The sequence below is a fragment of the Prunus avium genome, chromosome 4 (genome assembly GCF_965620075.1).
Source record: "Prunus avium chromosome 4, drPruAviu1.hap1.1, whole genome shotgun sequence".
NCBI lineage: Eukaryota > Viridiplantae > Streptophyta > Magnoliopsida > Rosales > Rosaceae > Prunus > Prunus avium.
In genome coordinates this window covers 24,485,851-24,557,440 of record NC_142287.1, presented here as the reverse complement: position 1 = coordinate 24,557,440, position 71,590 = coordinate 24,485,851, and the positions used below count along the sequence as shown (strand labels likewise).

Sequence of the window (71,590 nt, the reverse complement as noted above, 5' to 3'; positions counted from 1 at the left end):
CAAGACAACTCTACTTTTATAAAAAAAATAAAAACAGAGAGTATAGCCGCGCGGCTGTACTCATTTTTGTTTTTTTTTTTTTAAAAGGACCCTCCACCGATTAGACGCCACGTGTCACTATACTATTTTTGAAAGAAAAAAAAGTCGATTCTAAAAGGTCTATCGATACTATTTAATATATAAATTTAAAAAAGAAAAGAGGACCCTCAAAGTTTCATTAGTTTGAACTTTATAGATATTAATTTGCTAGTTTCAACATATCAAAAGTAGATATTAATAAGCCACTATATAATGTTTTAGTATAATTTTTATAACATATATTATTCGTATTCAATAATATATGAGAATTATTTGTATAATACGTGAACTTTGCGTGAATTATTGAAAATTTTGTAAAAAATATGGGTATTAAGCATTAGAATGCGTATGTACATGTACAATACGACTATTGTACGTTTGCTTTTGAAAAAACAGTACACATGTATAGAATACGAATGTATTATTGAAAAATACGTACGTACATATATACTTATATATGTATATATAAAAGACCATAAGATATTAATTAAATTAAAGAAGTTGGGGAAAAAACAAAAGTAAAGAAACTAATTATATATATATATTTTTAAAAATAACAAAAACATTTCTCCCGACGAAATTTCGTCGGCATAGGTCTATGCCGGCAAATATTCGTCGGATTAGGTTTCTCCCGACAAACACACCTCTGCCGACGAAATTTCGTCGGGAGAGGTCTTTTGAAAAAACATATATATAAACCTAGGATGTTTAGGTTAATTAATTTTTTTTAATTTTATTTTTAGTAACAAAATAATATATTTGACTGATTTAATTAGTTAAATTAGTAATTATGTTTTAGTTATTATTTACTTAGTGAATAATTAGTATTAAATATGTTAATTAACTTCATGAATTATATTACTTAATAAATAGTAAATCAAAGGGTTTGTAAGATAGTATAGCCGTGCGGCTATACTTTTTTAAAAAAATAAAAAAACTGAGTATAGCCGTGCGGCTGTACTATTTTTACATATAAAAAAAGGGGAGCCCAGTCATTAGGCGCCACGTGTCAAGACAACTCTACTTTTATAAAAAAAAATAAAAACAGAGAGTATAGCCGCGCGGCTGTACTCATTTTTGTTTGTTTTTTTTTAAAAGGACCCTCCACCGATTAGACGCCACGTGTCACTATACTATTTTTGAAAGAAAAAAAAGTCGATTCTAAAAGGTCTATCGATACTATTTAATATATAAATTTAAAAAAGAAAAGAGGACCCTCAAAGTTTCATTAGTTTGAACTTTATAGATATTAATTTGCTAGTTTCAACATATCAAAAGTAGATATTAATAAGCCACTATATAATGTTTTAGTATAATTTTTATAACATATATTATTCGTATTCAATAATATATGAGAATTATTTGTATAATACGTGAACTTTGCGTGAATTATTGAAAATTTTGTAAAAAATATGGGTATTAAGCATTAGAATGCGTATGTACATGTACAATACGACTATTGTACGTTTGCTTTTGAAAAAACAGTACACATGTATAGAATACGAATGTATTATTGAAAAATACGTACGTACATATATACTTATATATGTATATATAAAAGACCATAAGATATTAATTAAATTAAAGAAGTTGGGGAAAAAACAAAAGTAAAGAAACTAATTATATATATATATTTTTAAAAATAACAAAAACATTTCTCCCGACGAAATTTCGTCGGCATAGGTCTATGCCGGCAAATATTCGTCGGATTAGGTTTCTCCCGACAAACACACCTCTGCCGACGAAATTTCGTCGGGAGAGGTCTTTTGAAAAAATATATATATAAACCTAGGATGTTTAGGTTAATTAATTTTTTTAAATTTTACTTTTAGTAACAAAATAATATATTTGACTGATTTAATTAGTTAAATTAGTAATTATGTTTTAGTTATTATTTACTTAGTGAATAATTAGTATTAAATATGTTAATTAACTTCATGAATTATATTACTTAATAAATAGTAAATCAAAGGGTTTGTAAGCTAGTATAGCCGTGCGGCTATACTTTTTAAAAAAAATAAAAAAACTGAGTATAGCCGTGCGGCTGTACTATTTTTACATATAAAAAAAGGGGAGCCCAGTCATTAGGCGCCACGTGTCAAGACAACTCTACTTTTATAAAAAAAATAAAAACAGAGAGTATAGCCGCGCGGCTGTACTCATTTTTGTTTGTTTTTTTTTAAAAGGACCCTCCACCGATTAGACGCCACGTGTCACTATACTATTTTTGAAAGAAAAAAAAGTCGATTCTAAAAGGTCTATCGATACTATTTAATATATAAATTTAAAAAAGAAAAGAGGACCCTCAAAGTTTCATTAGTTTGAACTTTATAGATATTAATTTGCTAGTTTCAACATATCAAAAGTAGATATTAATAAGCCACTATATAATGTTTTAGTATAATTTTTATAACATATATTATTCGTATTCAATAATATATGAGAATTATTTGTATAATACGTGAACTTTGCGTGAATTATTGAAAATTTTGTAAAAAATATGGGTATTAAGCATTAGAATGCGTATGTACATGTACAATACGACTATTGTACGTTTGCTTTTGAAAAAACAGTACACATGTATAGAATACGAATGTATTATTGAAAAATACGTACGTACATATATACTTATATATGTATATATAAAAGACCATAAGATATTAATTAAATTAAAGAAGTTGGGGAAAAAACAAAAGTAAAGAAACTAATTATATATATATATTTTTAAAAATAACAAAAACATTTCTCCCGACGAAATTTCGTCGGCATAGGTCTATGCCGGCAAATATTCGTCGGATTAGGTTTCTCCCGACAAACACACCTCTGCCGACGAAATTTCGTCGGGAGAGGTCTTTTGAAAAAATATATATATAAACCTAGGATGTTTAGGTTAATTAATTTTTTTAAATTTTACTTTTAGTAACAAAATAATATATTTGACTGATTTAATTAGTTAAATTAGTAATTATGTTTTAGTTATTATTTACTTAGTGAATAATTAGTATTAAATATGTTAATTAACTTCATGAATTATATTACTTAATAAATAGTAAATCAAAGGGTTTGTAAGCTAGTATAGCCGTGCGGCTATACTTTTTTAAAAAAATAAAAAAACTGAGTATAGCCGTGCGGCTGTACTATTTTTACATATAAAAAAAGGGGAGCCCAGTCATTAGGCGCCACGTGTCAAGACAACTCTACTTTTATAAAAAAAATAAAAACAGAGAGTATAGCCGCGCGGCTGTACTCATTTTTGTTTTTTTTTTTTTAAAAGGACCCTCCACCGATTAGACGCCACGTGTCACTATACTATTTTTGAAAGAAAAAAAAGTCGATTCTAAAAGGTCTATCGATACTATTTAATATATAAATTTAAAAAAGAAAAGAGGACCCTCAAAGTTTCATTAGTTTGAACTTTATAGATATTAATTTGCTAGTTTCAACATATCAAAAGTAGATATTAATAAGCCACTATATAATGTTTTAGTATAATTTTTATAACATATATTATTCGTATTCAATAATATATGAGAATTATTTGTATAATACGTGAACTTTGCGTGAATTATTGAAAATTTTGTAAAAAATATGGGTATTAAGCATTAGAATGCGTATGTACATGTACAATACGACTATTGTACGTTTGCTTTTGAAAAAACAGTACACATGTATAGAATACGAATGTATTATTGAAAAATACGTACGTACATATATACTTATATATGTATATATAAAAGACCATAAGATATTAATTAAATTAAAGAAGTTGGGGAAAAAACAAAAGTAAAGAAACTAATTATATATATATATTTTTAAAAATAACAAAAACATTTCTCCCGACGAAATTTCGTCGGCATAGGTCTATGCCGGCAAATATTCGTCGGATTAGGTTTCTCCCGACAAACACACCTCTGCCGACGAAATTTCGTCGGGAGAGGTCTTTTGAAAAAATATATATATAAACCTAGGATGTTTAGGTTAATTAATTTTTTTTAATTTTATTTTTAGTAACAAAATAATATATTTGACTGATTTAATTAGTTAAATTAGTAATTATGTTTTAGTTATTATTTACTTAGTGAATAATTAGTATTAAATATGTTAATTAACTTCATGAATTATATTACTTAATAAATAGTAAATCAAAGGGTTTGTAAGATAGTATAGCCGTGCGGCTATACTTTTTAAAAAAAATAAAAAAACTGAGTATAGCCGTGCGGCTGTACTATTTTTACATATAAAAAAAGGGGAGCCCAGTCATTAGGCGCCACGTGTCAAGACAACTCTACTTTTATAAAAAAAATAAAAACAGAGAGTATAGCCGCGCGGCTGTACTCATTTTTGTTTGTTTTTTTTTAAAAGGACCCTCCACCGATTAGACGCCACGTGTCACTATACTATTTTTGAAAGAAAAAAAAGTCGATTCTAAAAGGTCTATCGATACTATTTAATATATAAATTTAAAAAAGAAAAGAGGACCCTCAAAGTTTCATTAGTTTGAACTTTATAGATATTAATTTGCTAGTTTCAACATATCAAAAGTAGATATTAATAAGCCACTATATAATGTTTTAGTATAATTTTTATAACATATATTATTCGTATTCAATAATATATGAGAATTATTTGTATAATACGTGAACTTTGCGTGAATTATTGAAAATTTTGTAAAAAATATGGGTATTAAGCATTAGAATGCGTATGTACATGTACAATACGACTATTGTACGTTTGCTTTTGAAAAAACAGTACACATGTATAGAATACGAATGTATTATTGAAAAATACGTACGTACATATATACTTATATATGTATATATAAAAGACCATAAGATATTAATTAAATTAAAGAAGTTGGGGAAAAAACAAAAGTAAAGAAACTAATTATATATATATATTTTTAAAAATAACAAAAACATTTCTCCCGACGAAATTTCGTCGGCATAGGTCTATGCCGGCAAATATTCGTCGGATTAGGTTTCTCCCGACAAACACACCTCTGCCGACGAAATTTCGTCGGGAGAGGTCTTTTGAAAAAATATATATATAAACCTAGGATGTTTAGGTTAATTAATTTTTTTAAATTTTACTTTTAGTAACAAAATAATATATTTGACTGATTTAATTAGTTAAATTAGTAATTATGTTTTAGTTATTATTTACTTAGTGAATAATTAGTATTAAATATGTTAATTAACTTCATGAATTATATTACTTAATAAATAGTAAATCAAAGGGTTTGTAAGCTAGTATAGCCGTGCGGCTATACTTTTTTAAAAAAATAAAAAAACTGAGTATAGCCGTGCGGCTGTACTATTTTTACATATAAAAAAGGGGAGCCCAGTCATTAGGCGCCACGTGTCAAGACAACTCTACTTTTATAAAAAAAATAAAAACAGAGAGTATAGCCGCGCGGCTGTACTCATTTTTGTTTTTTTTTTTTTAAAAGGACCCTCCACCGATTAGACGCCACGTGTCACTATACTATTTTTGAAAGAAAAAAAAGTCGATTCTAAAAGGTCTATCGATACTATTTAATATATAAATTTAAAAAAGAAAAGAGGACCCTCAAAGTTTCATTAGTTTGAACTTTATAGATATTAATTTGCTAGTTTCAACATATCAAAAGTAGATATTAATAAGCCACTATATAATGTTTTAGTATAATTTTTATAACATATATTATTCGTATTCAATAATATATGAGAATTATTTGTATAATACGTGAACTTTGCGTGAATTATTGAAAATTTTGTAAAAAATATGGGTATTAAGCATTAGAATGCGTATGTACATGTACAATACGACTATTGTACGTTTGCTTTTGAAAAAACAGTACACATGTATAGAATACGAATGTATTATTGAAAAATACGTACGTACATATATACTTATATATGTATATATAAAAGACCATAAGATATTAATTAAATTAAAGAAGTTGGGGAAAAAACAAAAGTAAAGAAACTAATTATATATATATATTTTTAAAAATAACAAAAACATTTCTCCCGACGAAATTTCGTCGGCATAGGTCTATGCCGGCAAATATTCGTCGGATTAGGTTTCTCCCGACAAACACACCTCTGCCGACGAAATTTCGTCGGGAGAGGTCTTTTGAAAAAATATATATATAAACCTAGGATGTTTAGGTTAATTAATTTTTTTTAATTTTATTTTTAGTAACAAAATAATATATTTGACTGATTTAATTAGTTAAATTAGTAATTATGTTTTAGTTATTATTTACTTAGTGAATAATTAGTATTAAATATGTTAATTAACTTCATGAATTATATTACTTAATAAATAGTAAATCAAAGGGTTTGTAAGATAGTATAGCCGTGCGGCTATACTTTTTAAAAAAAATAAAAAAACTGAGTATAGCCGTGCGGCTGTACTATTTTTACATATAAAAAAAGGGGAGCCCAGTCATTAGGCGCCACGTGTCAAGACAACTCTACTTTTATAAAAAAAATAAAAACAGAGAGTATAGCCGCGCGGCTGTACTCATTTTTGTTTTTTTTTTTTTAAAAGGACCCTCCACCGATTAGACGCCACGTGTCACTATACTATTTTTGAAAGAAAAAAAAGTCGATTCTAAAAGGTCTATCGATACTATTTAATATATAAATTTAAAAAAGAAAAGAGGACCCTCAAAGTTTCATTAGTTTGAACTTTATAGATATTAATTTGCTAGTTTCAACATATCAAAAGTAGATATTAATAAGCCACTATATAATGTTTTAGTATAATTTTTATAACATATATTATTCGTATTCAATAATATATGAGAATTATTTGTATAATACGTGAACTTTGCGTGAATTATTGAAAATTTTGTAAAAAATATGGGTATTAAGCATTAGAATGCGTATGTACATGTACAATACGACTATTGTACGTTTGCTTTTGAAAAAACAGTACACATGTATAGAATACGAATGTATTATTGAAAAATACGTACGTACATATATACTTATATATGTATATATAAAAGACCATAAGATATTAATTAAATTAAAGAAGTTGGGGAAAAAACAAAAGTAAAGAAACTAATTATATATATATATTTTTAAAAATAACAAAAACATTTCTCCCGACGAAATTTCGTCGGCATAGGTCTATGCCGGCAAATATTCGTCGGATTAGGTTTCTCCCGACAAACACACCTCTGCCGACGAAATTTCGTCGGGAGAGGTCTTTTGAAAAAATATATATATAAACCTAGGATGTTTAGGTTAATTAATTTTTTTTAATTTTATTTTTAGTAACAAAATAATATATTTGACTGATTTAATTAGTTAAATTAGTAATTATGTTTTAGTTATTATTTACTTAGTGAATAATTAGTATTAAATATGTTAATTAACTTCATGAATTATATTACTTAATAAATAGTAAATCAAAGGGTTTGTAAGATAGTATAGCCGTGCGGCTATACTTTTTTAAAAAAATAAAAAAACTGAGTATAGCCGTGCGGCTGTACTATTTTTACATATAAAAAAAGGGGAGCCCAGTCATTAGGCGCCACGTGTCAAGACAACTCTACTTTTATAAAAAAAAATAAAAACAGAGAGTATAGCCGCGCGGCTGTACTCATTTTTGTTTGTTTTTTTTTAAAAGGACCCTCCACCGATTAGACGCCACGTGTCACTATACTATTTTTGAAAGAAAAAAAAGTCGATTCTAAAAGGTCTATCGATACTATTTAATATATAAATTTAAAAAAGAAAAGAGGACCCTCAAAGTTTCATTAGTTTGAACTTTATAGATATTAATTTGCTAGTTTCAACATATCAAAAGTAGATATTAATAAGCCACTATATAATGTTTTAGTATAATTTTTATAACATATATTATTCGTATTCAATAATATATGAGAATTATTTGTATAATACGTGAACTTTGCGTGAATTATTGAAAATTTTGTAAAAAATATGGGTATTAAGCATTAGAATGCGTATGTACATGTACAATACGACTATTGTACGTTTGCTTTTGAAAAAACAGTACACATGTATAGAATACGAATGTATTATTGAAAAATACGTACGTACATATATACTTATATATGTATATATAAAAGACCATAAGATATTAATTAAATTAAAGAAGTTGGGGAAAAAACAAAAGTAAAGAAACTAATTATATATATATATTTTTAAAAATAACAAAAACATTTCTCCCGACGAAATTTCGTCGGCATAGGTCTATGCCGGCAAATATTCGTCGGATTAGGTTTCTCCCGACAAACACACCTCTGCCGACGAAATTTCGTCGGGAGAGGTCTTTTGAAAAAATATATATATAAACCTAGGATGTTTAGGTTAATTAATTTTTTTAAATTTTACTTTTAGTAACAAAATAATATATTTGACTGATTTAATTAGTTAAATTAGTAATTATGTTTTAGTTATTATTTACTTAGTGAATAATTAGTATTAAATATGTTAATTAACTTCATGAATTATATTACTTAATAAATAGTAAATCAAAGGGTTTGTAAGCTAGTATAGCCGTGCGGCTATACTTTTTTAAAAAAATAAAAAAACTGAGTATAGCCGTGCGGCTGTACTATTTTTACATATAAAAAAAGGGGAGCCCAGTCATTAGGCGCCACGTGTCAAGACAACTCTACTTTTATAAAAAAAATAAAAACAGAGAGTATAGCCGCGCGGCTGTACTCATTTTTGTTTTTTTTTTTTTAAAAGGACCCTCCACCGATTAGACGCCACGTGTCACTATACTATTTTTGAAAGAAAAAAAAGTCGATTCTAAAAGGTCTATCGATACTATTTAATATATAAATTTAAAAAAGAAAAGAGGACCCTCAAAGTTTCATTAGTTTGAACTTTATAGATATTAATTTGCTAGTTTCAACATATCAAAAGTAGATATTAATAAGCCACTATATAATGTTTTAGTATAATTTTTATAACATATATTATTCGTATTCAATAATATATGAGAATTATTTGTATAATACGTGAACTTTGCGTGAATTATTGAAAATTTTGTAAAAAATATGGGTATTAAGCATTAGAATGCGTATGTACATGTACAATACGACTATTGTACGTTTGCTTTTGAAAAAACAGTACACATGTATAGAATACGAATGTATTATTGAAAAATACGTACGTACATATATACTTATATATGTATATATAAAAGACCATAAGATATTAATTAAATTAAAGAAGTTGGGGAAAAAACAAAAGTAAAGAAACTAATTATATATATATATTTTTAAAAATAACAAAAACATTTCTCCCGACGAAATTTCGTCGGCATAGGTCTATGCCGGCAAATATTCGTCGGATTAGGTTTCTCCCGACAAACACACCTCTGCCGACGAAATTTCGTCGGGAGAGGTCTTTTGAAAAAATATATATATAAACCTAGGATGTTTAGGTTAATTAATTTTTTTTAATTTTATTTTTAGTAACAAAATAATATATTTGACTGATTTAATTAGTTAAATTAGTAATTATGTTTTAGTTATTATTTACTTAGTGAATAATTAGTATTAAATATGTTAATTAACTTCATGAATTATATTACTTAATAAATAGTAAATCAAAGGGTTTGTAAGATAGTATAGCCGTGCGGCTATACTTTTTAAAAAAAATAAAAAAACTGAGTATAGCCGTGCGGCTGTACTATTTTTACATATAAAAAAAGGGGAGCCCAGTCATTAGGCGCCACGTGTCAAGACAACTCTACTTTTATAAAAAAAATAAAAACAGAGAGTATAGCCGCGCGGCTGTACTCATTTTTGTTTTGTTTTTTTTAAAAGGACCCTCCACCGATTAGACGCCACGTGTCACTATACTATTTTTGAAAGAAAAAAAAGTCGATTCTAAAAGGTCTATCGATACTATTTAATATATAAATTTAAAAAAGAAAAGAGGACCCTCAAAGTTTCATTAGTTTGAACTTTATAGATATTAATTTGCTAGTTTCAACATATCAAAAGTAGATATTAATAAGCCACTATATAATGTTTTAGTATAATTTTTATAACATATATTATTCGTATTCAATAATATATGAGAATTATTTGTATAATACGTGAACTTTGCGTGAATTATTGAAAATTTTGTAAAAAATATGGGTATTAAGCATTAGAATGCGTATGTACATGTACAATACGACTATTGTACGTTTGCTTTTGAAAAAACAGTACACATGTATAGAATACGAATGTATTATTGAAAAATACGTACGTACATATATACTTATATATGTATATATAAAAGACCATAAGATATTAATTAAATTAAAGAAGTTGGGGAAAAAACAAAAGTAAAGAAACTAATTATATATATATATTTTTAAAAATAACAAAAACATTTCTCCCGACGAAATTTCGTCGGCATAGGTCTATGCCGGCAAATATTCGTCGGATTAGGTTTCTCCCGACAAACACACCTCTGCCGACGAAATTTCGTCGGGAGAGGTCTTTTGAAAAAATATATATATAAACCTAGGATGTTTAGGTTAATTAATTTTTTTTAATTTTATTTTTAGTAACAAAATAATATATTTGACTGATTTAATTAGTTAAATTAGTAATTATGTTTTAGTTATTATTTACTTAGTGAATAATTAGTATTAAATATGTTAATTAACTTCATGAATTATATTACTTAATAAATAGTAAATCAAAGGGTTTGTAAGATAGTATAGCCGTGCGGCTATACTTTTTTAAAAAAATAAAAAAACTGAGTATAGCCGTGCGGCTGTACTATTTTTACATATAAAAAAAGGGGAGCCCAGTCATTAGGCGCCACGTGTCAAGACAACTCTACTTTTATAAAAAAAAATAAAAACAGAGAGTATAGCCGCGCGGCTGTACTCATTTTTGTTTGTTTTTTTTTAAAAGGACCCTCCACCGATTAGACGCCACGTGTCACTATACTATTTTTGAAAGAAAAAAAAGTCGATTCTAAAAGGTCTATCGATACTATTTAATATATAAATTTAAAAAAGAAAAGAGGACCCTCAAAGTTTCATTAGTTTGAACTTTATAGATATTAATTTGCTAGTTTCAACATATCAAAAGTAGATATTAATAAGCCACTATATAATGTTTTAGTATAATTTTTATAACATATATTATTCGTATTCAATAATATATGAGAATTATTTGTATAATACGTGAACTTTGCGTGAATTATTGAAAATTTTGTAAAAAATATGGGTATTAAGCATTAGAATGCGTATGTACATGTACAATACGACTATTGTACGTTTGCTTTTGAAAAAACAGTACACATGTATAGAATACGAATGTATTATTGAAAAATACGTACGTACATATATACTTATATATGTATATATAAAAGACCATAAGATATTAATTAAATTAAAGAAGTTGGGGAAAAAACAAAAGTAAAGAAACTAATTATATATATATATTTTTAAAAATAACAAAAACATTTCTCCCGACGAAATTTCGTCGGCATAGGTCTATGCCGGCAAATATTCGTCGGATTAGGTTTCTCCCGACAAACACACCTCTGCCGACGAAATTTCGTCGGGAGAGGTCTTTTGAAAAAATATATATATAAACCTAGGATGTTTAGGTTAATTAATTTTTTTAAATTTTACTTTTAGTAACAAAATAATATATTTGACTGATTTAATTAGTTAAATTAGTAATTATGTTTTAGTTATTATTTACTTAGTGAATAATTAGTATTAAATATGTTAATTAACTTCATGAATTATATTACTTAATAAATAGTAAATCAAAGGGTTTGTAAGCTAGTATAGCCGTGCGGCTATACTTTTTTAAAAAAATAAAAAAACTGAGTATAGCCGTGCGGCTGTACTATTTTTACATATAAAAAAAGGGGAGCCCAGTCATTAGGCGCCACGTGTCAAGACAACTCTACTTTTATAAAAAAAAATAAAAACAGAGAGTATAGCCGCGCGGCTGTACTCATTTTTGTTTTTTTTTTTTTAAAAGGACCCTCCACCGATTAGACGCCACGTGTCACTATACTATTTTTGAAAGAAAAAAAAGTCGATTCTAAAAGGTCTATCGATACTATTTAATATATAAATTTAAAAAAGAAAAGAGGACCCTCAAAGTTTCATTAGTTTGAACTTTATAGATATTAATTTGCTTGTTTCAACATATCAAAAGTAGATATTAATAAGCCACTATATAATGTTTTAGTATAATTTTTATAACATATATTATTCGTATTCAATAATATATGAGAATTATTTGTATAATACGTGAACTTTGCGTGAATTATTGAAAATTTTGTAAAAAATATGGGTATTAAGCATTAGAATGCGTATGTACATGTACAATACGACAATTGTACGTTTGCTTTTGAAAAAACAGTACACATGTATAGAATACGAATGTATTATTGAAAAATACGTACGTACATATATACTTATATATGTATATATAAAAGACCATAAGATATTAATTAAATTAAAGAAGTTGGGGAAAAAACAAAAGTAAAGAAACTAATTATATATATATATTTTTAAAAATAACAAAAACATTTCTCCCGACGAAATTTCGTCGGCATAGGTCTATGCCGGCAAATATTCGTCGGATTAGGTTTCTCCCGACAAACACACCTCTGCCGACGAAATTTCGTCGGGAGAGGTCTTTTGAAAAAATATATATATAAACCTAGGATGTTTAGGATAATTAATTTTTTTAAATTTTATTTTTAGTAACAAAATAATATATTTGACTGATTTAATTAGTTAAATTAGTAATTATGTTTTAGTTATTATTTACTTAGTGAATAATTAGTATTAAATATGTTAATTAACTTCATGAATTATATTACTTAATAAATAGTAAATCAAAGGGTTTGTAAGATAGTATAGCCGTGCGGCTATACTTTTTTAAAGAAATAAAAAAACTGAGTATAGCCGTGCGGCTGTACTATTTTTACATATAAAAAAAGGGGAGCCCAGTCATTAGGCGCCACGTGTCAAGACAACTCTACTTTTATAAAAAAAATAAAAACAGAGAGTATAGCCGCGCGGCTGTACTCATTTTTGTTTTTTTTTTTTTAAAAGGACCCTCCACCGATTAGACGCCACGTGTCACTATACTATTTTTGAAAGAAAAAAAAGTCGATTCTAAAAGGTCTATCGATACTATTTAATATATAAATTTAAAAAAGAAAAGAGGACCCTCAAAGTTTCATTAGTTTGAACTTTATAGATATTAATTTGCTAGTTTCAACATATCAAAAGTAGATATTAATAAGCCACTATATAATGTTTTAGTATAATTTTTATAACATATATTATTCGTATTCAATAATATATGAGAATTATTTGTATAATACGTGAACTTTGCGTGAATTATTGAAAATTTTGTAAAAAATATGGGTATTAAGCATTAGAATGCGTATGTACATGTACAATACGACTATTGTACGTTTGCTTTTGAAAAAACAGTACACATGTATAGAATACGAATGTATTATTGAAAAATACGTACGTACATATATACTTATATATGTATATATAAAAGACCATAAGATATTAATTAAATTAAAGAAGTTGGGGAAAAAACAAAAGTAAAGAAACTAATTATATATATATATATATTTTTAAAAATAACAAAAACATTTCTCCCGACGAAATTTCGTCGGCATAGGTCTATGCCGGCAAGTGTTCGTCGGATTAGGTTTCTCCCGACAAACACACCTCTGCCGACGAAATTTCGTCGGGAGAGGTCTTTTGAAAAAATATATATATAAACCTAGGATGTTTAGGTTAATTAATTTTTTAAAATTTTATTTTTAGTAACAAAATAATATATTTGACTGATTTAATTAGTTAAATCAGTAATTATGTTTTAGTTATTATTTACTTAGTGAATAATTAGTATTAAATATGTTAATTAACTTCATGAATTATATTACTTAATAAATAGTAAATCAAAGGGTTTGTAAGATAGTATAGCCGTGCGGCTATACTTTTAAAAAAAAATAAAAACTGAGTATAGCCATGCGGCTGTACTATTTTTACATATAAAAAAAGGGGAGCCCAGTCATTAGGCGCCACGTGTCAAGACAACTCTACTTTTATAAAAAAAATAAAAACAGAGAGTATAGCCGCGCGGCTGTACTCATTTTTGTTTTTTTTTTTTTAAATGGACCCTCCACCGATTAGACGCCACGTGTCACTATACTATTTTTGAAAGAAAAAAAAGTCGATTCTAAAAGGTCTATCGATACTATTTAATATATAAATTTAAAAAAGAAAAGAGGACCCTCAAAGTTTCATTAGTTTGAACTTTATAGATATTAATTTGCTAGTTTCAACATATCAAAAGTAGATATTAATAAGCCACTATATAATGTTTTAGTATAATTTTTATAACATATATTATTCGTATTCAATAATATATGAGAATTATTTGTATAATACGTGAACTTTGCGTGAATTATTGAAAATTTTGTAAAAAACATGGGTATTAAGCATTAGAATGCGTATGTACATGTACAATACGACTATTGTACGTTTGCTTTTGAAAAAACAGTACACATGTATAGAATACGAATGTATTATTGAAAAATACGTACGTACATATATACTTATATATGTATATATAAAAGACCATAAGATATTAATTAAATTAAAGAAGTTGGGGAAAAAACAAAAGTAAAGAAACTAATTATATATATATATATATTTTTAAAAATAACAAAAACATTTCTCCCGACGAAATTTCGTCGGCATAGGTCTATGCCGGCAAGTGTTCGTCGGATTAGGTTTCTCCCGACAAACACACCTCTGCCGACGAAATTTCGTCGGGAGAGGTCTTTTGAAAAAATATATATATAAACCTAGGATGTTTAGGTTAATTAATTTTTTAAAATTTTATTTTTAGTAACAAAATAATATATTTGACTGATTTAATTAGTTAAATTAGTAATTATGTTTTAGTTATTATTTACTTAGTGAATAATTAGTATTAAATATGTTAATTAACTTCATGAATTATATTACTTAATAAATAGTAAATCAAAGGGTTTGTAAGATAGTATAGCCGTGCGGCTATACTTTTAAAAAAAAATAAAAACTGAGTATAGCCATGCGGCTGTACTATTTTTACATATAAAAAAAGGGGAGCCCAGTCATTAGGCGCCACGTGTCAAGACAACTCTACTTTTATAAAAAAAATAAAAACAGAGAGTATAGCCGCGCGGCTGTACTCATTTTTGTTTTTTTTTTTTTAAATGGACCCTCCACCGATTAGACGCCACGTGTCACTATACTATTTTTGAAAGAAAAAAAAGTCGATTCTAAAAGGTCTATCGATACTATTTAATATATAAATTTAAAAAAGAAAAGAGGACCCTCAAAGTTTCATTAGTTTGAACTTTATAGATATTAATTTGCTAGTTTCAACATATCAAAAGTAGATATTAATAAGCCACTATATAATGTTTTAGTATAATTTTTATAACATATATTATTCGTATTCAATAATATATGAGAATTATTTGTATAATACGTGAACTTTGCGTGAATTATTGAAAATTTTGTAAAAAACATGGGTATTAAGCATTAGAATGCGTATGTACATGTACAATACGACTATTGTACGTTTGCTTTTGAAAAAACAGTACACATGTATAGAATACGAATGTATTATTGAAAAATACGTACGTACATATATACTTATATATGTATATATAAAAGACCATAAGATATTAATTAAATTAAAGAAGTTGGGGAAAAAACAAAAGTAAAGAAACTAATTATATATATATATATATTTTTAAAAATAACAAAAACATTTCTCCCGACGAAATTTCGTCGGCATAGGTCTATGCCGGCAAGTGTTCGTCGGATTAGGTTTCTCCCGACAAACACACCTCTGCCGACGAAATTTCGTCGGGAGAGGTCTTTTGAAAAAATATATATATAAACCTAGGATGTTTAGGTTAATTAATTTTTTTAAATTTTATTTTTAGTAACAAAATAATATATTTGACTGATTTAATTAGTTAAATTAGTAATTATGTTTTAGTTATTATTTACTTAGTGAATAATTAGTATTAAATATGTTAATTAACTTCATGAATTATATTACTTAATAAATAGTAAATCAAAGGGTTTGTAAGATAGTATAGCCGTGCGGCTATACTTTTAAAAAAAAATAAAAACTGAGTATAGCCATGCGGCTGTACTATTTTTACATATAAAAAAAGGGGAGCCCAGTCATTAGGCGCCACGTGTCAAGACAACTCTACTTTTATAAAAAAAATAAAAACAGAGAGTATAGCCGCGCGGCTGTACTCATTTTTGTTTTTTTTTTTTTAAATGGACCCTCCACCGATTAGACGCCACGTGTCACTATACTATTTTTGAAAGAAAAAAAAGTCGATTCTAAAAGGTCTATCGATACTATTTAATATATAAATTTAAAAAAGAAAAGAGGACCCTCAAAGTTTCATTAGTTTGAACTTTATAGATATTAATTTGCTAGTTTCAACATATCAAAAGTAGATATTAATAAGCCACTATATAATGTTTTAGTATAATTTTTATAACATATATTATTCGTATTCAATAATATATGAGAATTATTTGTATAATACGTGAACTTTGCGTGAATTATTGAAAATTTTGTAAAAAATATGGGTATTAAGCATTAGAATGCGTATGTACATGTACAATACGACTATTGTACGTTTGCTTTTGAAAAAACAGTACACATGTATAGAATACGAATGTATTATTGAAAAATACGTACGTACATATATACTTATATATGTATATATAAAAGACCATAAGATATTAATTAAATTAAAGAAGTTGGGGAAAAAACAAAAGTAAAGAAACTAATTATATATATATTTTTTTTAAAATAACAAAAACATTTCTCCCGACGAAATTTCGTCGGCATAGGTCTATGCCGCCAAATGTTCGTCGGATTAGGTTTCTCCCGACAAACAAACCTCTGCCGACGAAATTTCGTCGGGAGAGGTCTTTTGAAAAAAAATATATATAAACTTAGGATGTTTAGGTTAATTAATTTTTTAAAATTTTATTTTTAGTAACAAAATAATATATTTGACTGATTTAATTAGTTAAATTAGTAATTATGTTTTAGTTATTATTTACTTAGTGAATAATTCGTATTAAATATGTTAATTAACTTCATGAATTATATTACTTAATAAATAGTAATTCAAAGGGTTTGTAAGATAGTATAGCCGTGCGGCTATACTTTAAAAAAAAAATAAAAAACTGAGTATAGCCGTGCGGCTGTACTATTTTTACATATAAAAAAAGGGGAGCCCAGTCATTACGCGCCACGTGTCAAGACAACTCTACTTTTATAAAAAAAAAAAAAAAACAGAGAGTATAGCCGCGCGGCGGTACTCATTTTTGTTTTTTTTAAAAAAAGGTCCCTCCACCGATTAGACGCCACGTGTCACTATACTATTTTTGAAAGAAAAAAAAGTCGATTCTAAAAGGTCTATCTATACTATTTAATATATAAATTTAAAAAAGAAAAGAGGACCCTCAAAGTTTCATTAGTTTGAACTTTATAGATATTAATTTGCTAGTTTCAACATATCAAAAGTTGATATTAATAAGCCACTATATAATGTTTTAGTATAATTTTTATAACATATATTATTCGTATTCAATAATATATGAGAATTATTTGTATAATACGTGAACTTTGCGTGAATTATTGAAAATTTTGTAAAAAATATGGGTATTAAGCATTAGGATGCGTATGTACATGTACAATACGACTATTGTACGTTTGCTTTTGAAAAAACAGTACACATATATAGAATACGAATGTATTATTGAAAAATACGTACGTACATATATACTTATATATATATATATATGTATATAGAAAAGACCATAAGATATTAATTAAATTAAAGAAGTTGGGGAAAAAACAAAAGTAAAGAAACTAATTATATATATTTTTTAAAAAAAATAACAAAAACATTTCTCCCGACGAAATTTCATCGGCATAGGTCTATGCCGGCAAATGTTCGTCGGATTAGGTTTCTCCCGACAAACAAACCTCTGCCGACGAAATATTGTCGGGAGAGGTCTTTTGAAAAAATATATATATATAAACCTAGGATGTTTAGGTTAATTAATTTTTTAAAATTTTATTTTTAGTAACAAAATAATATATTTGACTGATTTAATTAGTTAAATTAGTAATTATGTTTTAGTTATTATTTACTTAGTGAATAATTAGTATTAAATATGTTAATTAACTTCATGAATTATATTACTTAATAAATAGTAAATCAAAGGGTTTGTAAGATAGTATAGCCGTGCGGCTATACTTTTAAAAAAAAATAAAAAACTGAGTATAGCCGTGCGGCTGTACTATTTTTACATATAAAAAAAGGGGAGCCCAGTCATTAGGCGCCACGTGTCAAGACAACTCTACTTTTATAAAAAAAAATAAAAACAGAGAGTATAGCCGCTCGGGTGTACTCATTTTTGTTTTTTTTTTAAAAAAGGACCCTCCACCGATTAGACGCCACGTGTCACTATACTATTTTTGAAAGAAAAAAAAGTCGATTCTAAAAGGTCTATCTATACTATTTAATATATAAATTTAAAAAAGAAAAGAGGACCCTCAAAGTTTCATTAGTTTGAACTTTATAGATATTAATTTGCTAGTTTCAACATATCAAAAGTAGATATTAATAAGCCACTATATAATGTTTTAGTATAATTTTTATAACATATATTATTCGTATTCAATAATATATGAGAATTATTTGTATAATACGTGAACTTTGCGTGAATTATTGAAAATTTTGTAAAAAATATGGGTATTAAGCATTAGAATGCGTATGTACATGTGCAATACGACTATTGTACGTTTGCTTTTGAAAAAACAGTACACATGTATAGAATACGAATGTATTATTGAAAAATATGTACGTACATATATACTTATATATATATATATATATATGTATATATAAAAGACCATAAGATATTAATTAAATTAAAGAAGTTGGGGAAAAAACAAAAGTAAAGAAACTAATTATATATTTTTTTAAAAAAAAATAACAAAAACATTTCTCCCGAAGAAATTTCATCGGCATAGGTCTATGCAGGCAAATGTTCGTCGGATTAGGTTTCTCCAGACAAACAAACCTCTGCCGACGAAATTTTTTCGGGAGAGGTCTTTTGAAAAAATATATATATAAACTTAGGATGTTTAGGTTAATTAATTTTTTAAAATTTTATTTTTAGTAACAAAATAATATATTTGGCTGATTTAATTAGTTAAATTAGTAATTATGTTTTAGTTATTATTTACTTAGTGAATAATTAGTATTAAATATGTTAATTAACTTCATGAATTATATTACTTAATAAATAGTAATTCAAAGGGTTTGTAAGATAGTATAGCCGTGCGGCTATACTTTAAAATAAAAATAAAAAGCATATATGTATATATAAAAGACCATAAGATATTAATTAAATTAAAGAAGTTGGGGAAAAAACAAAAGTAAAGAAACTAATTATATATATTTTTTATATTAATTAAATTAAAGAAGTTGGGGAAAAAACAAAAGTAAAGAAACTAATTATATATATTTTTTTTAAAAAAATTAACATAAACACGTCTCCCGACGAAATTTTGTCGGCATAGGTGTATGCGGGCAAATATTCGTCGGATTAGGTTGCTCCGGACAAAAAAACATCTTCCGACGAAACGTCGTCCGGAGAGGTCTTTAAAAAAAAAATATATATAAATTCAGGATGTTTAGGTTAATTAATTTTTAAAAAATTTATTTTTAGTAATTAAATAATATATTTGACTGATTTAATTAGTTAAATTAGTAATTATATTTTAATTATTATTTATTTAGTGAATAATTAGTATTGAATATGTTAATTAACTTCATGAATTATATTACTTAATAAATAGTCATTCAATTTTTCTTTTCTTTTTTTCCTTTAATATTCACTAATTAAATAATAACTATAACATAATTACTAATCAAAGTAATTAAAAAAGAGAATCACATATTATGCTACTTAAAGGGTTTGTAAGATAGTATGGCCGTGCGGCTTACTCTTTAAAAAAAAATTAAAAACTGCGTATAGCCGTGCGGCTGTACTATTTTTACGTATAAAAAAAGAGGAGCCCAATCATTAGGCGCCACGTGTCAAGACAACTCTACTTTTTAATAAAAATTAAAAACAAAGAGTATTGCCGCGCGCCTGTACGCATTTTTGTTTTTGTTTTTTAAAAAAGGACCCTCCACCGATTAGACGCCACGTGTCACTATACTATTTTTGAAAGAAGAAAAAGTCGTAGTCTAGCCGCACGGCTATACTATTCTAAAAGGTCTATCTATACTATTTAATATATAAATTAAAAAAAGAAAAGAGGACCCTCCAAGTTTCATTAGTTTGTACTTTATAGATATTAATTTGCTAGTTTCAACATATCCAAAGTAGATATTAATAAGCCACTATATAATGTTTTAGTATAATTTTTATAACATATATTATTCGTATTCAATAATATATGAGAATTATTTGTATAATACGTGAACTTTGTGTGAATTATTGAAACTTTTGTAAAAAATATGGGTATTAAGCATTAGAAATGCGTATGTACATGTACAATACGACTATTGTACGTTTGCTTTTGAAAAAACAGTAGACATGTATAGAATACGAATGTATTATTGAAAAATACATACGTACATAAATACTTATATATATATATATATATATATATATATTTAAAAGACTATAAGATATTAATTAAATTAAAGAAGTTGGGGAAAAAACAAAAGTAAAGAAACTAATTTTATATTTTAAAATATAAAAAAAAAAATAACATAAACACTTCTCCCGACGAAATTTCGTCGGCATAGGTATATGCCGGCAAATATTCTTCGGATTAGGTTTGTCCCGACAAAAAAACCTCTGCTGACGAAATTTCGTCGGGAGAGGTCTTTTAAAATATATATATGTATATATATATATATATATATATAAACTTAGGATTTTTAGGTTAATTAATTTTTTAAAAATTTATTTTTAGTAATTAAATAATATATTTGACTGATTTAATTATTTAAATTATTATTTATTTAGTGAATAATTAGTGTTAAATATGTTAATTAACTTCATGAATTATATTACTTAATAAATAGTAATTCAATTTTTCTTTTTCTTTTTTTCCTTTAATATTCACTGAGTAAATAATAACTAAAACATAATTACTAATCAAAGTAATTAAAAAAGAGAAATACATATTATGCTACTTAAAGGGTTTGTAAAATAGTATAGCCGTGCGGCTATACCTTTTAAAAAAAATTTAAAAAACTGAGTATAGCCGCGCGGCGGTACTCAATTTTGTTTTTTTAAAAGAGGGCCCTCGAGCGACCACGTGTCACTATAATAATTTTTGAAAAAAAATCGTAGTATAGCCGCCCGGCTATACTATTCTAAAAGGTCCATCTATACTATTTAATATATAAATTAAAAAAAGAAAAAAGGACCCTCCAAGTTTCATTAGTCTGTACTTTATTGATATTAATTTGTTAGTTTCAACATATCCAAAGTAGCAGTCGCGATCTCTTGGACTACAGGGGTCCAAGAGATTTGTGGTCACTCACCACTAGATGTAAATTCAACGGTTCACTCACTCTTGCACTCCTTTTAAGAAACTTTTTTGAACCATTGGATTAATATCCAACGGTGGGTGACCACAATCTCTTGGACTCATGTGGTCCAAGAGATCGGGACTGTCCAAAGTAGATATTAATGAGCCACTATATAATGTTTTAGTATAATATTTATAACATATATTATTTGTATTCAATAATATATGAGAATTATTTGTATAATACGTGAACTTTGTATGAATTATTGAAAATTTTGTAAAAAATATGGGTATTAAGCATTAGAAATGCGTATGTACATGTACAATACGACTATTGTACGTTTGCTTTTTAAAAAACAGTAGACATGTATAGAATATGAATGTATTATTAAAAAATCCGTATATATATATATATATATAGAAATTCTCTTATGCGGACATCCGAACGTTAGTATCGTACGGACGCCATGTATTTTGTACTACCCCTCCTTGCTTTCCTGCCTATTTATAATAGCATCCGCACGATAATAACGTACGGACATCCAGATAAGAGAATAACTGATATACATAAATTCTCTTATGCGGACATCTGGACGTTATTATCCGGATAAGAGAATAACTATATATATAAGATTATAAGATATTAATTAAATTAAAGAAGTTGGGGAAAAAAACAAAAGTAAAGAAACTAATTTTATATTTTTTTTAAAGCCAGGAAGATGACCAAACCATTATTTCATGGGCTAATGCCACCGGCCTTGCTCATGTTTGTGTTTATGTTTATGTTATAATTGCTCACTCACTCATTTTTTTTGCATTTTCTTTTGCATTGCCAATTAGTTTAAGGGTAATTTTACACTTGACCATAATTTAATTTCTTGGATTATGTATTGAAGAATTGATAATACAATATAACACAATTGCTTGTTACTTATTTTATTTTAACTTATTTGTTCTTTCGTTTTTGGTTTAGAGTGGCTTAAGTGGAGCTCTTGAGACCCTTTGTGGGCAAGCCTTTGGTGCAAAGCAGTATGGCATGTTAGGCCAGTACCTGCAAGCCTCATGCCTAATATCCTTGCTAACTTCCTTGCTTATTTCCTCACTTTGGTTATTTTCGGAGCCAGTTTTGGTTTCGTTGCTACACCAAGACCCAGAGACCTCAAAACTCTTGCCCTTCACATAGGCCTCACCTATTCTCTTGTCCACTTCACTCCTCTGGGCTTCAGAGCTGTTCCACTTGCAGCATCCATCTCCCTCTGCTTCTCTCTTCTTATGTTCGCTATCTACATTCTTCGTTCAAAGAAATTTGAGTCTACATGGGAAGGTTTCTCCTTGGCATCACTCAGTGCCCGTTTGGCATTGCTTATTTGGGGTGATAAGTGATTTTTTAAAAAATTTGGGAAGCCAGTTTGGCATTGCTGTGCTATGAAAATAATCACTGTCATATTTGCTGTGAGAGAAATCGGCTGTCAGAAAAAGCAGTTTGGCGTTTGGTAAACTTTTTGTTAAAAGTGTTGTTGGTACTGATTCCCGCATAATTAGAAAAAAAATTGCAGCATAATCATTAAACCCAGCGCCTCTTCGAAACTGATTCTTGCATAATCAGAAAATGAAAGCACCTCATTAGTTGCTTTCCCTTATAGCTTTCTCTCACAGCAATTTTTAATAATAAGTGATTTTCTCATAGTTTACCAAACGGGCTGACAGTCATGTCCCTGCTGTTTTGAGGCTTGGCCTCCCTAGTGCAGCAATGGAATGGTATAAGTTTTTCTTTTTTAATAATGTTGGAGTTTAGAGTGTAATGCTCTGATACCGTCATTGGTTTGTGTTTAGGATAAATAGGACACATATGAAACAAAGTGATTTTATTAGATAGGAGGAGAATAGTACATAGTTTAGTATAGCTAATTGGCCTCCTAGTGGTGTAGCTATTGACCGTGGCGGACCAAGTTAAAGGCTAACCTGTTATGTAGCCCAGGGATGCTTTTGGGTGGAAAAAAATCATACATATATTTGACTTTTTTTTTTAAATATAGCCCAGTATGTATTAATCTATTAAAGTACAAAAAATACCAATTTTCTATGAACTTAGTTGCATGGAAGTAACAAAAATACATAGTAGAATAGGTATACTTTCAATTTCGTTGTTGGAACACATTTTTATTTAGATAATATCAGTTTTCTTGTTGCATTTAATATGTATTTGTTTTATGTTAAAACTTATTGGAAATTAGTTAATGGAGCTATGAATTAGTGTGGTTTATATGATTTAATATATACTTTTATTTCTAGAAAGGCTATAAAAACTGTAAGTACAAAAAATAAAATTTTTTTTTTAAAAAAAAGTTCATTAGATTTTACCCTAAACACTTTAGCTAGCCCACCTGTTGAAAAATTCCTAGTTCCGCTCTTTTGGCTACCTATGTTCGAAATTTATGACTCGTAGGCTATTGGCCACCCATCAACCCTTGGTTGATGGGTTAGCTCTTGGCTCCCTTAGTAGCTTAGGTAAGGAGTTCTCTTGGCTAGGCCACACCCCCTTAGGTTGGGCAAGTCAATACTCATGATTTTGTTTTCAACTCCAAACTGACATTCCTCCATCTTTTAGATCTTGATTTTGTCTAGAATTGTTTAGATCCTTTCATCACAAATGAGCATTAGTATTTTCAACAAATACAAAGAGGATCCTCTGTGGATCCCTAACTAATATCACTATTGTCAATCAATTATATGTTAAAAATAATTACATTTGTTTACATAAATATAACATTGTGGTAGCGCGAGAGTTTCAAACGAACTGGGAGCAGGCAATCCAGAGAAAGCCAAGAGGGCCATGATGACTGTGGCCCTTAAGCTCTCTGGCCTTGTTGCTTTCGTTCTTGGTCTGGCACTGGCAATTGGCCACAATTTCTGGGCTGGTTTATTCAGTGGCAACCCAGAAATAGTAAAAGAATTTGCATCCATGACACCTTTCTTTGCGGTTTCGGTGATCGTTGAACCTCTACAAGGTGTTGTTTTAGGTAAAAAAGAACAAAAATCGACATTTTCCATTAAACGCTGGTTACATTTTTCCTGTTTTCTTTTTCTTGAGCATGCATGAGAAATTATTTTTGGGGTTAGCAAAAGTTGGCCTGCCATGTTAATCTGGCCACATATCTGGTTGGCGTGGCTATTTCCGGCCTTCTTGGGTTCAAGACCAAGCTACATGCTATATTGAGACATTTGTTATTTATATACCAAGCTAGTTGATTTGTTCTGTTTCCTTTAGTTGGTGTTTCATTATTTGATGTTTGTTCTTAACTTAATTATATTATGGTTTCAGGGGTTGTGGATTGGACTAATTTGTGGCATCACTTGTCAAACCAGCATAATTTTGCTCAACGTATTGCTCAAGAATTGGGGTCCTCGATCCGATATTACACGATCTGATACCTGATTAACAATCTTTTCTGTTCCAACAAATAAGAAAAACAGTATCTATCTTTGTTAAGGTTTTGCTTAGACTTAGTCCATAAATCAGATCTCTATTTCGGTACAATGAGAAGGAGCTCCATTGACATGCTTCGCATGCATGCATGGTGCATGTGCACGTTTGAAGAGAGAGAGAAAATGAGAACTGCTATACATTGTGGCTACTCAAAATATACAGGACAGTCCACACACAACATCAATTTCAAAAAGCCCCTAATTCAAACCGGCCCAACCCTCAGTACAACAAAGTGCACAAAACAAACAATGAAAAAACGGGAAACATAAATTCTAGCTCACCACCACGACAGCCTGCATCAAAACATTGCTTTACAATGTTAGACATTTCACCTAGGGTGGAAAAAGTACTAAAGAAAGGGCAAAGAAGAAATGCGAATTCCGGAACTGCTAATGCATTAGAAAAGAAAAGATTGTGAAGAAACAACACAGGACTAATGCCAGCTTGAACAACACTATTTTCTTGAAACTCAATGCTGTAGTCTCTACATTAAATGATAAATGATAAATCTGAATTCTAGTATGTCAAACAACTAGCACTGATTCCATTTTCACAAAAACAAAAGGCTTCTTCCAAAAATCGAATTGATTTTACCTTCGTTTGGCTAACATTTATTCCTTTGAAAGAACCCCAGATTTTGTAAATACCTCATTGCATTAACTTCACAAAACAGGGCACCTTTTGTTTTTTTATTTTCCAATGTCATGACGTTTGTCCATTTCGTTTTTTGACTTTGTTAAACACATTAAAATCAATGAAACGGAGAAAACTAACAAGAGCCATAAATTAGAGAATCCAGTGGTACACACCAAGATTTTTAAAAGTCTCCGCCGTTGGTAGTGCAGGCAATGACATCTCTGCAAAACAATAGTAGTAGCCATGAGGTCATGGAATTCACATAAAACGGCAAATATTCTATAAATATAATCTCAGTAGTAGCTGTCATATAGTAGATATTATGAAGAAAAATGGCAACAGTTATGCTTTGACCAATCAGTTACCAGGTGCACAAAGGGACACCGATGAAATTGAGGAAGACGAAGGCCATGGTGCTGCAATGTTGTCACTCAAATCACATATAAAGCTGATGCCTGTTATATTGTCAAAAATCACATCTGAAGGCAAGCTTTTAAGTAGACACCCTGCATTTGAGCAAAACCAAAATTATCAATTTAATAAGAATAATGATTACCAACTTCGCACGCAAGGGAATTCCTTTCATTTCCGTCAAGTACATACAAGAGAACATGAAATCCAACCCCACACTCTAGAACTCCCGGGATATGTACATTTAGGATGCGCATACGTTAAACCACCTGAGCTAATTGACGCCCATTTAAGTAAGTCACACTATTAGCATTGTAACCAACATTATTATAAAAGCATCCACAACGCATCCCAAAGAAAATTTCCCAGAATACATTTTCAGTCACACATGAAGCACACAATGCTTTCAAGCATCGGGTATTCTTATATTTCTTGGAAAATAACTACTGGAACGAATAAAGCTATACAGAATGCTACACAAGATTGGATATCAAATCATGGGAATGAATATAATGAATAGATAAAGGAAACAGGAAAAAAAATTGAATATATCCTACCTTGTTGACCATATGCTGCTTCAGTGTCCACAGGGATCCAGAAAAAAAAAATAATAGATCAGATATCGTAAAGGAAAAGAGGCAGAAAATTTGAATGACATAGCAGGATCAGTACCTTGAATGCTGAAGTCTTTCAAGTCAACATCACAAAGCTCATAAACATTTTCCATTACCCCACCTTTCCTCAACATGGACCCAAACACTGTAGCACAGATTATAGCTTGTTTATTTGTAATCAACATTTGCTTTTGTATTCCAGAGATGTAAGTGTTTAATGAGCTACAGCAGGAAGGACTAGGGGCTGCAACATTGCGACATGCTTGAACTACTTCTGAAGGCTGCTTAAAATCCAAAGGACAAACTGCACAAGTGAGAATCATTTTCATGAGAAGAGATGTACACTACAAGACAAGTCCAAAAATACAAGGCTTAAAGATGTAATCATCAAGTTGTACAAACCAAATAAAATGTGAATAGTTCACGTACTAGTTAAGCAAGCCAAATCTCAAACTTAAAAACTCGAGCAAAAGTGGGTAAACAAACAGAAAGGTTTATCATTTTTCTGTTCACAAAGCCAGCGCATCTTAATTTCTTGTTGCTCAGGAATTGAAGTGGATTTTTGTGTTCAACACTTTCCAGTTCCTGGGTTACAGTTAACAACTATAATACAAATGCTGGAATATTTACCACAATTACAATACCGGAAAAAATATATATATTCGATGCCGCACTAATTCGTTAGAGCACATTATTTGGTAATTAGTGAATCAAGGTTGTGAAACTGTTGTTCAAAACACAACCAACTTCTAGAATTTTCATACAAGTATGGCATGATATTCAGCACATTTATCTCTTGAGATATTTTCCATGACCGAACATTAACCACTGTAAAAGTATACATATAAATTAGGTTAAATAATTATTAGTGAAAAAGAACCAATGATTAAGTTACCCTATAAGATAGTTATGAAAATTAACATAACTCAAACACTTCATACTATAAAGAACTAAACGATAATGGTAATACTAGAGATGGGAATCCTTCATGGCCCATGAAAGGTTAGACATGAAATTAATAGTATGGTTCATAAAAGAAAAGAAAGTACCAAATACTGATTTTTTTTAAGTTTCCTTTTGCTTCAACCATCGACTCAAACAAATTGTCTTTTCTTTTTCTTTCTTGGCTCTTAAACTTTCAGATTTCAATAAATGGAGGAACCTTCTTACTGCATGCGTTGCTCTTTTGTATTCCTCATTTATTCATTTCCCACCAATAGGCAAGACAAAAAACTTAACATGAAATTAGATGCTCAAACCGCAGTTCCTAAAGTCTAAAATAAATTGGTCGTGTACATAATTTAATAGTGTACCTTTGTTAACTTTGCAGGCAGATAATATTCGAAATGCAGTATTTGCAGCATCTGACGAGAGTTTCCTCGAAAGATATGTAAAAACCACTCCTTTACAATCGCTTAGAGTATCAGTGTAGTTAAGCCCACCCACTAAATTTTTGTTCTCATTCATCATCAATTGTTTTCCAGAGATTTGACGTGCAGCATCCATGATTGCTAGCTGGCAGATTGGTCTGCAGCACTCTTTAAGAGGATCAACAGTTGTGCAGGCCTCCAGTAATCCACTTGTATTTGCTGTTTTATCAAAGGCACTAATGTCCTTCACTGGACAGGACCCACCCGTAAGATTTGATGAATTTATGGAGCAAAGTGTAGCTATTGAACTGTTTGCACCCCTGCTGGCTAAGATACTGATGATATCTGTAAAACAATCATTCGCAACTGAATTTTGCAAAACCAACTTATCAGGCTTGAAGCTATCGAGACCCCGGAAGATACGGATCAAACTACTAAACTGTGGGCAACATATTACATTTCCTACAAGTGCTGCTAGGGGTTGAGAACAATCAGATGCGGTTTTTTCCATTAGACTTGATATAGTGGAGAAATTTACAGGACATTTCCCAGTTAAAACAGGCTCATATCTTGTCGGAAAAGTTGGGTACATTGGTGCCAAAGGTTCATCTGCAGGATTTGGGTAATGTGGAATAACAGCTGGTGATATTTCTATGGGATCAAAGAACCCAGTAGTAGGTGGATTAGCCAGGCCTAGCTCTGCCATTGAAGAAACATGACTTCCGTTAAATACTGTCTGCACTGCCACGACATCTTGGAAACTGGATAACCAGATAAAGAATAACAACAACCGACCGCACAAATAACCTGCAGCCACATATAAGCCTGTCTTCAGAAGTTGTGGCAAGGAATATAACTACAGAACCCATATATTGCAAGTTTAGATATGTTTAAAGAAAAAAGGTACAAAAAGAATCAACTTAAGGGATACCTAATTGATACCTATCCTGCAGTCATAACAGCACTACACTAGGGAACGGGACCTTGATGTATCACCACATATTAAGTACTATGAATTCACAATACCCATCTTTTGCTCCTTCCTACTGTAGAAATCCTATGCAAGCTAGCTATAATAAATACAAACTTACCCTTATGATGAATAACAGTCTGAAAACAGTCCATAACTCCCAAAGCCCCCGGGTACCATTGAGATTTACGTAAGTAAATGGTACTTTAGTTGGTGATAGGCCCAAAAATTGCTCGCACCAATGTAGCAATACCTATGAAACCATCAAGATCAACAAATACACAAGGAAAAGTCCTTAACTCATATTGAGTGCAGATGAAAAGACATAAATGTACTACCAATATAATTTTGTTTTTTTTAGATGAATAATTTTCTTAGAATATATATACATAATCCACCTGTTACAGAATTCATAATCACAAACCCAAATAGATACAAACTTGCACTCGCTAATAGGCCTAATAATGGTTGGTGTGTCTAGTAGTGTGACCATGTTCTTCCATGCTTCAGAAACAAAAGAACTCAAGCATACCACCATACATTTTCATTTCTCTGACAAGAAGCCAATGATAAACCGCAAAAATCGAAATATATATATATATATATATATATATATATATATTATTATTATAAATAAAAAAAAGGAAGCTAGAAAACTGAAAATCCAGAGAGAACGGAAGCTAAAAGAACTCATGACAACTCACAACACCAATTGAAAATTTAATCTTTTACCCCCCTTTTGGGAATCAAGAAAGGAAGGAAAAGTAAAGGAACCAAATCCATTAACAAATCTGAAATTTCACATTTGTTTTAATCTCAGAAAAATGAAATGAAAAGGAAAACTTTAACTACCAATAACAAGTTGCACCTTTTCCCCTGTATTTTCCCACACTTTCTCAGCCACCAAACAGCAGATAATTACAGATATACAAGCAAATAACTAAAAAAAAAATTACCCAAAAGAAACAGAAAAGTACCTGAAGATGTTGAAGCCATTGAACATAGTTTTCAGTAAGAAATTGAACGGTTTTCGAGGTTCGCGAACCTGAACCCGATCAAGCCCGCATGGTTTTCAGGTCGATGGAATCGGGTCAATTTGGATACCCGAAATCTGAGCTGAGCTGAAATGGTGAACTGATCACTCGGACTGTGTTTTCAGTAACTGCTTTTGAGGTTGGATGTAGTGGACGACAGCAGTCTCTACCTTTTGCCTTTTTTGACTTCTACGGTTCTACCGATTTGACCCGGGTCTCGGGTCTCCGGTTTTAGGCCCATCAAGCTGTGCAGTTCATGGCCCAGGACGTGGCAAGGCCTATCCGGGTCGCCCGACAATCAAATCGGTGTATTTATGGACAAAACCATCGAAACGGTGCGTTTTGTGATGCATAGCCTGCGAGGGTTTGGGGGGTTTATATATCTCTACAGCATCTCTCACTCTCTCTCTCTCTCTCTCAAATTATCAAAATTCCATTTCTTCACTGAGAAATGCGTTGATTTCGATCAATGGATCATGAAGTGATGTAATTTTGATTTGGGTTTGGCTTCCATGAATTGATTCTTACAAGTTCCAGCAACAGCTCTATACATATCTCTCTTCCAGGTTTTTTCTGTTTCTCTTCCGACATTTTTACTAATTTTTTATATTAGAAAATAGTTTATGTGCATACACAAAGGGGTATGCATATTTCGTTATGTTATTGCGGTTTTCATGTTTGGGTTTCTTAGAAAATGTTTGTTCTGTGTCGATGAACAGCAATTCAATTTTTGTGTGTGCTTTTGTTTGGTAATGGCAAAATGGAAAGACTCAAGTTAATTTCTTTACCCAAAGTTAGGAATTTGTTTCCAATCCATCAATTTATAAGAACAGCTTCTGAGATGATATTCAAATGCTGTTATATTTTACCGCATCCAGATTCAGGGTTCCGAACTTAGATAGTCAAGTTCTCAAAGTTTATGTGTGTACTTGTGCTTCTCTATACAGATGCATATATCTTTTCTTTTTCTTGTTATAATGCTTTGTTTGTTCTATGGGCAAATGGGTTTATTGGTTGTGAAGTGAGCAACTAATTACCCTCACTCAAATGAAGGGAATTCATTTGATGTTCTTTTAGCAGAATTGGGGACTAATTACCCTCACTCAAATGGGTTTATTTAGACGTTCTTCTCTTTCTTGTATCTCTTTTGCTATCAGATCAAGATTTGGGGTTTTGAATTTGTAAAGTTTCCAAATTTGATGTGTGTGTGTGTGTGTGTGTGTGTGTGTGTGTGTGTGTCACTGTGTATGTATATTGAACTTAATTGAGTTGAGGAATTGCTTTAGGTCTATCATGGATGCTTAAGAGGTTTATTTATGATTTTAGGATATTCTGTACGGGTGGTGTGGCACACTAGATTACTTCCTTGGCAAAAATACTGCAGCGGCTATGCAGAATCTTCACCGTGTTATAACCCGTCTTTCCTCAACTTCACTTGGCACAAGCACGAGCGCAGCAAAGCTTCTGAGAGAGAAAAGTAAACCCACTTTGGGAAACAATGATGTGCTTTCATTGAAGAATGGTATCGAAGCTTCTCAATTTATCACCTCCCGATTTTTTTCTTTCAAATCTGGAGGTGATGATGAAAATAATGGCAAAGATGAGTGGGAAAAACCCCAGGGGGGAACATTTAGCAATAATGCATCAGATGATTTGGGTTGGGATTCTTTATCCGCATGGTCGACTGGATTGACCAAGGAGCATTTTGATGGGGAGGTGGTTGGTAGACGGAAAAGTGGAGACGACACATCTCAATCTTCAGTCATCTCTGGTCCTCAATCTTCAGTCATCTCTGGTCTGCAAGAGATTGAGGATAGAATAAAGGAACTGGAGGCAGAGAACCGGAAAAGTAAGCGGTTTGTGGATGGGTGGGGAGAGAGATTAAAAGAGGTAAGTGCGCTTTTGAAGCAAGTGCGTGAGCCGGGTGCAAGGGGGTCTTATCTCATGGACTCAGAGAAGGCCGAGATGTATCGGTTGCACAAGGAAAATCCTGAGGTTTACACTGTTGAGCGGCTGGCCAAGGATTATAGAATTATGAGGCAGAGAGTGCATGCCATTCTTTGGCTCAAGGAGCTGGAGGAAGAAGAGGAAAAAAAGCTTGGTCGTCCTTTAGATGATTCTGTTGAGCTCCTGCTTGACACCTGTCCTGAGTAAGATATCAATTTGGAAGCATTACTTCTTTGACAGTAAAGGTTTCTTGATGTGTTAATTGTACTTGCAATTATCTTTATTAGTGATTTCACTTCTGCTTTATGCATTGGCTAGTGGTGCATGGCTGATTTAATAGCCACCTTGTATTTCTCATAGTGCCCGAATATTTTCCTCTTTTCAGATTTTTCAATTCTCATGACCGTGAATTCCATGTCGCTTCCCTTCCTTACAAACCTGACTTCAAGGTTATGCCAGAGGGTTGGGATGGTACCACCAGAGATTTGGACGAAGTCCACTATGAGATCTCCATGAAAGAAGATGAAATGCTTTATCAAGAATTTGTCCAGAGGATGAACTTCAACAAAAAGAAAGTAAGTTCCATAAGCCTCACATTTCCATGAGAAAGAGAGAGAGTCCAACATTGGAAATAATAATAAAAAAATTAGCTAGTTCTGTATTACAAAGTATTACTGCTATATTTGGCGAGTCTTAAGTGACGGATTAGGTGAGTCTTAACTGGTGATGTTGGTTGACAATTAGGTAACTGAAGTTAAGTGCCATGTCCAGTTGGGTGTTTACAGCTTTTGATTGTTTACCGTGTGGGTTTGCCTGTGGTTCCACTTTCTGGTTATTGGAGTTGAATTTAGCGGGATATTGGTTGAGTCTTAACCGGTGAAGTGGGTTGACAGATAAGGTGATTGAAGTTTAAATGCCATGTGCGATTGGGTGTTTGCAGCTTTTGACTGTTTGTGCTGTGGATTTGTCTATGATTCCACTTTCTGGTTCTTAGGAGATGAATTTAGTGGGATATTGGTTAACAAGTGAGTACGGGATGATAGATGGGGCAACAGGGTGGTATTTTGCCAAACAGAAAAGAATGGCCAGTGGTAAGGTGAAGGAGCAGGGGAATTTTTGGACACCAGGTTCTATTGACTCGCTAAATGAAAGAGGCTTTGCTGCTTGTCTTTGCTCCACTTCTTTGCCATTAAAGACTGGTGTTGATAACCAAGGTTTTGCATAGAGTGATTCGAGGCTTTTTTTTCTCTGCCTACGTTCTGCCCACTGAGCTGCAGATTGACTCTGCAGTTTTTGTAATGAATACCTTCCATATTTTCTGTTCACTCTTTCGTTGGCCCTTTAACTGATGGTTTCATTTGTTTGTAGATGAAAGGGGAGGTTTTCTGCCACAAGCATAGTCGTCGCCGTACTTCGGATGGGTGGAACTTTACAGTGGAGAAACTGGGACCCAGAGGAAAGCGTGGAGGTGGTGGTGGCTGGAAGTTTGTAAGCCAGCCAGATGGTTCCAGCCGACCACTGAATGAAATGGAGAAAATGTATGTGAAGCGAGAAACACCCCGCCGCAGACGCAAGATCCTTCCCTGATGATGAAGTCTTTTGTTATTGAGTTAGATGTTACTTACAAGAATATTTGTAGTAGTTGCAAATTTTGTGTGTTCTGCTCCATCTGCATTTCTACCATTGTTAATCATAGACCTTTTTCTCAGATTTTTGGCATTGTATCTTTTGCTTAGGTTTATGGTTCAGCAGCTGATGGCCTTCACCAACCTCTTTCCTTCCCAATACAACTGATTCATTAATAATAATCACAGAACGATATCTTTAGATGGCTAATCTTCTGTTTTTTCTGTTCTCTTTCAACAAGCGTCTAAGAGCATCTCCAACCGATATGTCCAATTGCCACATTGACATGAAATGGCAAAAATTGAAGGTTAAAGTTGCTCTAATTGAATGGTCAAATTTTACATGGATTTGAAGGCTGGAAGAGATATGTCAAAAGGAGAATGCTAGCAATCTTCTCTCTAACCTACTCCTGTGGACCTTCTCCCCTTTTCTCATGACACGTGTCATTTTCCTTACGCTTAAAACAATGTCATTAATGCATATACAAACTAATTTTTGCTTTCCAAGTCTATCCTTATTAAATGCATTCAATTTATCCAAATTTTTTTTACAACTTTCTTACCATCTTATTACTTCTTTTTTAGCATCAGTTATTTTTTTTAAAAGAAAATGTCAGCTTTTAAAAAAAAAGGAAACATCTGTTTTTTTTTTTCTAACACAAAAGAAATGTCAATTTTCTATTTTATATAGAAAAAAAAAAAAAAAAAAAAAAGTCCTTCACATCCGTAAGCACCCCAATGGTACAGAGTTTACAAACTAACATGTAAAACACTTGTAGCTCAGTATCATGTTAGTAGCCGTTGATTGATCCAAAATTCAAAAGTTATTCCTATATCCCAAATGTTAATTATTCGAATCATCATTCTCCAGTTTTTACAAAAGTAAATATTATTTTTTGAAATAAAAATATTTTTCTTTTCATACAAACAATAGAATATTTACAGAGATACTTTTATTATGGACCAATACATCCACAACAAAACTACACCCCATATAGGGTTAGTCACAACTAGGTATCAAACTCATCACAAATTTATATATCATTATCGCTATCCATATAAGTCGAACTAAGACCTATTACAATCAAGTGGAAGAATATACCACATACCACTGGATCAAAAATTAGTTGGTTAAAAATGAAAAAATTTATTTGACTCGGATATCTTTTCTCATGCTTAATGAAATTCCAAATTTATTCTATATACAAATAAAAAATAAACAAACAACTATAGTTTGCCGCGCTCAGCTTGTTATATATCAATTGTTGCAATTAATTATCAATTAAAGATTAGCATAAACTATGATAGTAAAAAAAAATATATGATTCGTTAGTATTACCTTCGTTGAGTTTAACCTGCACCATCACCCAAGTAGTTACCACCCTTCCCGCCATGAAAGTGATGACTATTGAAGGGAAAAAAAAATTGACACTGGGATGAATCAGATCAGATAGCATAGATGATATTTCAAAGATAATATCTTTATGAGGAAGAAAAAAAAGTTGGACTTTTTCTTCTTTTTTTATTTATTATTTTCCTACCTTTCTTCTGTACATGTGTATACTGTAGAGAGAGAGAAGCACCAACAGGCACCGAAAAACCAAAAAAGAGCAACATGGTCATTTTGTAGAGCAACCATGAACAGCAAGAGCAATCAAAGCTCCGATAGAGATGAAAATCACTCAAAGAAAGAAAATCCTATCTCAACCCTTGATTCAAGATTCAACCAAACCCTCAGAAATGTTCAAGGGTACCAATCCAGTTCCCTGCGTATATATGATTTTTGTTCATTTCTCATTTCTTATTGATATTTGCTTGTGATTTTCCTCAGATTTGAAAACCCATTCGGGAAAAGTTTCTATCTTTCCAATCAACTATTAAACTGTCACTAATTAGAATGCCGTTTCTCACTCGTTAATGGCTCCAATTCATTGCATTGAGGATTTGACTTGGTCCTAACACGTAAAGTATAGCTTTTTATTTCTCAAATTGTAAGAGTTGGTTTAGAAAAGGATTATGGGATTTTTTGGTTTCGATATATTAGATAAGAAGCAGTGAGAAAAGTAGTGTGATTTGGGAGATCTCTGTTCTTAAATTGGATAAATTCATTCGTGCTCTGTTCTTTTTGGTTGGTGGGAAAATGTGGCCACACAGAAGCAATCAGACTATTTTAATTTAGAGTGAATATGTGATTCATAGTTCTGATCTGTTGCTTCTGCTTAGTTTACTCGGCCACCGATTTTGTAAGATTGACCTCAAATTGATGTCACATAGCGGAAAATTGGTGTGGATTACATTCTGACTTTTACTGGATTTATTTTCTTGACTAGGAAGCATGTGCTAAGGTGTCTTAGATTTAACTGATGCTGCCATGGTTCCTAGTGTAAAATAGTTTGGTTCATTATATGTAATAATCGTTAGTGTGGTGAAAATTCTGGTATATTATTGCCATTAATATTATCCCAATCTGGCAAATTGTAGATATAATTGCATTTGGTATTAAAATGCCCTTGTTGTGCTTATCAAATTGATAAGAACATTGCATTAGGTTTTCTAAGCCTTCTAAGTTCTTAAAACACGACTCCTTTCCGTCGTTTCATTATATAATTTTCTATCTGATATCTCTAGTGTCTGGAATCCTAGCAATTTGTGATGAAAGCTAAATGTTGTTCTAAATAAATCAAACGTATTGTTTGTAATATTAGTTCAATATCTTATTATTTATGTTTTGATTATATTTTTCTGATATCTAGGTTGCTCAAAGGTCGTAGTATGCCTGGTAAAGTATTACTAACCAGGAGATCAAACGTGCTAGATCATTCAAAATTACAAGAACCCTCTCTCAATTATGGAAGGAGCTTCTCATTCAATGATGCTGATACAAGTGATCACATAGCCAAGGCGTTGGAGGTTTATTTTGATATCCTTTTTGTCTAATAAATTTGAAAAGAACATATCATTTGCCATAGTTGATTGGCTGAAAATTCTACTGATACTTTTACTTCTAAAATAGGAAGAAGTTGAAAGCCTAAGCAATCCCAACAATAATGCAAATTCAAATAAGTTAAAATCATCAACTTCGAATGTTGAGAATCTTTCCAAGGGAGCTCAAAAATCCATCATGGGAGCTAGAGCTACGGATTCTACAAGAGTTATGAAGTTCACAAAGGTCCTTTCAGGGACAACAGTCATATTAGGTATAAGGACTCTCTCTTTAAACTTCCCCCCTTTCCCCTGCTTTTCTTCTCTCCCACCACTCTATTCATGAAGGTTATATAAAGGTAAAATGTTTTTTTTTTCTCAGTATGTTCTGATGGTGCTTGGATGATTTGTTAGAATCTGTTAATATCCTCTTATTTCATTCCATCCATACAAACCTTATAGCCATATGCTACAACTCCACATGAGTTCTTGTTTTTCCCCTCCAAAAGGATAGTGCTTCTCAGAAACCATAAAAATGCATGGCCAAGCTTCCATGAACATTTTGTGCCAAAGCTTTAAAGAAGCAGAGCAATGGAGAAAAAAAGGGTCAATATTTTCAGCCTCCCCTTTGCACATAATACACCCATGAGGAGATAGACTAACTTTAGGCCTCTTTTGAACCACAAGTATTTACTCTACCACGAGCAATAATCTAAAGAATATTTTTACACAGTACTTTTGCCCCTCCAAATCATATGATAAGGGTTGAAAAGGGGGAGAGATGACTCATCAATCAACCTATGTAAAATAACACCTAAAATGCCCAAAGACTGAAGAGTCCAATTCTATCTGGTGTTAAAACTGCTAATGAAATCTAATGAAAAATTCTCAGTCAAAGAGAGTCAAGAACAAAGCTGCAAATTTCTATAGAGATTGAAACTCCAGCTTTATGGAAAGAAGGAGACATAAGACTTATTGGCAATTGATACATTATGAGAGTTGGGTAGTCTATAAAGACACGGAAATTTTGCACACAGGAGACTCCCTGCTATGCACCGGACCTCCCAAAACCTAATCCGCCCCCAGTCCCCAGTACTACATGGAGATAAGGAGAGAATGAAATGATACCCTGGCATATTGTTTGTTGCGTTTTAGCTTCAAAATGTTGTACTGTCCTATCACCATGATTAGTGGGCATCCTTATGATGTTAAATCTAAATTTCACACTTGTTATTGTTACTGGTATGCCAAAGCATTTCATTCTGGCAGCTTAGGCCACTATTTTGATTAATTTGTTACCTCTACAAATTTCCTTTTAGCACTAATTGAGCTGTGGATATATATTTTTGTTTCCTTCTTTTTCAAATTTAGTCTTTAATTGTTTATGTAGAGAAGTTGCATGAGTTGGCTTGGAGTGGGGTACCACCATATATGCGGCCAGATGTATGGAGGCTTCTTTTGGTAAGCTCGCTGCTTCTATAATAATGACATAGAAGCTGCAAGGTCCCCCTTGTGGCCCACTTTCTTCATTTACCTTGTCTTTTCCTTTTGTATTCTATATTTCTTTTCATTGCAAGTTTAAAACGTTTGATGCATGCAGTTGGGTTATAGGTGTCTAGTTCATTCAGTGGTGTCCAATGCTCAGCCCATGCTTTGAACTTGAATTTATGCATGTGTTACTTCGTTACATCACTTTTTGTTTTAACTTTTTTTTTCTTGCGAATTTTTTTTTTCTGTAATTGGAGCGGAAGTTCTGAAGCATGTATTTGAAGATAGCATTATGTCTTAGAAAAGGGGTTCACTTTATTTGCCTTTTTGTTAACCTAGATTGCCTTTATCTAGTAAACATTGTGGCTTGTTTGAATTTAAAATATGAACTGACAACAGGGATATGCACCATCTAATTCAGATAGAAGGGAGGGAGTTCTAAGAAGGAAACGCCTTGAGTATCTTGACTGTGCTTCTCAGTACTATGACATTCCGGATACTGAGCGTTCAGAAGATGAGATAAATATGCTTCGCCAGGTGTTTTAAATGTTAAAAAAGCTCCCATCTTTCTTAGTTCTAATATGTGGCTCCTGGTTTTTACAATTACCTTTGTTGTCCTTGTTAGATTGCTGTTGATTGCCCAAGAACTGTGCCAGATGTATCTTTCTTTCAGCAAGAGCAAGTCCAAAAATCCTTGGAGCGCATCCTTTACACATGGTTAATACTACATTTCCCCCATATATCCTTGGTCATTGCTGGATTTTTTGTAACATCGAATGTGTTCATACAAGAAAAAGAGAAATGACTGCATGAAGTGTTACTGATTGTGCTAAGTTGCATCTATTGGGTCTGCTGATTCCTAATAACAAAAGTGTAAAATCTGCAACTGATTTAAAGGTGTATGATTTATTAATCTAGGAATTCCAGTCCATTTATCTTTGTTATAGGGTTCATCTAGGGGGCTTTGGTTCATTACACATGTTGATTATCTTGAAATGACAGCATGGAATAGTGATACGATTTTTATTTTTTTTCTACATTTTGTCCTGTTTAGAGATTTAGAGGTTCGCTATTACTAGTCAGACATGAATGAGAATTTCTGTCTTTGCCCTATTGGTTTTCCCAAAGTAGGTCTAGCTCTGAACTGTCTGAGATAGTATGTCAAGTTGATAGTGAGTTGTTTAAGTTAATATGTACATGTTCTCTACACTATCTTTCAGTAGGTTTAATGTTCTTGACATTGTGCATTTAGAGGGCTGGCATGGGGCATGATTCTCATATTGTAATTGTCACTTAACTATACATGTTTGCTACATTTCCGCTGCTATTTAGTCATTTTAATCAGGATGTTTAAAGGGCCTAGGTTTATTTCGTGGGGTTTTCATGGTAGGTCTCTATGTAGATGTGGACCAAGCAGGGAGAAATAGTGAGTAGTGACAAAAGCTCTTCTATACGCATAACTTGCCTCAGTTATGTGAAGCTTCCTTTTTCTTCCCTCTTCTTCCTCTAATTGAGAAATTTAGCTTATAAGATGCAGATAACAATTCCTGGTACCTTGATAGCGTGAATTGTTTCTATTTTATTTTCTGAGCAGTTTTTGGAGTCCAACAGTTTAGCTTCAAAAAACAACAAAAAACAACAACAAAAACTGGTCTAGATGTGGAGTATGGTTTCAAGATGCCATCATTTTATGATTTTTTCTTTTTCTTTAATTATTTAATTTTTATGATTATTAGTTATGTCTTTTCAAGTTACTTCTTCTCATGTATTTCAGGGCCATTCGACATCCTGCAAGTGGATATGTTCAGGGAATAAATGATCTTGTTACTCCCTTTCTAGTTGTTTTCCTGTCCGAATACTTAGATGGGAGTGTGGATAATTGGTCGATCTCCGATTTGTCTCCTGATAAAATATCTAATATAGAGGCTGATTGCTATTGGTGCCTATCAAATTTACTAGAAGGTATGCAAGACCATTACACTTTTGCTCAGCCGGGAATCCAGAGGCTTGTGTTTAAGCTAAAGGAAGTGGTCAGGCGGATTGATGGTAACTCCCATTTTCTTGCTTTTATTTTCTGCTTCTTGCACGCTTTTTACTGGATCAAGTGAATCAACCGATGCTTCTACGCTTGTTTATGTACTTATAAGCTTCATTTTGGTTAATTTTGCTATACCTATTTTGAATAGGGAAGTCTATTTTTGGCTGTCTCTTCTATTATGTGTGGGGGTGGCTGAGATGTGGGATAGAGTGAAGTTTTGGGCAGCGTTATGGGCTTCGGTTACTCCTGTTTTTAAGGATTTGGCGGTCTCTTCTATTATGCGAGATTTGTTAGCAGTTGTGAAGTGATGTGTTGCTCTTTTCTCTTTTCCTGGGTGGCCTCCTTGTTTGTTCTTGTCCTTTCCTTTGTTTGTTTTGGTCTTGAGATTGCTGTTTTCTTTTGTTTTGCTCTTGTGGATTCCTTATCCACTTGCTTGTTTCTTTGTTTATCTCTTTTGAATTTATAAAGTTTCTATTCAAAAAATAAATAAATAGGGAAGTCTATTTTTGCTCTGGCGTAATTTTCATTATGGAAATCTCTTTGCTTTTCTGTATGTATATTTGGACTTGTACACAGCCACCAAGAGATTTATATTTGTAGTGTTAATTCAGAAACACTATAATAAAAGAAAAGAAATATGCTTCATATATTTTCCCCCAAAAAGAAAATGCTTCAAAAATTATAATGAAAAATCAAATAGGTTGTTCTTTATATTAGGCGCACTGGGGCATTTTCAGTTTTTATGAATCTCGTGATGCAATAAAATGTTGTTGCGCATCATATTATAGTGAGAGTTTGTTATAAGTGAATTCTGGCGAGAGCAATTTTGGGGGAGTTGGTTTTGTAGAAGGAAAGACCAACTTTTGCTCTTATACTCCTCAGACTTCCATTTAATATCTTCAGAAACTGGCAATACCTCATGCTTTAGGATGCATGAAGCACATCAAAGTTCCGCTATCATCTTTGATGTACATACTCATTATTTTTTCCTCTACTGCACTAGAACCTGTATCCAGACACGTGGAGGAGCAAGGGCTGGAATTTCTTCAATTTGCTTTTCGGTGGTTCAACTGTCTTTTAATACGCGAGGTTTGCTTCTACAGATCTCTTCTCTGTACTTGCTGGAGTTTCCTCTTTGTAAAATATATTTGTGCACAGTGCATAAAGTTGACCAACTGTAATCTTGAGGTTTACTTGAATTGTGGTAGAATAATTCTAAACAGATTTGGCCTGGACCTGTGCTTTTATCATTTACTGCAAAGCTAATGGAAATTCTTTCTTTTTGCTGCTTAGATTCCTTTCCATCTCATTTCTCGTCTGTGGGATACCTATCTTGCCGAAGGAGATGCATTGCCAGATTTCCTTGTGTATATATTTGCCAGTTTTCTTTTAACGGTAAGATAGAAAATGTTACCACTGCAAACATATAGTTTCCTTGGTTTCGTTACATATTTGGATGCATTAGCTGTGAGCATGTGATAAGGAAGCGTGTACTTTTATTTATTTGTCCATTAACAAGTTCTGTCCAATTGGTAAATTATGGGGGGGTCGACAGGCTAGCCTTTTTGACAGCTTTGGTTATGGAAAAAAATCTCTATCATTTATGATAATTTTGACTCTTTATTTAAGGTTTTAAAGACCTTTTTGAATTGCATTCATGGCATGCAACACGATCATCACTGAAATGCACTGTAGATTACTTTCCATTTAACAGAAATGGTGGACATAAATGCATTCTTGCTCATCAATCAAGTATCACTATGCACAAGGTAGCCTTGTATATATCATTAGCTTTTCTGCTATATTTCCTGGCCCATGTTTACCGTTTCTCCAGGGTTTTTCTGTACTTGTATACCTTATGGGGTGGTAACTACTTTTGGGTGGTGGTTCTATTGAGATCCCTTATTGGTCCACTAATTGTTTTACTTTGTTTTTATTCTCTCAAACTCCAAATTTTACCCTTGAATAAAACTACAACACTTTTCCTTTTTGAATAAAATGTAGATTCATATAGAATGACTTTTGTTCCTTTGTTACTTTTCTTTTGCTCGAGTCAATTTGACAGCCAATAATCTGAAAGGCTATTTTCTGTGTTATTTGGCTATATATTCCTTTATGTTCTTGCTGTAAAGCCATCATGGTCAGCTTAAACTGCTCTAGATTTTTCATTCGTAACAGAATGGATGCCAATAACTTGAAATCCACTATGATTCGATATGCAGTGGTCGGATGAGCTTCTGAAGCTTGATTTCCAAGAGTTGGTTATGTTTCTTCAACACCTTCCTACTAATAACTGGACTCACCAAGAGCTGGAGATGGTGCTTTCAAGAGCTTTCATGTGGCACAGTATGTTCAAAAGCTCTCCTAGACATTTGGCCAGCTAAAAAAGGAATTTGTAATATTCATTATCTACCGTCATCTCTGAATTTTGTTTTTCTTTTTTCTATTTATACTTTTACGTTTTGTTGTTCTTGATGTCGTTTACTACAATTTTTTTTCTCATATGGTGGAGGCCCCTGGCACCTTGCCCATATTATATGTATCAGGTGTCTCTAATATTTGTATTTGCAAGCATTTCTTTGTAGATTTGCCTTTGAGCAATGGAGGAAAAGGCAAAACAGACTTTGTATTGATTTGTTCTTACTTCATTGAACGGAACCGTAATCGGAGACATTTCTCGTAATTATTATTAATGTTGACCACAAAGTCTGGGTACAATTTCTTTTGCCACCCATCTGAAGGTGCTGCCATGGAAGCTGATCGCTTAGCAAGTTCTCTATTTTCGAAATACTAACGTATAACTTTAGGTAATTTTAGAGAGTAACAAAATTGTAAATAAAACAATTTGAAAGGTATGTGAGTGGCATGAGTAGTTTATTGGGTGACAGTGGCGTTACTCTTTCTTAAAAAGGAAAAAAAATGATGGCATAGAGGCCCCATCGAACACAGAGTGCTCCAAGGCCCAGGTTTTAGTGGTTGAGCTGGAACAAACCAACCCTTTAACCACCTTTCTTGTTTCGGTCATTTACTTTGTGTTGTACACCGTTTTAAGGTTAGGGGATGCTAAATTAAACAAAAACCATTGTTTAGTACAACACATCATTTTACATTTTATATTATCTATCTACTCATTATCGATCCTAGCAAAAAATCAAAAGAAATATACTTTATTAAAAATACTTGTTAAGAAATTTTGAACGGTGCAAAATCTAGAGTTGAAGTACGACAATAAGAGATGTTGAAAGGGTAGCAATGATAGTGAGAAAGGGAAAAAAGAAAATTACAAAGAAAGAAAAGGGTAGCAATAAGACAATAGCCTCAAAGAAGATTGAGAGGGGGCACTCTATTTTCAAAGGAAAGTTTAAAGAGAGTAGTTATTGTTATTGACACTTTAGAAAAGTCATCATGCACTTATTCTTTACATAAATATAAGATAGAAATTGCAAATGGAGAAGTGCAAGATGTCTCTTTTTTAAAAGTGATAATAACAATTCCCAATTTACATTACAAGTAGACAACATATAATTAGAATTATCAGCAAATGACTCACTAGTGTGGTGGTTTGGAGCAATTGCTCTCTTCGGGAAAGATTTTGGGTTCAAGTACTAGCATTCGTGTAGTTTGTGAGTTTAGTATATTATCGCCCCTTTCCATAGAAAATATCTTTTAAAAAAAAAAATTGGGATTATCAACCTCCATCCGCAATGCAAATTAAGGAAAGAATTGGCAAAATATATTGTTTCCATACATAAGTATTTGTATACGCATCCTTTATATAAACATTGACAAAATAACGGAGTTTTATTGCCTGCCAATCTTATCTATTGCGTTGTTGGATTGTCAATTTAGGGCACTATTTAATTAAAAATCTACTTGCTAATCTTATCTTATTGTGTTGTTAGATTTCTAATTTAAGGGATTATCCAATTAAAAATCTACTTAATTAGGCTACAATCTCGCAACATAACATGTTAGATTTTCTTGTAAGTAAATATGTTTCTCTACAGTTCATAAAAAATGAAGAAAAAAAGTTTCTTTACAAAGTTTTATAGGAAGTGTCAAAAAAGAAAAGGAGTCTTTGTGTGTGTGTGTGTGTTTTTGGTGTTTTTCTTATTCAAATAAAATCTTTAATTTAGGAGTTGATGAGTTTATCTATGCCACCACCACAAGAACCATGACAAATAAGGAAAGCAAAATTTCTAATCCACATCACCTTTGAACCTTGGCAACCCACACATGCCACACCACAATAAATTCCCAAGAAAACCGTTAGGTCGGTAGGATGACGCCACGTGTGAACCGTCAATATGGCAGAAAATCAACGACAGCCAATACATGAAACGTACGAAGCTATATCATATTTGCCACGCATAAAGGCTCCTGCAACGGTCAGAAAAACAAGGCCTTATGGACAAGTCTTTATAACTCAGGCCCCTTCCCAGCTTTACTTTCCATCTTCTCTCTTTCCCTTCCCAACTTTCTTTCTCTGCGGAGATCTTCTTCTCTCTTTGGTGCTTGTGCATCTAAATCTCTATCCCTTTCATTTTCACTGCTTATATATATATACATATACATATATATATATATAGGGCAACAGAAACAGTGAGGCTGATCATCTTGTTTTCTGATTTGTTTGTTTTCATTTATCTCTCATGGAGTTTGGGAGATTTGCTTGGCTTGTGTTGCTGGTTTGCTTTGGGTTGTGTTTCTCTTCCACACAAGGATACAGATTCTATGTTGGTGGGGGAGATGGATGGGTCTTGAACCCCTCTGAGAACTACATCCAATGGTCTGGGAGGAACAGGTTCCAGGTCAATGACACTCTATGTAAGATGCTCAAATCTCTCTCTCTCTCTCTCTCTAATATTTTATAGGTTCTTTGTTTTCGATCATTTTCTGAGTCTGATCCTCTTTAGATGTCTTTTTATTCGTATTGTGCTTAGTCTAAAATTACATTTAAACTCTCAAACTGAAAACAACGTTGTTTCGGACATAACATAAGCACCATATCAGAACAGAAAATGACACTTTGTGTTAGATGCACAAATTTCTCGCTTTTTCCTGATATCGAGCTTGTGTCTAAAACGAAGACATAGTAGGACAAAAAATTTAAAACATAAATTAGAGATCCTATATTTCTGCTTAATTTTTTGGACTAGTTTGGTAATTTCTTGGAAATTTCTAATTGTTTGTGACACATACAGATTTCAAGTACAAGAAAGGAACAGACTCAGTGCTTGTTGTGAACAAGGATGACTTCTTCAAGTGCAACACCAAGAACCCAATTCAGAAGCTAGATGGTGGTGACTCAGAGTTCACTTTGGATAGGTCTGGGCCATTCTACTTCATTAGTGGGCAGAATGGTAATTGTGACAAGGGCCAGAAACTGTTCCTAGTTGTCTTGGCTATTAGGCATCACAATAAACCAAACCCTCCTCCTGTTGCGCCCACAACTCCCCCTAGCACCAGCCCTACCTCCCCATCTCCTCAGTACCCTCATCACCCTCCTGGGGCCTCACCATCACTAGCACCAGTGGCTAACCCTCCTGCCACCTCACCATCACCAGTGGGCTACCCTCCTGCCACCCCACCAGCACCAGTGGGCTACCCTCCTGTCACCTCACCATCACCATCACCGGTGGGCTACCCTCCTGCCACCTCACCATCCCCATCAACATCATCTCCAGCGCTAGCGCCAGTTCCGTCTTCATCCCCGACTCTTTCTCCATCTCTTTCTCCGCCCTCACCGCCCCCCGAGGGGTCCACACCGGCCCCGTCCGCAGGTTCCGAGGGCCCCACAACGCCGGGAACCGTTTCACCGCCACCCGGTACAGCGGACTCGACGGCTCCGAGACCGGCGGGGAGTGGAGCGTCGCATAGTGTAACGGCTCCTTCGAGCGTGTTGGTGTCTTCCGTCGTTGTCTTTATCAGTGTGGCCCTGATGAGCAGCTTTGTGCAGGGTGGTGCTGTTTGAAATAATAATGGAATAAATTGTGGGGTGTTTTTTTTAATTTTTTTATAATGATTTTATTAGGATTTCTTAGGTTTTTATTATTATCTTATTTTAGATTTTATTACATACCCTAGAACTTGAGAGGAATTTGTTTCGGGTTTATTTTTATTTGTTAGTTCAATAAAATCGTAATAATAAATTATTATCTGAGATATAATTTTGTTTTTATTTATTTAAGAAATTTTGATAATTTTATTATCCACATTATCTTTTAAAAATATATTTATATCAGTCACTCCTTGATTGATTTGCTTGGTGATTTAAGTTTGAAAAGGACAGGAGGAGGGGGATCGTGCGCCACATTATTAGTTAGAAGTGGAAAAAAGATCGTTTGGTACAAATTGTAGGAAAAATATACAGTAAATTGTAGGAGAATTGGGAGAAAAGATTATTTGGTACAATTTGCATTCCTATTGAAAGGGGTAATAACATACTAAACTCACACATATAGATTACACGGATATTAGCGCTCGACTTTAAATTAGAGTAAGTGGGTAGAATTAAAACTGAAAAGTATTTTGGCAGTTTACTTGTCTAAAGTCATTCAAACTTTGGGTCTATAATCGCAAATTTCCGCAAGCTTTGGGTCTTTTGAGTAGTTCAATAGATTTTTCGCATCACATGCATAAATATTGGTGAAGATGGAAAATGGATCTCATTTTTGCGTACTATATTGGCTGTCTACATAGTCAAGTTATAATTTTGGTTCCGGTAGTTTTGGTGCAGTTTCACTTTGATTCCTATAATTTCAATTGTCACGATTCGACGCTTTCAAGAAGTCCAATTTTACAAACTATAATGGGAGCAAAATTATAATTTGGCTTAAGTTTACTGCACCAATTTTCATAGTCCATTATTACGTAAATTGTCACATCGTGTGATTAATTAGTATAATGTGGATTGTAGTGTGAACTCTTTTTGGGCTCTTGACGTTTTCCTGAATCTAACTGGCACTGCATGACTTGTCGCGTCTTCTTGACGTGTCCTCCTCCTATATACTTCAATGGCCACGGTAGAATTCACATGACCAGTTAAAAATAGCTAGTTTTATATTTTTTTCATGGGGTGGTAACTCTTGGTGGTGATAAAATAAAGGGTTGGGGTGAAAATTGTTGGAACTCATTGTTGTCTCATATTGGCTAGAGGGCCAAAGAGAAAGTAGTTTAAATAGAAATACTCATCTCTAACTAATACCGAGGCCTTTTGTGATAAAACCCCACACTTGAGGATTGTGCAAGTGGTAAAGTGGGGTAAGTATCGGTGTTGTTGGAGTGGGCCATCGGCCCGTTAACCTAGTAAAGGTTGAAATGAATGTGCATTATATAGTCTTCTCGCTATTGGGAGGGTTAAATTGTGTGAATTAAAATTGTAAATTTGGGAATTAAAAAGAGTTTTACTATTTTTAGTCTTATCTTATTATTATTATTACTTTACACAAACGATATTCTACTTTAATTTAAAGTAAACTAATGGGGATTCGAAACCGGATGCAGAGTGGGGAGCACATCTATTGTAGCCAACTTAGCCAACATGGGATATTCTCTTATCCCATTAGTTATTGTTTATCCAAATTGTATCTATGGCCCTAATAAATTTATTTTTGATACTGTAACAATTTGGACAAATTAAGTTTTTTTTTGTTGCTAATGTAATTATTATTAGGTATATGCTCCTCACGCAATGCACGTAATTAATATAATTTCTTCATTGTAATTTGCATATGTGAAAGAAACAAATTTCCAAGTTAACGAGGTCTAGTTAAAACGGATCTTAACTTGCAAATCAGTTGTCTCAAGTTCGAGTATGCGTATGAGAAAACCTCCAACCCCTTCCTAACTTTGGGTAATAAAAATAAAACAAATCTTTATATATTTGCATTTATGTGTTCAAGTTTGACTAAGGAGGCAGATGGAGAAAAGACTTTGGGGCAATGAATGCAATTACACACAATATCTTTCAATTCCAATCAGATGGGTGGGTTTAATTGCAAGACACCTCCTCCGACGAGCGAAATAGACCCAGGGACTTCTCTATTCTATAGCCAGGGGGACTTTTCTTATTGGCCACGTGACTGGCTGTGGATGTCTTGAGACTCCAGAACCTCAAACGTTGACTGGAAGCTTCGCTCAGCTCTTCACTCAAAATTGGCATGCCATATACATATCCTTCTCGTATTATCGTTATCTTCCCCAAAATTGAAGCTTGACAAGGCACTAGTGAATTGTTGCAAATTTACGTTATGTTAATGTTATAAATTAGAGGGGAATTCGAACTCGGGTGCAGAATGGGAAGCACATCTACTGTAACCAAACTCGTGTCTGCATCAAATAACGTCTTTTTTAAATATATAATTTAGAGATATAAATATTCTAGATTATCTTTTTGCCAGAAAAAACATGCATTATCATAACTAGCAAGGCTTTCATTTTCATGGAAATAGTGACAAAATTTGTGATAGTGAGATCAAAGCGTGATCCATCGGCTTTTGCAATGTGTCGGCAAGAACTAAGAAGATATGTGGTACGTGTTTTATAAAATGCTTTTTTCCAAGAGACCAAAGAGGTAGGCAATATGTCCATAGTCTATATGCAGAGGTGGCAACCAATGACATCTTTGTCAATGCACGACACTTGGGAGGCTCAGACAAAGTGATCAAATGAGTGATAGGAAACGCTGCACTTCAACAATATTAATTAAAGCTTCAAATAATTATATAAAAATTAAGTACTTGAATTTGTCTCTTTGTTGAATGGTGTAACACGAGTTCTTAAGTTGACTAATATATATGTCTAGTCAAAGAAAATATGCTGTGATTAGGCAAATATTAAGGGCAAGCAGCAATCATCTTTGTAGCCACAAATTAACATTCAAAGGGACGGACGTTCTACAAATTTCAAATTTCCCGATATAGGTAAGTTTTTCTCCTAATTAAGTATGCGAGCCACAACTTTCATCCTAACCAATACCAATGAAAATGGCAATGTTGAGTCAGATAATTTTATATTAACAATCAATTTACAAAATCCCATTTTGATATACATTGTTCGCACATTCATAACAGCTTAAGCTTTGAAAGAGGTCTTGGGTTCGATCCACAAATTCCCACTTCTTTGTTTCGAGCTAGGTAACTCATTGCCACATATAAACCTAAATCTTAGAACACTAAAGAATATAGCCAATTTGGTTTTCTTTCTTTTGTTACCTGCATGATCGATTCTATTGTCAAATCAAAGTTTGGCTCCAAGCAAGTCTTGTGGTCGACATATTATGAACACCTTGACCTAATGATGTTAGCAACTTGATGTGTTTCATTAGCTTATACCTTAAGGCAACTCGGATTGAACACGGAACATAATATCTATCAAGTGATGAGGTTTTAAGAGAAATTTGAAATGAAAGCCTTGGCCTAAAAGAAACTACGAAAAGTAAACAAGCCTAACACACACACACAGTACATGTGGACGCACCGACTCTGATCTTGACTCTACCTTATCTTGCCGTGCCTACACAGTCTCTTGTAAGTGGTCCTTTAGGTTCTGTTTACATATGTGAAGCCTAGCTCGTCCATGTAATTGTGTTTGCTTTTTTTCCTTTTCTTTTTATATGAAAATCCATCTAATTGCTAAGCCTCAAGCTATTGCATATGTGCTTCCTTGGTCCCATCATTGCCTACCATCTGATCCTTCCATTTTCTTTCTAGAGGAATCTTTTTTTAATGGTTGGAATTCTATTTGGATTTCAACTCCTCTACAAATTTCGGAATGCATTGTCAATTTGACATCAAAAGCTTGTTGCTCCTCATTTACATCACTATTGTCCCAAATAGTCTCAAAAATGGAAGAAGATAAGCTGAGAGTTATAAGGGAAATTAATTACTAAAATAAGCAATACACACCGGGTGGAACGATGCAGTGTAGCCAAAAAATCATACATAATGAAAAGAGCTCGAGGCAGTCCACAGTGCTTTCTGGGTACAAAAATTGTTGAAACTATCATCAAAAGAACCACCATCTCCGTTGTCGGGTCTTCTGCAACAATTATAGGCGTCAAACACAAAAGAGTTACAGCATTGTATGATATTAGGTGAAACCTCAATTGTTAAGAAACAAGATTTCACATATGAGGATTTCACATATGAGGGGCTAAAACAGCATGATAATTTTCACAACACCCACAATGTGTTGAAAGTGAAAAATGTGGTCCTAAGGTTCAGCAACCATGAACTAAGGTGTTTAAAAAAGCTTTTTGGTAGAAAGCACTTTCTTGAATTTGTATAGAAACCAAAAGTAGGGTTCAAACAATATCTTAGAACTTTCATTATACAGTACAATACAAATTGTAAAGAGTACCACTAGAGTAATTAATCGAGGCAAAAGGGCTGATCACCAGTATTTAAACAAACTGTCAATTTGGAGCTCTCGACTGGACACTCAACCATAAAGAGAAGCCTAAATCAAGCTTTGGAATCCACTGAAACCGCTGTCCGAATAACACGAATATTGGACGTACAGGACTTTCTAAAACGTAGTTTACAATTTTAATACTACATGTGTAGTCAAATGTAACTCTTTTATTAAAATTCAAAGTCCAAGTTGATGTATATTTTCAGAGTCGGATTTTAGGGTAAGTGGAGTGAGATGGGAAATTTAAGACACAAGTACAAGAGAAGGCAGCCTTATATACATAGACCAAATATCTTAACAGTGATGAGCAAATACTGCAATAGCAAGAAGTTGAGCACTATGAGAAATGACAAATAGGAAAAACGTAAATATTTTTTGAAAGGGTATAGGACGAGGATTATTTTTCCTTTTTTGGTCAAGTAATAGGATTCATCAAATAACCATGATTAGAAAATTAGATTCGGGATAAATTAATGCTCAACAAGAGTTAATAAAAAAAAGTGAAAGGGGAAAAGTGGTAAAACCTTCTGATTCTGATCTTGTGATGGTAATATAATAGGCTGAGAGAGGATCCCACTGTCAATGTTCTGCATGTATGGACGTACCTTCTCCTCCAACATCTCATTCAACTGAGCATCAAAATGGATATATAATGTCATTGCACTTACAAATAAAAATATAAAAATATGTTCATAGCTAAAATAACTACAGTAGTAGATGGCAATAGTAATTTGGAAAGTCAATCTCCATGGAAATTATAGGCAGTATATGGGATGGCAAGTTCATTCCTTTGCTGAGAAGGAGAGCAAGTTAACACATCAGTTTTTGGGTTGAGGGAAAACAAAATGGGAAGGAAGTAAGTTTCCAAATGTAAGAACGATATTTGCATGTCAGTTTTTGGGAACTACAAGCTGGAATAAGGAATAAGTTACTTGTATGACCAAAATATTGTTGTTGCATGCCTCATACAAAATTTTGGCCTTCTTCTGGGGAACTCTGTCCAATTAACTCACCATCTTCATGGTGTCCAAATTGCATTAGTCTATCAGATTGCTATATTGATAAATTCTTTTTGCTTCATTTCCTATGGATTTCTTAAGTTCATTAAGGAAGAGAAAGGGGAAAGGAAACAAGTTCATTTTCATTGCTACATAAACTTATAAGTACTAACCCTTTGCTGGCGCCATCTATTCTCCCACTGTGAATCCAAAATTTTATCAGCAATTTCTCTTTGAGCATTTAGAAGAACAGTCATTTCATAGAACTTTTCAGGATTTTTGAGATCCTCCTTGCTCCAAGAAGATGCATTCAATGGAAGGTCCAGTTCCTGCCAATGCTCTACAGTGAGTTCGTAATTATCCAAAATAAGAGTGAACATCTTCCTTATCTTTCTCTCTGATACATACAAAGAATAAAAACTAGTCTATTGATTGAAGATAGATTACGTACACCCCAATTTTGTGGCCTTGGTGGAGGATCAAGTTTCATGACTTCTGCTTCAAGTGCTTTCTTGGCTTTATAGTAAGGGATATTTTTTACAATAACAGGATCTTCCCTGGCTCGAGCAGGATCTATGGAGATCAAGGCCTATATACAAGAGACTAATCATTTTCATATGGAATTAAGTGCTGAAGCTTAAATTAAGAGAAAAAATCTTCTTAAAAAAAAAAAAAAGAAGAAAAGGAAAGAGGAGTTCATAAAAAGAAGAGACCGAAACTTGTTTTCTCATAAATCTTTAAGATATGAAGTTTTCTTTCCAACAAACTTTTCAATTGGACCATGATAACATTTTCAGCGCTTGAGCAGTGTCTTTGTTTCCAAACAATAAAGAATACAGAAAAACCAACTCGTTAACTGAATGTTTCATAATAACTGATTATTATGTGCAAATTTTCTTACTTCCTGTAAGTTCTCCCAGCCAGGTTTCCGCTTGGCCACCACATCACGAAGTTGATCATACCGCATAGACTCCTAATCCATGAAGAATCAACAAACAAGGGAACAGATGAATAGATAACTATAGTAAGGCACTATTGCAATCTTCCTTTAATGAACTATTGTAAAATATAATAAATGTCAATGTGAAATGGGATATTGAGATCAGGTAATAAGGATATGTAGGTTCTTTTTTAAGAAGAAAAAAAATACATATTTTTCACCAAACCAAGGTAAAGCTCACATTTTGCTTATGTTGTTATAGTATCTTCAAATTATAGCATGGAAATATTGCCATCACAATATGATAACAACATAAAAACAAGGTGGTGTATACTATCTGAAATACAGTATTTATTTATTTTTAATAGAATTCTGTTTTGCATTTGAGAAGGTGTTCCGAATTGAAATACAGTATTTATGAATTGTCAACCTTGTATTGCCACCAAATTTTCTTCTTGACATCATCATCAAAGTCGAATCCACCTGCAACTTGAGGCAAGGTAAACAGCCAAAATGCAGCGATGCTGGGATCTTTCATGCTGTGAACTATATGCTGAACCAGTTAACAAAATTGTTAATAGGAACTCAGATAAGAACAAGATATCAAAACTGATATCTAACGTTAGTTCTATTCTTTGTATATTTATGCATAAAAAGGCAAATTAAGCTCCCAAGTTCGAATCCCCCCTTCCCAATTGATAAAAGAACACCAATTAAATACATAAACATGTTCAAAACAAAATTTGTAGTCTAGAAAGAAAACAAACAATATTAACGGGAAGATTACAAACACATCTGTCTTTGATTAAAATCATTTCCCCAATTTGTGATGATATCTATTTTCTTAATATTTCTAAGCGTCTTTAGCAGCTATATTATCATGCTTGATGATATGGCTCTAAGTCCTTGATAGTGCCTTGACTGGGACCATTATTCTTAACATTTTTTTGCCCCTTCAAAGATCCAATATGAGATTGACTATCTTCATCCACAAAGAATCCTTTCTAGCAATGCTACCCTACAACAGTCACCAAATTTGACTCTTTTAACAGATTAAATCTTTACCCAGTTACGCTGGTCAAAGCAATGTTTACCACTGCAGCCAGAGAGCCTATGGTTAAAAAAAGGTTTCACTCTATTAACTGTAGTCAGAGTCATCAAGATATCCCTAAGATCCTTTAGCAGCCACATACAAGTAAGGAAAATGCGGAGAGAGAAATTCAATGCCGAGAATAGATAAATTCATATTGTGTTCATCATTGGACCCTTTGTTGGGTTGTGGTGGGTTGCAGAAGGGAAAAGGCCCAATTTCTTTTAAGAACATGAGGAAGAAGTCTTGGTCTTTCAGAGAGAGCAAGGGGAGTGATGGGGGAAAATTGCTTCATGGCAACGTAATTTTAGATGGCAAAATACTCTCGCTAGTAATTATACTTATCAAACAACAAAATTCAGATGGCACAGGACAAGAATTGGTACTGGCCTCATAGGGGTAGTCCATCTTCCTCAAAACATTGTAGGCTTTCCACGGAGGCTCCATGATCTGCAAGGAAAAATAAAAAGACAAGAGCTTATAAGGATGGAAGCATTATAAAGAATGAATTGATGAAATAAGAGAACATGGTAATATAATACCACAAATTCTTTCAACTCAACTGTAAAAACAAACAAGCATTTATTAATACTTTATAGAAACTCTGAAATACATATGAGGATGATATGTCCTTAAATTTAAAGGGAAGAAAGCAAAAGAATCAATCAACCTTCAACCAAACAGGATCATAATGGAAGACCCAAAAAAAGTGGAAACTGTTCAAACTCTTGAAAAATGGAAGCAGATAACCTAAAAAGGCAGTTTTATATCCAGCATTTCGCTCAAAAAATTTAAATGCTATGTCCACAGTTCTAACTAATATCAATAATCATAAACTTTGAAGGCAGTCCAGTTTACAACTATACATGATAATGATCCAACTTGGGAGAAATTTGTTCAACCAAGTCAGAATCAAACTCAATATATGGATAGAAGTTGTTTTCAACACATGGGTATAGTATGAGTAATAAATGACAGATTAAAGGTGTGAAGGGCCGCCCTCCTGTTGATTACTCATCTTTGTTGACAAAAGGAACATAGCTAGTAGCGTTTTGACATAATCAGCTGCCAAAAACAGTATATACGTATTTCATAAATATAGCATGTTTTCCATCCATAACCAGTTAAATGGATATGGACTCAAGTATCAGCTGTCGTATAAATTTTCCCTTTAAATGTTTAACACAAGTTTGCTCGAAATAACACGCTTCCCTTATGTAACATATTAAATCGAACTCCAAATATTCTAACAGTAAATCATTTAATGTACAGAGAACTGTGAAAGTAATTGGAAACAATCAATAGCTGAGTTCTAGACTTGGGAAACAAGAGATGAATTCACATCCTATTGTTGAATCATGCATCTCACCAAAAGTGAAGATCAAGTTGGAGTATTCAGAATTTCAGATTAATGCAATATCAAAGCAACATAATTTTCAAGCACTAGAAAAATCCCAAAATGGCTCACATCATCTGCAGAGATTCTGACTTGTAATTTGTCCTTGCATTCATGACAGCCCACCACACCCTGCAATACAATAAACTATCATGTCAAGTATGATGCTGAAAAAATGCAGAACATGACTGGAGGGAAGTAGGGAAATTTGCAGAAATAAGCATATGCTACTGTCACTTTTATTTTATTTTTATAAAGACATCGGTAACTTTTAGGTTGGGTTCCCAACTTCTGAATCGCATAAGAAGAGTTGCATGGTTAAGGGTGTTCCACAATTACAACAGAAGAAGAGAGAAAAGTCTCGTAGTGGCTCTCTCTCTCTCTCTCTCTCTCTCTCTCTCTCTCTCTCTCTCTCTCTCTCCCTCTCATACCACTCTTAACATAGGAGGACATTTATGAGTGCAGATCTTCAGTTTGTGAGATGGTATCATAGTTGGGATAAAATTACTGATTTTGAGTTTGAAATAGTGGGAAAATGCATGTAACTAAGTCAACTGTACTTCGGACCAAAAGGTTTACCGTGCCATCACAGGTCGGGCAGTCTTTAGATGGTAATGGCGCATGAAGATTTATGGAGGATGGAAGGTGAACCAACTCAGCTCGATTATCAGCAATGGCATCTGCAACACATTCAGCTGTTGCCTTCTCTCCACTGATGAGGATTCATATGAAAAATAAACATGAAAAAATATCATATTGGTATCGTTGGATAAAGGATTCATTGCATTGGTGAGGCTGATGATGATAATATTAATAGCCATAACATAACAAAACATACAGCACCATAAATGTCTGAAACTGTAGTAACAGGGAGAAACAGTGCAGAAAAGCTATATTTAGTTTCAGAAACCACATTGCAACACGTTTCTTTCTAAAATGCTAGTAACCTCCACTTATAGTCAAACAAAAGAGTCCTTTTCAATAAATTCGAGAAATCTAATAACTTCCAGCAATCAAGTGGACTCCCATTTTGTAGAATAAAAGCCATAGTTTGGTTTGAAGGAATATACTATGAGGCCCATAAGAAGCTCTTGATGGTGGAGTCATATTTTCTTATCAAAGTTCATTTTGGCAGGAGACATTCTTGCCCATTTGTGGGACTTGCTACACATGCTATTCAAACATTATACCAGAACTTAGAATTCTTTCGATCATATATTTGGGTAGTTAAGACTTCAATAAGTTCTTATAATACGAATAGCATTTGAATCATGTATCCTTAACTTTTTGCATGAACAACTATCAGTTTTATCTTCACATGTTGTTTTGGGTAAATTGATATATTATATTCTCATGTGCTCCCAACTAATGCAAACACCACAGTATATTACAATACCCAATCAATCAAACCCCTTCAGTGATTACAATAAAGGATTACATACACAGCTGAGAACTTTAAGATGCCAATTATGACAGTGCATTACGAGAAGAATTCTCATATAGGCAGATTTTATTAGCCATCTGTATATGCAAAAGTGCAAAATTCCCAGAAAAATAAGTGATAAACTGTTCAAGATACAGCATATACTTAAAAATCAAAGCCCTAAATACTTGGCAAATCTCCCTCCTTTTTTTGTTTAAAATCTTTTCACTTTGTAATGAATAAGAGCATATTGTAGCTCATAGGGTTACCATGTTTTTCATATTTAGGAATTAAAATCTAGTTGGAGAGAAGTCTACCTTTTCAAGGTGTAATTTTTCACTTGGTAGTGCACCCTCCCTGATCCTCTACACATGGTACACCGCAATGCCTGCCAACCATTGCAGGTTCCACAGTTCCTGCACTTCAAGACTGCAATTAAGAAATCATCCAACTCCTATAAACTATGAACCTAGTAATATCATCAAGTTCACCATGGAAAACATTCACAACTAAGAATCTTTTAAACTTAGTTTGGAAGCTTAGAGATCAACCAGGAATACTACCAGGGTTTTGAAAAATTACACAAAATGCTATACATTTTTGTGTACAAATTACTTCTGAATGAATAGAGTGGAAAGTACAGCATCATCTTTATACATTATGCAAATAATAATTTTCTTTTACTAGAGAGTTTAGCATGTTGTTTTGTTAGATGATCAATCTACAGAGCATATATATATATATATATATATATATGAATATTTACATGTATATACTGAAAAACCATAAACTATTACAGTGTTCGATGCTACAATATCAAACGGAGCATATGAACATAATGAAAGATAAGGACCGCCTTGAAAATTGAAAGGATAATGAAAAATACCTCTGACATATCACCTTCTTTCCCAGCTCTAATGCTATGTCATAAGTCCCTAGGGTAGCAACTGCCTGAAATCAACCCATGAATAAAACCAAAAGAGAATAAAGCACTTAGAATATGCAAGTTCCCAAGAGTAGTAGCACCTCATAACCTACTTCACTGAACTACAAATATAATTCAGCAGGCCAATATAATTATATATTCACCAATTTATACTACATTCATTGCCACAAAAATCCACACAAACCCCAATAACCAATGAACAAAAACCCATCGACCCGATTAACCAAATGACACAAACCATACAAAACTTCAGTTAACTTCTCAGAATTGCATACCAAAATCCATTCTTTAACCCAAAACTCAGAAAACACCACTAACCCATTTAGAGAGACCTAGTAACACATGGCACGGAATGAAAATTTCCAGTATTAAGTTAAAAGAGCAAATAAATTCTCAAACTTTGCAACAGACAGATAAATTCCCACATGATAAAAGTTCGTGTTTTACAAAAACTCACAAAGATTGACATGTAAGAGAGCTTGGAAACCAACTCGGGCACGCCAAACCCGCGTGGAGCAGAGCCAGCAATGTCAATGGCAAGAGTAAAAGGAGAGAGAACAAGCTTAATAGGGAACTCGAAAATGTCAATGAGCTGTTGGCCATATCGAGCTGTGAAGATCTTGTATTGAAAATCAGCAAATTTCTTCACGCTCTTCAGCAGACGGTCTCTTCCTGTTGACATGGTAGGAAGAGCGAGAGACAGAGAGAGAGATATTGCTCTTGTAATTGCAGAGGTGGTTTGTTAATTGGATAATGTACTAAAAAGAGAGCCCCATCCTGGATATGTATAATCAGATGCGCAGCAATATTAGTCTCCATGACCAAACACTCCACTTTCATTTTTTCGAAATTTTTTTCTTTTGGGGTGGGATGTTTGAACATATCACTTCATGATATGTAAATTTAACTTTTTAATAAATTTATGGTTTAGGAACCAAAATCTAAAAAGCATTTTAATGTTAAGGAATAATAATCTTTACACATGTGCCAGTTTGGTATTGCTTATTTGGGGTGATAAGTGATTTTTAAAAAAATTTAGGTAGCCCAATTCGTTTGGTAAACTATGAGAAAATCACTTATAGTTAAAAATTATTGTGAGAGAAAGCTATAAAGAAAAGCAGCTAATGAGGTGCTTTCATTTTTTGATTATGCAGGAATCAATTTCGAAGAAGCACTTGATTTTATGATTATACGGGAATCATTTTCTGATTCTGCCGGAATCAATACCAACAACATTTTTAACAAAAAATTTACCAAATGCCAAATTGTTTTCTCTCACAACTGATTTCTTTCACATCAAATCTGACAGTGATTATTTTCACAACACAGCAATGCCAAACTAGCATAGTCTCTCAAAAAAAAAAAAAAATTACATATAAATGTTATATTTAGGTATATCTAAAAGAAGTGAGAATTTTTGACATGAGAAACTCAAAAATCAACTTAAAATTGTATTCTTAGATAATAATAAAAAACCAATAAAAGATTAGGGCAGCAGTATATTTATTAACGTTACTATTTCAACCAAAGATCTTTGAAATGATTAATAATAATTTGTGTATCGAATCAATATACCTAACATACGGAATCAAGTCCAATTTTCTTGTTACCAAATCCCATATGTCCCTGATTCCTCCTTAATGTTGTGACATGCGACACACAACTTAACAGGAGTTTAACTCTGTTAACTCTCTTTTAGCCCTTTTTTTAATCAAAAGAATTAAAATATATTATAACACAAGTTTGCACGCCTTTTCATCTTCAGCCCCTACATCTTCTCCATTGTGCAAAACTTAGCCCCTGCATCTTCTCAGCTGTGCAAAACTCAACCCCTGCATCTATTTCACTTGTTGGCAGTATTCTTCATGTAAAGTGTTGTTTGAAAACTGAAGCAATTATCAAGAACACTCCAACTCAGCATGCAATTCTCTACGACAAATAATGTGTGCAGTAACAGAATTTAGTATTACTCGAGAGAACGAGATCGATCAAAGGCAAACATTCCCACACAAAAAAATAAATAAAATCGAACTCTTTAATTGCTTTACTATGAAATTTCTCTCTTTTCGATATCTGCTTTGGATGTTGAAACTAGTAAATTAATATCTATAAATAATATAGTCGCACACCTATACTTGATTTTAATACATGTCAAGCATTGGGACGCAAGTAATCGTCGTCACTATCATAAAATTAAACTAGTGAATAAACCTTTTTCCTTCTCTTTTTCTGGAAAAAAAAAAAAGGAAACCAAATGAATTATTATTGTTGCAAATTAATTGTTTAAAAGCTTCTTGTGCGATGGCTCTAACACCAGCAGCCAAAATCTTTGTTTGAAATTATTGTTTTGGTTGGCAAAGAGATTACAAAATCACAATCTTGTATTTTTGTTACAACAAGTAAGAAATAATCTTAGCCTCTCACATTAATTCATAGTTAGTAAAATACGGAATGGGAAAAAATATGAATAAAATACGTACGTGTTTTATTTGGCAAAATTTTGGCACATTACAACTTAAAAGTTTGGCCACTATATTATATTTTAATATATATTATTTACATTTTTTAATATATATTATTTTTATTCAATAATATGTGAGAATTATGTGTATAATACATGAATTTTGTGTGTCTTATTGAAATTTTTGTAAAAAAATACATGTATTAAACATGAAAAATACATACATGCCTGCATAATATGAGTATTGTATGTTTGCTTTTTAAAAAAAAGTGAACTTTACTGAGTCTTTAAGATGTTCGCAAAACACGGATGTATTATTGAAAAATACATACGTACGTGTATAATACATTATTAAACGTGAAAGTGCTACAATCTTTATACGTGTAATAATTTTGGAAAAATAAAAAATCAAAAGGGGACAATAGAGACTCAAGTAATGGCCTAATAGTAATGCATAATGCTTTTAAACAACTCTTATTGGTAAACAAAAAATGGGGGAAAAAAAGATCCCACTATATCTATAAAACGTATAGCCGCGCGGCTATACTATTTCTTTTTAAAATTTTAAAAAATCGAGTATAGTCGTGCCTCTTTGGATTTAGCTTTCATTAATAATAATTATACTAGCCTCTCCGCACGCGCTTCCGCGCCTGCGAGATGCTTTTTAAAAAAATAAATTAAATTTATTCTAGAATTAAAAAAGATAATGGATAGTTGTGTTCCATAAAAATAGACTCATTATCTGATTTTTCTTTTAATTTTAATTTTTTTAAATATGAAAAAGGTGTGAATTTACCATATTATCCTCATTTAATTAATAATTTTAATTCTTAATATTTGGATTAACCAAGGGCATTTTCTGGTATTTTGAATGTTTCACTATTCTCTTCATTTTGCTTTATATATTTACTAGCCTCTCCGCAAGCGCTTCCGCGCCTGCGAGAGGCTTTTTTTAAAAAAATTAAAATTTATTTTAGAATTAAAAAAGATAATGGGTAGTTGTGTTCCATAAAAATAGGCCATTATCTGATTTTTCTTTTAATTTTAATTTTTTTAAATATGAAAAAGTGTGAATTTACCATATTATCCTCATTTAATTAATAATTTCAATTCTTAATGTTTGCATTAACCAAGGGCATTTTCTGGTATTTTAAATGTTTCACCATTCTCTGCCTTTTGCTTTATATATATAGATTAATCAAAGACTTGGGCATCGGGCCTTGAGCCTTGGAGCTCTTGGGCTCTGGAGAAATTTAATTAAGAAACCCAAACAAAAATAAGTAATTTATTTTTTTGACGTCCATTAAACTTCAAGTACTTACTATTTATTAAGTCATTTATGAAATCAATAACATATTTAACTATTCACTAAAGAAATAATAATTAAAACATAGTTACTAATTAAAGTAATTCAAAAAGGGTAAGATATTACTTAATTACATATATTAAATAAAAGAAGTTGGCAAAAAGAAGAAGGAAAGAAACTAATTTTATATTTTCAAAATTAAAACACAAAAAACAAACCCTCTCCTAACGAAAGTTCGTCGGCATGGGTCTATGCGAAAGCAATGTGCTGGATTAGCAGAGTATAGCCGCGCGACTATAAGTTTTTTTTTAAAATTTTAAAAACCGGATATAGCCAATCGACTATATATATATATATAAAAGACTCGTCCGGTGCCTAGGTGCCACATGTCAAAAAAGTAAAGAGGCGTGGCTATACTATTTTTTTAAAAAAAATTAGGAAAAACAAGTATAGCCGCGAGGCTATACTATTTTTAAAAACAATTAGGAAAAACAAGTATAACCGGTTGGCGATACTATTTTTTTAAAAAAAACAAAAGAGGAACGCATGTGAACATGTCAAAGTAAGTATAACCGCTATTTTAAAAAAATAAATTTTAACAAACCGGGTATAGTCGCGCGGCTATACTATATCACCCGGGCAGCGCCTAGGGGCCACGTGTCAAACAAGTAAAGCCAACCGGCTATACTATTTTTATAAAAAATTAGGAAAAAGAGTATAGCCGACCGGCCATACTATTTTTAAAAATTTCACAAAAAATCGAGTATATCCGCACGGCTATACTATTTTTAATTTTATAGTAATTAGCTTTCTTGTTATCAAAGAGCCAATATATACTCCTGGTTTCGTCTGTATATATCTTTCTATAAAGCTTCCTATGTATAGTTGTTTCTCTTACCTTTTGTTAGTGAGAAAAGTATATATGGCTATAACAAGGATAACCCTAAATCCCTTCTTCTACCATACAATAAAAGTTACACTTATGTTTTTTTTTTTAAATACAAGCGATAGTCTAAACAAGAATGGAGAGGGGTTTTTTTTTTTCACACACACTATCAAGATGTCATGGGGGTTCGAACATGAGACTAATTTGATATGCAAATCAAACCCCTTTTCCACTTGGCTAGACTCCGATGGCAAATACTGCTTAGTTTATATTGTATTCTTATGATGAATATTTTTGGTTATTTTTGTGGTATGGTAGAAGAAGAAGACCAGAAGCTAAGATGTGGGCACAGAAGTCGAACATGGTCTGGGACATGCATTCGGCCATCAGAATGTGGCAGGCAATGCAAGGAATGGGAGCACGCACACAACGGAGAACGTTTTCATTTTGCATGCAACTGCCATTACTGTTTAAAAAAGTGAAGTTCAAAGTTTGAGATATTATACATATATATATATATATATATATATATATATATATATATATATATTTGTGTGTGTATATAGCTCGATTATGATACCTAGTTCATAACATTACTGCAATCCTTGCATTCATTAATAAAGTAATATTTTTTTTATAAATAATTAATAAAATAAAATTGCAACAAATGAAAAAAGAAAATACCATAAAAGATGTGCATAAGTTAAGTGCAAGTTGGCCATAATATCGAGTACATTGAGTATTTAGACAGTATCACTGGTGTCTGGTATAAAGGAAAAAAGTCGAAAAAGATATTTATAACAAGAAAAAGAAGAAAAAAAAGGTGCAATATACATTTTACCAAGATGGAGATGAATTGCTACTTCTTAGGTGGGTTGGCAGCTCTACCTTGCAGGAAATCTTCTCCATGTGACTAATGAGAGATTATATATATGAATTTGATCAACACCAAGAGGAATGCTTGTTAATTGTGGGATTACCCCAGCCACATGGAAAGACCAAATTAAAAGCAGGGCAAGTGATGCTGGTTCTTCAACACAGATGCAACCATAGTACATTTTTTTTTTTGGGGTGAAAAGACGGGGCCATGCCCAAAAGAAAACACTAAAGTACGGCCCGAGGCCTACAAAGACCACGCAGGTCATCAACAAACGAGGACCTAATACTGTCTGGGGGCACTTAAAAGGAACTGAGACCCAAATCAAAGCAAGAGTCCAAGTTAGCAAGTCTATCAACCACCATATTGCATTCACGATAGACATGAGAAATAGAGCAGCCCCAACATCGTTTGATGTAGTATTCACCATAACGGTACCTTACAACGTTATCTAAATATTTCGTTTGATTAACTTGGGGGCTACTGCCCAAAAAAAAAAAATCTTAGCAGACGAGGCCTATTAAGCCCACAATCTCACTTAACGTTATTTTTACAGATTCTCATAAACAAATGTTTTTATTTATTTTTAAAATGGAACATCTCCCCACCTCAACTCTCATCCAAATCCCAATCCCAACAGGGAGAAACAACGGGGATAATAAAATATTGTTATTTATGGTCAATCACTGTATCCTATGCGTGATAAAATTTTCACGTGATAGTCTGTGATTGGTTAAGGATATCAGCAAATTAGTGTTATTCTCGTTTCATACAAATTTTAATACCCAACCGAAAGTGCTTTGAGGTGCCTTGTATGCATAGATTAAAATACTTGGCGATCTCCCGATATAATTGATGACGTGTCTTTTTTTTTTTTTTTTTAATGGTGAAAGATGACGTGTCTTTTTTATCTAAGCATTGAAGTACTTTTAGATTCTTCATCCAAATGTATCGTAATATCCTTGATATATAGTCTCAACAAAATGAAAACGCTTAAAATTACCCATCTACAACAATATCAAAATATAATGCATAAATCTGAATAAGGACATAGGCAACATAGGCAGGTGGTGATGCAAAGATGGCAGGAAGTCACGAGTCATGGCTTTTTTTTTTTTGGTAAATACCACGAGATATCCCCACACTTGAAGGATGGGATTAATTCCTGCCCAAAGTTTGGTTTGCCTTTGGCCATAAAATGCTTCCAAATTGGTTTCAAATCCCTGCTAGTTAGGCACCAAACAGTCCGCCAGCTGGAAATGGTAGTTTGCCAAAAGTACCACACCTTGTAGTTCATGCTTCTTCTTTTTTGGATAACTGGGTCTTGCCCATTTTAATTCCCTTTTTGTTTTTCCGTTTAGAAATTAAATAAAATATTTAAGGGGTTTGTGCTAAAATAGCATTTGTTCACAACTTTTATTCTACAATAGCTCCTTCCCCATTCAGTGTCTCCTTATTATCCTTATAGTTGCATATTTATTGTCTTTATAATGTCTCTTTAATGCAATGGGGTTATTTTAGAATAAAATTTGTGAAAGGGGCTATTTTGAGCCAATTTCACATAAGAATTAGCTGACGAATGGAGCAAATTTTGGTCACACACCTACAAAACAGAAGTAACAAACAGACTTTGGCATACAGTTTTGTCTTTGCCCAATCAAATTCGGCATTTCACTCACCAGCTGGTAACACAATCATATATAAAGCTTTGAACTTTCTCATTTCTTTTTGTTCTTTTGTTAGTGTTTTTTGATTCAGATACTTTGAAGGTAGCCTAGTATTGAAGCTCAATCACACTCTCTCTCTCTAGACTCGCAATGGCGGCAGTGGCAGTGAACGGAGCGAAACTCGGTACGGCGTCGCAGGCTTACTTGGAAAGCAGAGCAGTGAGCGACACCAAGGTTCTGATATCAGACCTGTGCCGCCAGTTCTACAATCTTGGATGGGTCTCAGGGACTGGTGGTAGCATCACAATCAAAGTTCACGATGACTCTGTTCCTAAGCCCCAACAACTCGTAGTCATGTCTCCCTCTGGTATTTTTCACTCAATTAGCTCCTTTTCTGGGTTTTTTGTTTTTGGTTTCTGGGTATTCATTGTTTTTGCTCCGTTTGTTGTGTGTGTTGCTTGTTATGTGTTTTTGATTTCTGTATAGGTGTTATATTAGCTAAAGTTTGTGTTTTGGGTGTTCTTTTTGGTTGTTTGCTTTCTGGGCATTTTTAATTTATGCTGAATGTTGAGTCTTTTTGGCTCTTCTGTGTTGTTAGGTATCTAGAATCTTATTATTGTAATTAGAGTATAGGTGAAATTCTGGGTTTTGTAGTATGAGCTCAATATTGCATATGGTTTGGAATGTTATGTAGGCGTTCAAGCACAGGTGGACTTTTTTATTAATGAAAATTCATTGTTAGCATACTTTGTTATGTGCTTGTTAATATTTGTTTTCGGATATGCATCATTCAAGCTTAAAGGCGAAATTTTCTTGCCTTACGGCGTTTATTCCCTGCTAAAACAAGTGTAATAGCTCACTGTTGGTTTGGTTTTGTAGTCATTGAATGAGAAGTGAGTTTATCCATTCCTGTATAATATGGTTGCACTGTAGGTACATTCTCGATATGTGTCCTTTTATGGGTTTTCTGGGCTTAATTTTTCATGTGTTTTTTTATGTGGGTAGGCGTTCAGAAGGAGAGAATGCTACCAGAGGACATGTATGTGTTATCTCCAAATGGGTCTATCTTGTGTACTCCATCTCCGAAGCCGTACCCACACAAACCTCCTAAGTGTTCTGATTGTGGTCCACTTTTTATGAAGGTATCAGTTCTTTGTGCTTCTTATAAACACTATACTTACATGGATGGTATAAAGTTAGCTATGACTATTGTCTGATTTTGACAAATCAGTTATCATTCAGATTATTTAAAAACTCTGAAATGGCTAATCTGCTCCATTCTGCAAATTTTTTATTTGGGCCCATATCTGATTATATGGTTAGGACAATAATAAAAGATTCTGAGATTCTTTTGGGTATATGTGCTATAGTAAGTTGGGTATTGGGCGGGATACTTTTAGCTCATAACTTTTTAGTGGCCATAGCATTTTGTTCCCATATTCAGTTGCCTTATCTATAGTTGCTAAGAACAAGAAGATAATAGATTAAAATTTAAAACCTTAATTTTGAGGGAAGCTAAAGCTGCTAAACTAGGTGGAGGTTGTAGTTCCAAATATTGAACATAGTCAAGGAAATTCGATAATGAACCAAAAAAGAAAGAGCTTCTATACGCTATCTTTTCCTACATTCAATTAGCAACCAAAATAATCACTCATGAAGACTTTGATTGCTTATGACTATTGGATCCCTATCAGAATATAGCCAAGAGGCGATTGATTTCGCGGAGAAAAATGTCAAGGAATCTCAATTACAAGGTACAATGCAGAGTGATTTGGAACTTACATGATTTTGGATGTAAATGGTCATGAAGACTCATCTGGATCATGTCAATTGGGATAGCAGTCTGAAATTTAGTCATTGGCTGAAATTTTAGAGCTTCTTATGTAAAAGAAAAGGCAAAAGAAGTCGTAGTTTAAAGTTAAATGCTGTAGCTGACATGTGACATGTGAACTACTATTACTATTTCACTTTGCCCACACTATTTATTTCACTATTACCACATATAAAAATGTGTTCATTGGGTTATGTTGGTTCCAGTGTTCCATGTTGTATGCTAGTGCTCTTTTTTCTAAGTAATAAGTTTTCTTTTCGTTTGTTAGTTTTGGAGACATGTTGAAACTAATGTTGAGGAACTACTATTTCCTATATCTTTCAGGCCATTTTGCTTCTTGAAGGCAATTCAACAGCTTCATACGTACAATTTTACTAAAACATTGTTTAACCTCATTGTTTAACCTTGTAATGCCAGGCACTGATCCTGTGTCTATGTGTTTTTTCATTCCATGTTATGACATATCCTATTTGTGGATGTTGGGGTTCATGAATACTCACCATTTGGTAAGGCTGACCTCTCTTTTGAGAAGTTATAGTTGACATATATTCCCATGTTTTCCAGGCATATGAGATGCGTAATGCTGGGGCTGTTATTCATAGTCATGGGATAGAATCTTGTCTTGTGACAATGATCAATCCATTAGCAAAAGAATTCCGAGTAAGTTTTTATTCCTGGTATCCATTAATGAGGATATTAAGTGCTAATAAATACACACAAACACAGGGACCTCGTGTTTTTATTCATTGCTGTCTATATCTTTCTTTTCCCTTTTTTTATGTTCATCTCCCTTTGCGCAAAAAGTTGGATTTGTCTTCATTGTATTGACTCCCCCTTTCAAGATCTTTTGAAAATTAATTAACTTTCTAGCCTCTAATAGAGGTATGTAGAATGAAACTTTGTAGTAATACGATAGGAAATGCAGCCAACAGAAGATATAAAGAAAATTAGCTGTGAGCTAAGATTTGTCTGATGCAACTGTTTCTGCATCTGTTAGCGTAAGGTTTGCATGTGATCTTATTGCTTTCAAACAATTGAAGGAGTTTCTAGATGATGGAATTTCAGCTGCTTATTTCCCACAGATAAAAGTACAATAGACATTCCCTTGGTATATTACGTTAATAATATTATTTGGTTTCTTTCTTATCTCAGAAATGATCTATAAGATCAGAAGTTTTTGAAACAGTATGCTTTTCCTTGAGCAATACTTTGATATCTTTGGGTACGGGCTCCAGAAATTTGGGTAGTTCAATCGTAATTCTAGCTTGAAAATGAAACCGGAGTCAATGTGAGGAGTGGAAACTAGGAATGTCACATAAATTTCTAGTTATATTACAAAATAGAACATCAAGCAGGAGACAATATCAAATTACTAGTAAAATGTTGCATTCATGAATTGTAATATTAGTTAGAAACTTAGGAGAACATGTGCAGAACAATGGCAGTGAAAATCTAAAAGGTATCATGATTTTAAAGTGCCAAGTGATAACTCAGTTAATGTGTTGTGATGGACTGTTTACTTGCTCTCAAAAGCCAGTACATATGTGTACTTTTTTTTTCTTTCGTTGTGGTGAGTCTAGCTCTTCCCCTGTGTAATTATTCCTGCCTACTGTTACTGGTTGTCTCTTTTAATAGTTTGCTTTCTTTTCTTGTGGTATACAAATGTGCAGATTACTCATATGGAGATGATCAAAGGAATCCAAGGGCATGGTTATTATGATGAACTTGTGGTCCCAATAATAGAGAACACTGCCTATGAATATGAGCTGACTGAGTCTCTTGCCAAAGCTGTATGTTCAAGTTTTAAACTTATTTTGGTGTAGTGATCCTATCAACTTTTGATGACATAAACTAATATTATGATGGACTTCATTCCAGTGATATATGGTTGCTTAAGTTCATACATGGCACAATTATGGACTTAATCCCGTTGCACTTCATTTTATTAGTTTTGCTGATGGATTATTTCTTTTTTTTTCTTCTTCAAGTAACTGCTTGATTGCTATGTCAGTATTATAGGATTTCCTATGTGGATGAGTATTTGCTTTCTTTCATGTTCTATAGATTGAAGCCTACCCAAAAACAACAGCTGTGCTTGTTCGTAATCATGGCATCTATATATGGGGAGACTCATGGATTAGCGCCAAAACTCAGGTGCGTATCTTAGGGAATAATTGTTGATTTTGCAGTATGTGATGCCCACAACTGCTAGTTAGACAGCCAGTGTAAATATTAAAGGTAAAAGAATCACTTGTGCATAAGGGGTTGGGCTTTTTGTGTTCTATATCATACTTGTGTATGCATGCTGGTTACTGAAAGTTGCAAGCTTATGTTAACTGTTCATATGAATTGCGTTATAAAGTCGCAACAAGCAGCAATTTTATGAATCTCAATTGCATCTTAAGCTTGGTGATAAAACTAAAGCTACAACAGGCAGTGTCCTCTTCAAGCATGGATAGATTATGCCAAAAGAACAAAAAAGGGAGAATGGGAAAAAAGAAATGGGAAAATTGCAAATACTAAGCTTTCTAGTTTCTACCAATATATATTGATGTCTAAAAGTGTTGATCTAAAACTATGGAGCCTCTTATTCTCATAGTGGCTTAAAGGTTCATTTTAATGCTTTCTATTCAATTCTGATATATATATTTCTTTGTTTCTTTGTTTCAGGCTGAATGTTATCACTATCTCTTTGATGCTGCTATCAAACTTAACCAGTTGGGTTTGGACCCATCTACTCCAATCCATGGTCCTATACAAAATGTCAAAGGAGTTTTAGGAAGTGGTATTCACAGAAACATATCTGTGAAGGCTGGGACTGCAGCTTCAGATAATAAATCTGGCCCATCACAAGTGAGTTTAATTGTTTATTTCTCTGGGTTCTTGTCTAATTTCTTTGTTGTTTAGTTTACTTAGAAACCTCACCTTTTCTGCTTCTTTATATGTTTTTGTGTTTGAATGCAGATATTGCCTTTTGGTTGAGAAATTTGATAATTAGCATTTTCACGATTTCTCGTATAAAACTAATGTCTTTTTCCTGTTCTTTATCTATTTTGTGTTTTTCTGTAGCGTTGCATTGTTCTTGACATTGAGGGAACTACTACTCCCATATCGTTTGTGACTGATGTTCTCTTTCCATACGCCCGCAATAATGTTGGGAGGCATTTGTCTGCAACATATGACACCGCAGAAACTCAAGATGACATAAAGTTGTTGTGCTCCCAGGTAATATTTTTGTTCAGGAGTGCTGTTTTGTTGACTGTACACCTGTATATAACCACATTAGTTTGCAGCTGTTAATTCTGGGTCAGTAGTGCACCACATGGTGTGTGAATACACTAGGATGCTGCCACAGTAGGTGATTGAAAATTTCATGGTAGTAGCATTGCTTTAGAATTAAAGTAGTCCCATTGAGTTTGACTTGTGCTATGAATACAATTACTTTTTTCTATAAGAATGAGAATATAATTAATTTTGAAGTGAGAAAACCAAAGTTTTATCTTTCAATCCCTCCTAGAAGTTAAAACTGGAAATCTTTGATTACTCTGGACTCAGGCTAGCAATTTAATGTTTTATTTAAACAGTTAAATTTGTCATGCACATATCGTATTCACAGAAGTAAGCTCGACACTTTGAAATGATAATTGAAAGTTTTGCATCTTTATTATAGGTTCAAGATGACCTGGAAAAAGGTGTTTTTGGTTCTGTTCCCATCCCCTTGGATGATGTAGGGAAAGAGGAGGTTATTGCAGCTTTGGTTGCTAACGTTGAATCGATGATAAAAGCTGATCGGAAGATCACTGCCTTGAAACAGTTGCAAGTAAGCAATTTTTTGTACTTATAAGGAATTTTCTTGCTATGTTGCGTATCATTTGGGATATAACTGACTTCTGGCTATGCAGGGACATATCTGGAGAACTGGATATGAAAAGAATGAATTAGAGGGAGTAGTTTTTGAGGATGTACCAGAAGCTCTTAAGAAATGGCATGATTCTGGCATAAAGGTAATGATCCTATTTTCATTATTCTTTGCATATAAATTGCAATCTCTGAGGATGGTCAAGTTTTAGTCCATGGGCCGCTAATGTTTCCAGTTTCTTTGGTACATATGCTAACTAACAAATTAGATTAGATTTAATTCCTTGATGAAGTTGATGTTTGATTTCTTGAAGACATACCTTAATTGTTGACATTTTGTGCGGCAGGTGTACATATACTCTAGTGGTAGCAGGTTGGCACAGAGACTTATATTTGGCAACTCAAACTATGGGGACCTAAGAGAATATTTGTCTGGATTTTTCGACACCACAGTGGGGTACATTTAAAACTCAGAATCCTTTTCTTCTTTTAAAAAATATTTTTACTTAACATGAATGTATATCTACTTCCAGCTTCCTTGTTCATTTCAACCTAGCTAAAATCTCTCTCTCTCTCTCTCTCTCTCTCTCTCTCTCTCTCTCAGGAACAAAAGGGAAAGTAGCAGTTATGCTGAAATTGTACAATCAGTTGGAGTTGATAAGCCATCACAGGTTTTATTTGTGACAGATGTCTTTCAAGAAGCTGTAGCTGCAAAGGAAGCAGGTAATGAGTTGCCCATTTTACCCCCACCCCTCCAGAGAAAATATTAAATGTAATCAGGTGTATAAACCCTCCTATCAACAACCGCGTCATGTGACTAGCACGTGACCACTTATTGTTAGACAATGGTGTATAAACCTGTAGGATTTTCTCCCTTTGTGTATTGGCAATCCACACTAGGAACCTTTCCCCTACCACAGATTGGGCTAGGACCTTCCCTACCACCAGTTTCTGTTATTATTAGTGTCTGGGAAATCGGTACGTGCGTGCAAGAGTTCTGGATAGTGCCTATGCAGACCTTGTCATCCTTAGAATGGGGATATGAGTGTGCTTGCAAAGGGCATGGCATCATACACTATCACGTTAAAAGGTCTAGCAATGGCACTGTTCCAACATTACAATCCTTATGTACTTTAGAAGGATAAATAAATAATTTATTGTTCTGACGATATGAGAACCACCAGAAGATCACTATAATCGAAATATCTTAATGCCCTTTATTTTGT

General features: G+C 32.9%; 6 protein-coding genes across 10 annotated transcripts in view; 4 read left to right on the top strand and 2 right to left on the bottom strand.

Moving 5' to 3' along the window:
• Positions 1–25,326: 25,326 nt before the first annotated feature.
• LOC110745853 (putative GPI-anchored protein At1g61900) lies at positions 25,327–30,411 on the bottom strand. 3 transcript variants are annotated; one of them, XM_021946000.2, is made up of 8 exons: positions 30,193–30,411; positions 29,337–29,468; positions 28,189–29,052; positions 26,934–27,179; positions 26,819–26,836; positions 26,216–26,356; positions 26,024–26,071; positions 25,327–25,507 (listed from the first exon to the last, which is right to left on the bottom strand). In XM_021946000.2, exons 2-8 carry the CDS (start codon positions 29,368–29,370, stop codon positions 25,434–25,436), a joined length of 1,425 nt encoding a protein of 474 aa, XP_021801692.1. In that variant the 5' UTR covers positions 29,371–29,468; positions 30,193–30,411; the 3' UTR covers positions 25,327–25,433. The 3 variants fall into 3 exon arrangements, with proteins under 3 accessions (XP_021801692.1, XP_021801693.1, XP_088107834.1); XM_021946001.2 differs by having other exon boundaries at positions 26,819–26,833; positions 30,193–30,410; XM_088251708.1 differs by lacking the exon at positions 26,819–26,836.
• Positions 30,412–30,642: 231 nt separating this feature from the next.
• GCD1 (ribosomal protein L20) lies at positions 30,643–33,965 on the top strand. Its single transcript, XM_021946003.2, has 4 exons — positions 30,643–30,815; positions 31,576–32,399; positions 32,582–32,771; positions 33,565–33,965. The coding sequence occupies exons 2-4, from the start codon at positions 31,639–31,641 to the stop codon at positions 33,781–33,783; spliced, it is 1,170 nt and encodes a 389-aa protein (XP_021801695.1). The 5' UTR covers positions 30,643–30,815; positions 31,576–31,638; the 3' UTR covers positions 33,784–33,965.
• Positions 33,966–35,362: 1,397 nt separating this feature from the next.
• On the top strand, positions 35,363–42,952 carry LOC110745854 (uncharacterized). The gene is made up of 10 exons (XM_021946002.2): positions 35,363–35,571; positions 36,575–36,731; positions 36,835–37,018; positions 38,134–38,204; positions 38,631–38,768; positions 38,857–38,948; positions 40,006–40,277; positions 41,273–41,358; positions 41,563–41,664; positions 42,492–42,952. Exons 1-10 carry the CDS (start codon positions 35,459–35,461, stop codon positions 42,651–42,653), a joined length of 1,377 nt encoding a protein of 458 aa, XP_021801694.1. The 5' UTR covers positions 35,363–35,458; the 3' UTR covers positions 42,654–42,952.
• Positions 42,953–44,664: 1,712 nt separating this feature from the next.
• Positions 44,665–46,439, top strand: ENODL1 (early nodulin-like protein 1). The gene is made up of 2 exons (XM_088252591.1): positions 44,665–45,096; positions 45,474–46,439. The coding sequence occupies exons 1-2, from the start codon at positions 44,922–44,924 to the stop codon at positions 46,241–46,243; spliced, it is 945 nt and encodes a 314-aa protein (XP_088108717.1). The 5' UTR covers positions 44,665–44,921; the 3' UTR covers positions 46,244–46,439.
• A 3,693-nt stretch (positions 46,440–50,132) lies between these two features.
• On the bottom strand, positions 50,133–58,236 carry EMB2737 (embryo defective 2737). Of its 2 annotated transcripts, none has more exons than XM_088252600.1 (12): positions 57,936–58,236; positions 57,419–57,483; positions 56,850–56,948; positions 55,689–55,821; positions 55,182–55,241; positions 54,104–54,163; positions 53,054–53,176; positions 52,585–52,656; positions 52,135–52,272; positions 51,857–52,012; positions 51,210–51,314; positions 50,133–50,307 (listed from the first exon to the last, which is right to left on the bottom strand). In XM_088252600.1, the coding sequence occupies exons 1-12, from the start codon at positions 58,158–58,160 to the stop codon at positions 50,278–50,280; spliced, it is 1,266 nt and encodes a 421-aa protein (XP_088108726.1). In that variant the 5' UTR covers positions 58,161–58,236; the 3' UTR covers positions 50,133–50,277. The 2 variants fall into 2 exon arrangements, with proteins under 2 accessions (XP_088108726.1, XP_088108724.1); XM_088252598.1 differs by having other exon boundaries at positions 50,133–50,310; positions 57,936–58,235.
• A 6,516-nt stretch (positions 58,237–64,752) lies between these two features.
• The window catches only part of LOC110773320 (haloacid dehalogenase-like hydrolase family protein), a 7,347-nt gene continuing 509 nt past the window's right edge, over positions 64,753–71,590 (top strand). Inside the window, exons 1-12 of one of the 2 annotated variants that reach the window (XM_021977831.2) lie at positions 64,753–65,042; positions 65,681–65,817; positions 66,370–66,429; positions 67,071–67,166; positions 68,177–68,296; positions 68,571–68,660; positions 69,177–69,359; positions 69,576–69,731; positions 70,177–70,326; positions 70,409–70,510; positions 70,712–70,821; positions 70,969–71,087. In XM_021977831.2, coding sequence (XP_021833523.2) covers positions 64,826–65,042; positions 65,681–65,817; positions 66,370–66,429; positions 67,071–67,166; positions 68,177–68,296; positions 68,571–68,660; positions 69,177–69,359; positions 69,576–69,731; positions 70,177–70,326; positions 70,409–70,510; positions 70,712–70,821; positions 70,969–71,087 — 1,540 coding nt within the window. In that variant the 5' untranslated portion in view covers positions 64,753–64,825. The remainder of the gene's footprint in view (positions 65,043–65,680; positions 65,818–66,369; positions 66,430–67,070; positions 67,167–68,176; positions 68,297–68,570; positions 68,661–69,176; positions 69,360–69,575; positions 69,732–70,176; positions 70,327–70,408; positions 70,511–70,711; positions 70,822–70,968; positions 71,088–71,590) is intronic. The other variant, XM_021977832.2, reaches the window with a different exon arrangement.

Bases quoted from the DNA above. Each gene is read 5' to 3' on its own strand.
- LOC110745853 (XM_021946000.2), bottom strand. From the start codon at position 29,370: ATGGACTGTTTTCAGACTGTTATTCATCATAAGG. The intron at 29,053-29,336 runs GTAAGTTTGTAT...ATGTGGCTGCAG, and splicing joins GACTGTTATTCATCATAAGG to GTTATTTGTGCGGTCGGTTG. The intron at 25,508-26,023 runs GTGTGTACCACT...GTTTTGATGCAG, and splicing joins GGAGACTTTTAAAAATCTTG to GCTGTCGTGGTGGTGAGCTA.
- GCD1 (XM_021946003.2), top strand. From the start codon at position 31,639: ATGCAGAATCTTCACCGTGTTATAACCCGTCTTTCCTCAACTTCACTT. The intron at 32,400-32,581 runs GTAAGATATCAA...TCCTCTTTTCAG, and splicing joins CTGCTTGACACCTGTCCTGA to ATTTTTCAATTCTCATGACC. The intron at 32,772-33,564 runs GTAAGTTCCATA...ATTTGTTTGTAG, and splicing joins TGAACTTCAACAAAAAGAAA to ATGAAAGGGGAGGTTTTCTG.
- LOC110745854 (XM_021946002.2), top strand. From the start codon at position 35,459: ATGAACAGCAAGAGCAATCAAAGCTCCGATAGAGATGAAAATCACTCA. The intron at 38,949-40,005 runs GTTAATACTACA...CATGTATTTCAG, and splicing joins GAGCGCATCCTTTACACATG to GGCCATTCGACATCCTGCAA. The intron at 41,665-42,491 runs GTAAGATAGAAA...TTCGATATGCAG, and splicing joins TTGCCAGTTTTCTTTTAACG to TGGTCGGATGAGCTTCTGAA.
- ENODL1 (XM_088252591.1), top strand. From the start codon at position 44,922: ATGGAGTTTGGGAGATTTGCTTGGCTTGTGTTGCTGGTTTGCTTTGGG. The intron at 45,097-45,473 runs GTAAGATGCTCA...TGACACATACAG, and splicing joins CCAGGTCAATGACACTCTAT to ATTTCAAGTACAAGAAAGGA.
- EMB2737 (XM_088252598.1), bottom strand. From the start codon at position 58,160: ATGTCAACAGGAAGAGACCGTCTGCTGAAGAGCGTGAAGAAATTTGCT. The intron at 54,164-55,181 runs GTGAGCCATTTT...TTTTCCTTGCAG, and splicing joins TCAGAATCTCTGCAGATGAT to ATCATGGAGCCTCCGTGGAA. The intron at 52,657-53,053 runs GTTGACAATTCA...TTCATGGATTAG, and splicing joins AAATTTGGTGGCAATACAAG to GAGTCTATGCGGTATGATCA.